The sequence below is a fragment of the Trichosurus vulpecula genome, chromosome 8 (genome assembly GCF_011100635.1).
Source record: "Trichosurus vulpecula isolate mTriVul1 chromosome 8, mTriVul1.pri, whole genome shotgun sequence".
Taxonomy (NCBI): domain Eukaryota; kingdom Metazoa; phylum Chordata; class Mammalia; order Diprotodontia; family Phalangeridae; genus Trichosurus; species Trichosurus vulpecula.
In genome coordinates, this window is record NC_050580.1 from 147,287,170 (window position 1) to 147,359,258 (window position 72,089).

The 72,089-nt window shown below is 40.7% G+C and overlaps 1 protein-coding gene across 5 annotated transcripts; it reads left to right on the forward strand.

Moving 5' to 3' along the window:
• Positions 1–7,235: 7,235 nt before the first annotated feature.
• Positions 7,236–39,735, forward strand: TPM1 (tropomyosin 1). 5 transcript variants are annotated; one of them, XM_036736267.1, is made up of 10 exons: positions 7,236–7,738; positions 9,117–9,242; positions 23,838–23,971; positions 25,728–25,845; positions 27,217–27,287; positions 28,104–28,179; positions 28,644–28,706; positions 29,022–29,091; positions 30,279–30,357; positions 32,402–32,698. In XM_036736267.1, exons 1-10 carry the CDS (start codon positions 7,625–7,627, stop codon positions 32,403–32,405), a joined length of 855 nt encoding a protein of 284 aa, XP_036592162.1. In that variant the 5' UTR covers positions 7,236–7,624; the 3' UTR covers positions 32,406–32,698. The 5 variants fall into 5 exon arrangements, with proteins under 5 accessions (XP_036592162.1, XP_036592163.1, XP_036592165.1 ...); XM_036736268.1 differs by lacking the exons at positions 30,279–30,357; positions 32,402–32,698 and adding an exon at positions 38,800–39,735 and having other exon boundaries at positions 7,386–7,738; XM_036736270.1 differs by lacking the exon at positions 30,279–30,357 and having other exon boundaries at positions 7,411–7,738.
• The last annotated feature ends 32,354 nt before the right edge of the window (positions 39,736–72,089 follow it).

Below are 72,089 nucleotides of genomic sequence, written 5' to 3' on the forward strand. Positions count from 1 at the left end.
GTGTTCTCTTGGTTCTGCTCACATAGAATTGATTGGAGTAGCTAAGTCACAATTGAACATCATTATAATATTGCTTTTATTGTGTACAATGTTTTCCTGGTTCTGCTCATTTCACTTTGCATCAGTTCATACAAGTATTCCCAGGTTTTTCTGAAACCATCCTGCTCATCATTTCTTATAGCACAATAGTATTCCATCACAATCATACCACAACTTGTGCAGCCATTTAATAATTGATGGCGGGGGGGGGCACCTAGGTGATGCAGTGAATAGAGCACCGGCCCTGGAATCAGGAGGACCTGAGTTCAAATTCGGCCTCAGACACTTGACACACTTACTAGCTATGTGACCTTGGGCAAGTCACTTAACCCCAATTGCCCTGCCTTCCCCCCTCAAGAAAAAAAATAATTGATGGGCATCCCCTCATCTAATTCTGTTACAACAAAAAGAGCTGCTACAAATATTTTTGTACATATATGTCCTTTTCCTTTTCCTTTTCCTTTTATCTCTTTGGGATACAAACCTAGTGGTGGTTGCTGAGTCAAAGGGTAGGCGCAATTTTATAGCTTTTTGAACATAGTTCCAAATTGTCATCCAGAATGGTTTGAACAGTTGACAGTTCCAACAACAGTGCATGTGTGCCTATCTTTCCACATCTGAGAAGGGGAGAGACTTTAATCAAGTAGACCACTTGTGAGATTATTGCAAAGAACCTGTCAAGAAATGGTAAAGCCTAGCTTGGGGTGGTGGGTATGTGAGTAGAGAAAAAGGAATAGATGAGATGATGAGAATTGGCCTGACTCATCAACTGAGTAAGGGGTACAAGGGAGAGTGAAGAGTTAAGGATGACTCTGAAGTTGTGAACCTGATTGACTCCAAGCATGGTGGTGTCCTTGACAGAAATGGAGCTGGGTGGAAGGAAGATAATGAATTCTGTTTTGAATACAGTAAGTTTATAAAGCCTATTAGAAATAGGCATTACAAATTCACCATATTCTGCCAGGTAGAAATGTACAGTTATAATCAACTGAGCTAACTAGCTTCTTAATATTAAAATAGTATGGAAAAAGTAATTGGTCATTCGCTGGTCTTTGAACCTCATTTTACAATCAGTAATGTCACTTTTTCATATGAAAGAAAATGTGACTTAATTATGTAAATATTTGCTAGTGTTGAGCATGAGGGAGACCCAAGACTGGAGTTCCCAGACAGGGTACTTTAGGGGGAGTACCCCTCAAGGACCCAAGTACTGGAGAGGGTCAGGGCTGTCTGGAATGAATTCACAATCTCAAGTATCCTTTAAGTCAAGGTGGCAAAGATTTATTATGCTTTTCAGTGGGCAAGAGTTCTTAGGGAATCTGCAACCTTAAAGGGGTGAAGTTAATGTTTATATATGATATTTTGGGGTGAAACCTGTGCCAAGTGTGTTAATTAGGTGTTTTGGGGTGGGATTAGGGAGTGGTTAAGGGATGGTCAGTTCTTAAAGGAACACACACTTTTTGTATCTACTGTACAGGTATCTTACCCAGAGTTCCCTGGGAACTAGCCCAAGGGGGGTTACCTGGAGGTGTGGTTTTAGCCCTGAAACATCACTAAATCAACTAATAGGGCTGACTGGAAATATCCAGGGTGCTTCCATCAACGTCTTGTTAGACAAGACAAATGTAAGGGAGTATACGTTTGACTATGTCTAGAATACATATCAGTAAGGTCAGGAAGTAGTAAATATCATTATGACCCAGTGCATAGTCAATTTAGCACATACACAGGGAGTCAGACCAATAAATCCTATAGGTGCAGCTGTCCACTGTATCAGGAGGAGAGATAAGGATTTTGCTATGGCATGCTATCCTGTTCTGCTAGAGAGAAACTGCTAGGGATAGTGTTTTGAGGCTAGGGAGAGATGTGATTTTCTAACTGGATGTGATTTTGGAATTGGGGTCCAGGCACAGGCACCCAAGCAGAGGCTAAGGAGAAATGTTAGAATTAGGGTCCAAGCACAAGAACCCAAGCACCCCCATCACTAGCACTTGACCTCTTGGTCAACAAGTTTTTATTAATTGCCTACTGTGTGCCAGGCATTGTGCAAGGACCTGAGAATACAAAGAAAAGCAGAAAACAGTTCCTGTCCTCAAGGAGCTCACAATCTAATGGAGGAGACAATACGCAAACAACTATGTACAAATAAGATATATATAGGATAAACTGGAGATAATCCACAGAAGGAAGGCACCAGCGATTTAAGGGGATCAGAAAAGGTTTCTTGTAGAAGGTAGAATTTAAACAAGAACCGAAAAATCTCCCTCCTACTATAAACTCATTTAAGTCCTAGTATTTGGTGATGTTCATGTAATGCAGCATTAAAAGCTGCAAGGTACAAAAATCTCCATGCTTTTTTGCTTCAGAGAAACAATTTTAGGATTCATATCATAAGAACAGTCATAAACTATATTTCAAGAAAGTCCAATGAACTTTGACAAGCTTTAGAGGCAATCATGCAATTCAAAACAACAACCAAAAAAAGTATTTGCCTTGCTATCTTAGAGTCTGAAGTTCATCCTCCAGATCCTCCTTTAGAGACAGCAACTAATTTCCATCAGATCTAGCTCCCAGCTTTGTAAAGCACAGGAGAAAGAAAACTCCATTGTTGTTGCCAGATCATGTTATAGCTTGTTCTGTGAAACAATGAGCCATAAGTATTGTTTTATCTCACATTCCAAAGAACCGGTGGACGATCAACTGTGTCTCAATTTAATTATATATTCATCCCTGTTCCTTATTTACTTAAGTCTCAGGACTGTTTACTCCAGAGGGGATTCAACCTCACCAGAGGGACACTGAGACACTTCAGATCCCAATTTAAATGACCTAAAAAAAAAACCAGTTTGGGAGAGCATATACTGACAGAGCAACTCATATCTATTCTGCCAGAGTAGTTATTTTTCAGTATAAAAACTTCCACATATTGAAATCAAAACAAGATGTCTTGGACCCTTTCCACTCACCAGCTCTCCCTTACCTGGCTGTACTTCTTCCCACTTATTTACATTTCCAAAGAAATCATGGGGATATTCCTAGAAAGTTAGTGGTTTTCACACAAAACTCCAAACTGATTACAGAGCCAAGGAAGAGCATTAGCATGTTTGGGGTTGTACTTTGTAGTTTGAGCTCCTGGGCTAATGTATTTTATTGACAGAGTATTCATTGTTTGGTCCCACAGATCTTCATTGTTCACCTTATAACCTAGGTAGGATGTAAATGAGAGAGACTCTCATAAGTATTAAGAATGAAAATGACTGACTCCAGGAACCCTGCTCAGAGTATTGTTAGCTCATCTAGCTGTTGATCAATGATTTATGACTATGTGATCCTGAGACTGTATTCCACCCCCACCACCCCATTACCTTCATTTCTAGCTTTGGATATAACAGATCTCAGATCCTAAATGTACTGTATACAAGGCATTCCAAAAGTTCCAATAGCTTAAAACTAAGACTTTTTGGGACATCCTGTATAAATCCTTTGTATGTTTGGGGGGTGCAAGGGCATAGGATAGAAAGAAAAGGATTACTTCAAACTTCAGGATAAAGTCCAAACTCCATAATATAATATAACATAATATGATATATAATATAATATAATATAATATAATATAATATAATATAATATAATATAATATAATATAATATAATATAATATAATATAATATAATATAATATAATACAATCATCATCATACTCTGAGCTAAATCTACCTCTTCAGCCTTATCTCCCATTACTCCCATACAGAACCCCTTCTGCACCAAGCAAATCAAGTTCACGGGCATTTATTAAACACCTATTATGTGCCAGGAGCAGCTAGATAGCACAGTAGAGTACCAGGCCTGAAGTCAGGAACTCATATTCCTGAGTTCAAATCTGGCTTCAGACATTAGCTGTGTGACTCTGGGCAAGTCATTTAACCCTGTTAGCCTCAGTTTCCTCATCTATAAAATTAACTGGAGAAGGAAAATGCAAAATACTCCAGTATCTTTGCCAAGAAAACCCCAAATGGAGTCACAACGAGTTGAGCACAAATGAAAAAAGACTCAATAACAACAACAACAATGGGCCAGTAACTTTGCTAAGTGATGGAGAAACAAAGAGGCAGAAAAACCCCAGTCCCTGCTCCTAAGGATTGCATAGTCTAATGAGAGGGGAAATATGTAAAAAACTACATACATACAAACTGTATATCCTTACATGTAGGATAAATTGGAAGTAATATCAGAGGGAAGGTACTAAAATTAAGAGTGACAGGAAAAGGCTTCTTTGAGAATGTAGAAATTTATCTGAGACTTGTAGGAAGCTGGGAGGCAGCGATGAGGGAGAAAATTCCAGGCATGGGTGACAGCCAGTGAAAATTCGAAGAGTTGGAAGATGGAGTGTCCTGTGTGGGAAAAAAAAAAAAAGACCTATCGATTGTCCCCTGAATATTTCTTGTCCATCTCCACATCTGGCATTTGTTTCTGCCATTCCCCCTGCTCAGAGTTCCCCTCACCCGCCCGTCAGGCAAGTTCAAACCTATCTCCTCTGGGAAGCTTTTTTCTTCTTTTTTGGCTCCCCAGGCCATAATGATAACAGCTAGTATTTATATATCTCTTAAAGATTTGCAAACAGTTCTATATGAAACTCTACTATTGTCTATTTAGTCATTGTTTTATTCACCAAATATGTGTTAATGTGTCTGTATATATACTGTACCCACCAAGGATGTGCAAAGTGTTGCAGAGGAAAACAGGAAAATGTTTCCCTGACCTCAATAAGCTTATAGTCTAGTAGGAAGGAACTTATACTTTGTATTGTTAAATATTTTTAAATATGCACTTTTTACATGAAATTCCGTAACATCAGGCAATCTTCATCTTGTACATGTGTATTGATTTTATTTCTTAAGATTTGAATGTAGGGCTGTAATGTTTGTTATGTTTTGTTATATGAATTTTGTTCAATATTTTATGCACTTGTGTTCTATTTTTATTAGAATTATTTGTGTACATGGTATATCTTCCTAATAGGTTATAAATCTTGCAGAAGTAGGATGGGGGAGGTCTTATTTTATATAACCCCTAGAGCTTAGCAAAATGCTCAGCACAAAGTAAGCATTCAGTGCAAATTTGTTCCAATAAATTAGATTGAAACATTTTTTCCCAGATAAACTGTAAATTCCTTGAGGACAGGAACCATGTTTTTCTTTGTATCCCTAACTTGTCAAGCAGAGTTTCTTGTACATAGTGGATGCTCAATAAGAGTTAATTGGTTGATTGATGGCAATAAGAAGGCATTCCTAGGTTCAGTGTTAGAAGGGGTCTTAGAGATCACTTAATGCAATCCTCTAATTTTATAGATAAGATAGATAAGAAAATTAAGATTCAGAGACTTGTTCAAGGTCCCAATGATCACACATTTTAAAACTGATTTGAAATCATCTAGTCCAACGGAAAGCAGCTAAGTGGCTCAGTGGATATCGGAGTCAGAAAGACCTGAGTTCAAATCCAACCTCAGATACTTATTAGTCGTGTGACCCTGGGCAAGTTGCTTAACCTCTGTTTGCCTTAATCCACTGGAGAAGAACATGGCAAACCACTCTAGTATCTTTGCCAAGAAAATCCCATGTACAATATTGGTGAGCTATGGTCCACAGGTTCACAAAGAGTCAAGAATGATCAACAACAATCCAACACCTTCATTTTATACATGAGGCAATTGAGTTCCAGTGAGGTGAAGGGGCTTGGTCACTGTCACACAAATAGTAAATGGCAGAATTGGTATTCAAACCCAAGTCCCCTCATGCCAAACTCAACACTTTTTTGCTATACCAGCACATCATCTGGTAAATATTTCCCATAAAGCCCTCATTAAAGTATAATGTAATATTTTGGCCATTAGCGATGTTCTATTGGGCAGTCAGGTTAATGAAAGAAACCCGATAAAATTCTGCCCAGGGAACACGATCGTCCTCTGAAGGGTTTACAAGTTGTCTGGCATTCCTAATCTACTCAATTACTGTCCAGGGAATATTCAGTATCTCGTGTAGTACAGGTTGTGAATTATTCTATAGGGACTGTTAACAAGACCCTTCTCTAACTTAGCCACAACCACTTCCAGACTCTCAGCCAGGGCTTCCAGGTCAGCCCCCTTTTCCTGCTCTTACACCGAAGCTTAGGAAAGAACCGGACTCTTCCCCCTTGGGGGAATAGAGTTAACAAGAATGAATGAAGAGGGGGAAATACCCATGCTTACTAACAGCATTGCTTTGCTTTGACACGGATCTCACTGTGCAGGCTGCTATATTACCCTTCTCCACGTTATACCTTGTGGGCAAAACGAGTTATCTTGGATTACATTTATCCCAACTTTTAAGCCAAGTGGCTCCTGAATGACTAACAAGGAAAGATGCTGATTTCTTAAATTACGCTCCTATATTCATACGCCATTTCCTTGCTCTTGCTTGCCTGCAAAGTTAGGCAAGTCGGATCATAAACTCCTAACCCTATAGATTTTCAAACATCATTTGCGTTTGAAGCTCAGCAAACAGGCTGCAATCCCTCCTAGCTGCTGTTACAGAATACCATTTTCTCCGAGGATATAAAGAGGGGGAGGGAAATAAGTTTTAGGGAACTCAAAGATACTCCTAATGCTCAGGCTTGGGGCGAAGGGGCGGGGGGGGGTGCCGCAACGGCACACTTTGTTTTCTAGAAAGTGACATTCCCTATGCAATACCAAGCAGATCCAAAAAGCCCCGAGACCTGAGGCTTTGGGTGTGGGGAGAAGGGAATGCCAGAATCCCCAACTCAACAGTCTGGACTGGGAAATTGGGTGTGCACTGTGTACGCCTAGTGCCTAAACTCAGCAATTCCTAACTTCTTTTCTCGCTCCAAACCCTTTCCTAATTCGCCTCAGTTTCTCCAGCCAGAGAAAGACTGCTGGTTGGGGGCGGAGCGGGGGGGAGGGGGGGTGTGGATAGAGAGGATGGCTGGCCACAGGACAAGTTCGATCGGATAGGACCTCACCCGCATTCGCACTCAAGCTCCCCCCGAGGCCGGGGGCAAGGAACCCCAGAATCCTCTCTCCTGGGTCCCTTCTCCCTTGGCTCGGGCGAGCGCAGGTTTGGAAATAGGCATACAAACCATGGCCCCGCCGCCTCTGCTCCTCCGGGCCCCATATATAGTCATATCCACCGTCAAATGGCAGGCAGCAGCGAATGGGCGAGCAGCCCCTGAGGGCGGAGAGGGGAGGAGGGATGGGGAAGGGATCGGGCGGAGGGAGGGGAAGGGGAAAGGGGGAAGGGAAAAAAAAACTTTTCCAAAAAAGTATTGGCTGTCTTGAGGAATGCGGTCGCCCCCTTGGGAAAGTACATATCTGAGAGCAGCTGGAGGCTCAGCGCTCCCACTCCGGCTCGGGTGCCTGTCCCAGCACAGACCTGCCTCCTCCTCCTCGTCGTCGTCCTCCTCCTTCAGCCCCAGCCCCCTTGGTGCCGCCGCACCTCCTCCTCCTCCTCAGCTGCTCCCCAGCTCCGGCTCAGTCCCCGACTCCAGCTCGTTGCGTGCGCTGTCCCTGCCCCAGGCCCTCACTACACCGCCACCATGGATGCCATCAAGAAGAAGATGCAGATGCTGAAGCTGGACAAGGAGAATGCCTTGGACCGGGCTGAGCAGGCGGAGGCGGATAAGAAGGCGGCGGAGGACCGCAGCAAGCAGGTCTGCAGTTATCTTCCTTCGTTTTCCCTCTCCCCCACCATCGCCTCTTCCCCTCCCCTCCGCCCCGGCCCTAGTGACTTCGGTGGCAGCTGTCGCAGCCCACCTATTCGGGGCCCCGAGTCCTCCTAGCCCCTAAAACCCACCCCTCTCGCCCCCCTCGGATCTCAGGGAGTCATGCCGGGATAGTTAGACTTCGAATGGGGAGACAAAAAAAAAAACCGAGCCCAGCACATTTGAGTGTGAACTTCTTTCTTGGCTCCCCACTTGAACCCTTTTCTACTGCCTCCAGCTCTCGTGGTCATGGGAGAACAGTCCAAGTGCTGAAGGAAACCGATGTTCAGCCTTGGAAACACTTTTTCATTTTAAACTGAGGCACTGGGGATGGTGTAGGGGGTGAAACAACCCGAAGGAGAGGGGGTGTTGGGATGAGAAGTAGGGCTCTGGACTTTTAAAAGTTCCACTGAACTGAAGCTATTAAGCTGGGATGAGGTAGCTGGATTTGGGTGCGTTTTGTTGTACTAGTAATGCCTTGGTTTATTTTTTTTTACCCCAGCAGTGGGGAGTTGGGGTGGGGGGGGAATGAAATTGTTTCTAAAAGGGAAAAGCAGGATAGAATGCAGGAGACCATCTAATGTTTAGAGAGAAGGGAATGTTGGGACTGCGAGAGAATTCTCTAGCCATTTGGGGCGGGGGGGGGGGAGGGGGAGTCCCAGTGCCCGAAATGTGATTCTTGGAGAGAACAGTTGTGTGACCCTACTCCCGCAGGTCAGAGACCCCTCTAAGCAGGGAGAGAATAGAAAACAGAAAACTGTACCTTCCCTGAGTGTTTGTCTACACACACACACACACACACACACACACACACACACACACCCATCCCTCTGACCTCCAAATACTCAGACTCCCAGCCCACCACCAATTCGGGCAGCGGCACATCAGCCTAAGAGCTGAAGCCAACCCCGTCGCCTGTGTGTGTGTGTCTTTGTGTATCTCTACATTCCCCCCCACCCCAACCGCGCTCCCCGCGCCCGGCGCCCCCAGCTCGAGGAAGACATTTCGGCTAAAGAGAAGCTGCTGCGCGAGGCGGAGGATGAGCGGGACCGGGTGCTGGAGGAGCTGCATAAGGCGGAGGACAGCCTCCTCACCGCAGATGAAACCGCCGCCAAGGTACCTGAGGCCGGGCACCCAGCGCAGAAGTGTCTAACTCTCTCTCTCTCTTTCTCTCTCCCCTTCCCTGTCCCTCTTCCTCTCTTTCTGTCTTTGGCCTTCCTCTGTTTCTGTGCACCCGCACCCCTCCCGTGCGCGATCACGCTGCCTGCTGCACTCCCCCCCCTCCGTCCCCTGGCCCTCTCCCCCTCCCTCGCGGCCCATCTCCCAGCTGGAGGACGAGCTGGTCTCCCTGCAAAAGAAGCTGAAGGGCACTGAGGATGAGCTGGACAAGTATTCTGAGGCCCTTAAAGACGCCCAAGAGAAATTGGAGCTGGCAGAGAAAAAGGCGACAGATGTAAGTGTCACACACATACCACCACCACCCTCCCCCCGCAGCTGCCCTCTCCTTCTCTCAGAGCTCTAGGTCACACCCCTGTGCCCAGCTGTCCAGCACCCCGAGGGTGCCACTGGGTTTGGGGGAAAATGAAAAACACTTTACCTACTCTTGGCCGGGCATCTACACACCCACCTTACCACTGGCATAGCTCACTGGATGCTGCCTCCTACTCGCTAGTGCACATGTTCATTTTATTTCATCATTCTTACCTCTCTCTATTTCTGCCTTTTTGGTTGGGAGGGGGAAAGAACGATTGGAAACCGGGACAGCTGGAGGCTGCTTCTGAGACACACAGCCCTGCTGGTGGAAATTATCATAGTTTGCAAACTCAGGGTTTGTGTACAGAAGAGTGTGCTTTCCTGGACTTTCTTTTATTTTGAGGGTCTAGGGCAAAAATTTTTGAAATGTAGGCCCGATAAAGCCTGAGGCCAATGCTTTACTTCGAAAAGATGAAATGACTGCGGCTTTTGATTAGGAAGTCTTTCTAGCCCAGAGATACTTGATGCCAGTGATGGAGCCTGAGAAAGCCCTCCACCCAAGGAGCAGCTAGGAAGATGATACTTTCTTGGGTCTGCAGTCTGTAGGAGTTAGATCCAGAAAGTAAGCTGGAGGTTATATATAGCTCAGTGCTTTATATGGTATAGTGTGTGATCTGCACCCCGGCTCCCTCCTTACCCCAACCCCCCAGCCCCACCTGTCAGCCTTCTGACAAGCATCATCACATAGTCTTCGATGTGTAATGAACAGTTAACATCTCTAAAGCTCAAACAAGTTTGCATTCAGATTCCTCTGGACATTACTGTGTGTTACAATTCCTCATAAGTGATGCCTCTTCTTCCTTGTGAAATCTAGTCAAGCACTGGATTTCTAAAAGATTGATTTTGCTTTCACTTAGTTCATTCCCAAGATAGATGCCTAATTAGGAATGTACATTCTAGGATGTTGATTAATTAAGAACGTACTTAGGATGTTAATAATAATTTCCTGCATTTATAATTGTGGAAAAGTGCAACTTTAAGTTGACTATTGACTACAAAAGCAGATTTTCATGTACTAGAGAACACAAATATAAGATGGTCCATTATGATAAATCAAAGTTAAAGACTGCTCTAAAATGAAAAGCCTATAATTTTTTTTTTATTCCAAGGCTATACTTTTGCAAATGGGAAATCCTTCTTGGACAAAAGCAAAGTTCTCAACTATGAAAATTGAAGTTCTTGGGGGAGGAGGGAGTTGACTGTCCCAGCTGAATCATAGGAATTAAGCTTTATACTATCCATTTTTAGAAAGAGAACCTGAAAAAGTATGTCTCTGTGACTGTATGTATGTAATTCGGATCAGATGTCTTTCTCTGTATATGGCTAAAGGGATGGAGGCATATCTACCCCCAAATTCTCCAGCAGGACGTTTATTTAGCTTGTTCAAAAGAGCCGCTGATAGATCAAGGGGAGATATTCCTTATAAGGAAAAGAATGTGGAGTATTTGGAAACAGCTCCGCGAGAGTGAAGGCAGGAGAGGGAGAAAAATGCTACTTGAGTTCTTAAGAGGAAAAAAGATAATTGTTGTAACTTCAGTGTGCTGACTGCCATGCCCCTTTATTAAAAAGCCTCATTTAAAGGAGCTGTGGAATGGGGTGGGGCAGGAGTGGAGCAGATGATAATTTGAAGTCAGCTGGGGAGTGGGGGAAGAGGACAAGAGGGGAAAAGACACAGGGGGATGTCTCCTGAGATGACTTTAAGTCATTTTATCCCAAAAGAAACTCTGCTGTTAAAGTATATCGATTTACATCCCTAAGCCTTTTAGTGTTGTTTGTAAACTAAATTTGGGGGTTGAGGGGTTAAAATAGTTTGTCAATAAATGATAGAATGTTAGCACTGGAAGGGACCTTGGAAAATCACTCAGTCTAACACCTCAAACCCCCTCTCCCATTTTACAGATGAGCTTGCAGGTCTTATTGTACTTTCACATTTGCAAATCATATATACATAATCTCAATTTTTCCTTTCAACAACCCAATACCATTATTATCCTCATTTACAAATGGGTACACTAAGGGTGAGAGAGGCTAAGCGATTTAAACTTACCAAGCTAATTAGGGGTAGTGTTTAATTTAAAGTGATTTACCTAGTAGAGAAAATCATCTTAAGACTCAGAGGAAGAGACAAATACCCTTAGAGAAAGAAATGAACTATTTAAGTGACATACATCACTTAAAAAAATCTTTAAAGGGTTGCTTTTCTTCTCCTCTGTATTACCTAGACTCCCCTTCCTTCCCCCAACCCCCCAAAGAGTTCACAATGAAGGAGGTCAGAGTACTCTGTATGAGTTTAGGGGAGGAGCTGGAGCCTTTACAAACAGAGCTGATGAATGGTATAGAACAAAGTGAGAAATGAGGCCTACATGGTGTGAAATTCCCCAGCCCTGTTTCTTTTGTCAGGTCTGCAGAATCTTGCTAGAAGCTTTGCTGAAAATGATTTAGGAAATCGGTCGAGTTGTGTCTTTCCACTTCCATCATTCTGTGCTCCTACTCCACTCATAGTTTTTTTTGGTAGCTTTTTTCCCCAAATTTTCTTTCCCTTTCATTACCACACAGCCCTTCCCCTAAAATAGACTTTTTAAAGGACAGCCTAGGAGGAAAGCTTGGGAGTTAAATGTCCCCCCCAATAGAGGGAAGTATTTCACCCCCAAAATGGAAAGCCTGTAATGTATTATTGTGTAACCTGAAACTTATTCACTTTCAGCTCTTTTTTCCTGTCAGGTCCCTGGGGTGAGTGTCTCTAGTGCTATTCATCTTACAGATAGTTTAGGATTAGAACAGGATGTGTGACTTCATTGAATGAGAGAACTCTATCAATGAAGAGCAGTACTTTCTCTACAATATATAGTCTTAAAGAGTTGCCCAAGGGTCAAACAGCCAGTGTGTGCCAGAGAAAGGACTCAAACCCAGTGGTTCTTGCTGATTCAAAACAGGTCTCTATCCATTAAGCCATGATGACCTCCTTCCTCTTTTATTGAGAAGGACTTGAACCAGGATCTCATATCCAGTGTTTTTGCTTTCAAAGTATTATTTCTGTGTAGTGGGAAAAGAAAAGCCTTGGGAGTTTCACCCTTAGTGCCTGGCTTCCATGTTTAAAGTTGCTACTACTATCTGATCTTGGACAAACACTTGCTGGCAGATGCCCCAGTCAGCAAGGCATGGGATCAAGCGTTGCCTCTGACCCTTACTAGCTGTATGCCCATCTCTCTGAGCCTCAGGTGCCTCATCTGTAAAATGAGAGGTGTTGAACTAGATGGTTACTAAGGTCTTTCAATACCAAATCGATAATCCTCTGAATTTATCCTCAAAGTAAGTGAAGTTACCACATGCCTAGTAGGTCTGTGGAACCGGGGTGAGGGGGCAACTCTAGATCGTGTTTGGTCTGGATTCCCCTCTTTTTTTTTTTTAGTTAGAAAGCTCTTCACTTAATTTTCTGACTAAACATTGCATCTTTACTCTCAAGACGAATGCCCTAGCATCCTCTTGGACGATGCGCTTAAAAGTGGCTCTTCCACCCATGGCCACTAGGGGGCGCCCCAGCTCTTCGCAGCCAGGTCCCGTTATCCTTCCCCCGCCCCCCACCATCTTCGACGGGGGTGGGGAGGAAAGGTTAGACTGCAGCAAAACTTACTGACTGGGGGATGGGGGAGAGGGAGAGTAGGTGTGTATTTGGGAGGGGAGGTGAACACTCTCCCCCACCAAGAACACTAACCTTTGTAGCCACTGACCGCACTCGGGCTAAACCGGGCAGTCCAGGTACCCTTTCCCCCCCCCAACCCCAGCATTTGAGAAAGCCCCCCTCCGCCCCGGGGACTTGGCGTAGCCCCGAAAGAGCTGTATCGTAGTCCTGCGCCTCGCTCCCTCCCAGGGCTCGGCCCCTGCCTCCAGGCTCCACCCGCCCCCAGCCCCGCATCCTGCTGCGCTCCGCGCACCCGCCTGCGGTTGGTTTGTTTGCTCTACGAGCCGCGGCTACTCAGCCTAGCCCGGAGAGGCGGGGGGGACTTCCGGGGCTGAGCCAGGAGGAGGAGAGGGACAAGGAGAAAGGGAAGGAAAGGGAGAGGACCGGGCGGCGGCGGCGCAGGCCAGTGCAAAGCCCAGCCCGGGGAGGGACCGCGGGAGCAGCCGCGCCCGTGCCTGGAGGCTCGCGGCCAGCGCCTTGCAGCGACCTCCCATTGCAGCCTCTTCCCGGTCTCTTCCTCCTCCTCCTCCTCCTCCTCCCTCTGAACTGCCGGTAACGATGGCGGGTATGAGCTCTTTGGAGGCGGTGAGAAGGAAGATCAGAAGCCTGCAGGAGCAGGCTGACTCCGCGGAGGAGCGAGCGGGGAGCCTGCAGCGGGAACTGGACCAGGAGAGGAAACTGAGGGAAACTGTAAGGGAGCTTGTCGTGCCCTTCCCCTCCCCCGCCCCCGACCCCGCGCCCTTCTCCTCGGGCAGCCCCCAGGTGCGGCCCTTCACCTCCGCCTGCACAGGCTCCTGTTGCTCTTCCTCTCTCCGGGGGGCTTCTGGGGCTCCCCACCTGTTCCGGTCCCCTTCTCTACCCACGCTGCATATCCGGACTTAGATTGCTGTCAGAAGGAGCAGAGTAAGAAAGGCCTAAAAGTAGGGAGCCGTCCTCCCCTTTCCTCTTCACCCGACATTCCTCCTGTCTTGAAAAGGAAAAAGGAATCTCCATTGCAGGGGACGCAAAAGAGGGGGTCAGAATATTCTGGAAAGGATTCTTCCAGGGAGCTATCCATTTTTTTTTTCAGAGGTGGTCTTCCTTCCTACCCCATTTCAGGACCTCAGTGTCCGCAATCCTCCTCTTCCTCTCCTAATGCTATCTTCTGTATGGGGGGGAGGGGCGGGAGGAGAGATAAATCCTCTTCTTTTGAGTAGAGAGGGGTAGAGAAGAAAGCAACAGGCCTTTGGTTTTTAACAGAGTGACCAATATTTTAGAGGCCTAGTGATGCTAAAACCAGTCATCCCTACTGACCCAGAAGTTCTTGGAACCATATTTCTGGGTGGTGTTTGATTAGAGATCTGCAGCGCCCAGTATTTGGTGGGAAAATTACCATTTGCAGTCCTTTTTACGCTTCCCTCTTACCCCTTTCTTTCCTCCACCCCCCACCCCACCCCCATGAAGTATTCTTATACAGATATCCCATTGTTACCGAGGCTTGATGTGTTGGGTAACTTTAGATGAGTGCCAACATTTATTAGGTGCATTTACCCCACCACCACCCACTTGAATGTAATACCAGGCCTCATTCCTTTCTCCCAAGGCAAACATCTCCAGCAAATCTGAATAGGATTTCTTAAAGGCACTTAAGGTTGATTGTGGCTTGTTGGTTCTGTGTGTTTCGTGGATCATGAAATTTTTTACGTACTTTAGAAATTATTTTTGACGAAAGTGAATGTGACATCCAGCTGTGTTGTATGTGTAGGACTAGTCTGTACCAAGTTCCTTTTAAATAACTGTGACTATAAACAGAAATTTGCATGGACTAAGTTAACAGAAAAGTACAGCTTGAAAGGCTTTTTTTGCATTAAAAAGTTAATAATAAGGAAAGCCTAAAAGAATTTCCTTCTCAAAAAAGAAATCCTCTAACAGAGGTTACCTTGGGTTCTCAAAGGGAATGCCTCTAAAGACTGAGCTCTGTCTGGTAGGTACTACCAAGCTAGAAAAGCTCTAAGTACAGACTTGGCATTCATAAGAATACCAGCCTTGCTGGATTTAAGGAGCATCATCAGCTGGTTGGATGCCCACCGGGTGACAGATATATTTTGGCCACAGCAACTCTTGAAATGATCTTCTAAGATATGGAATAAATACCCACACTAATGAAATTGAGCATCTGTTGAAGTGTTGACATGAGGGATATCTGACAGGTGGCTTTTTTTCCCCCTTCCTTTGGTTAAAAAGATAAGACAACACAGATCTTTCAGATATCTGAGTGGTAAATTCCCATCCCTCATTGGGTCTAGTAGTCACCCAAAACCTGGTCCTTTTTCTATTGGAGCATTACAACTTTAAACTTTATAGTACTTGGTCCTCCAGGATTCCTTTCCTGCCTATGTCTCATACCAGGTATGCTTGTGCAAAAAGAACTATCAATTTTGCCAACAAATTTGTCTTTAAAGATCCTACTTGAATCTCTTTCACCCATGGATAAATCTTTAAAACTTGATGCAGAGAGAAAATAAACAAACTTAAAACACAGATTGGCATGTGGGGGGTAGAAGGCTAATCTGCAAACATTACCGGTTGATATTGAAACCTCTTCTACACTAAGGAGAGAATTCACAATACTGTAAGGGAAGCTTCTATGATTGCTCCCTTAGCATAGTGATACTTTTGCACACCACTGGAGAAAGAAGTGTATTTTATGAAATGTTATATGTCACCTTGATCTGTATTTTTCCATGTTTTGTACATTTTATTCATGATGACTGCCCTTTGCCATTTGTCTGTAGATACCACCAACATATTTTTCACAGATAACTGTTTTTTTTTTAATTTGTGCATAGATCAGTGTATTTTAAAAAATAGTTTCAAATCTTTTAAAATCAATGAAATGTACAGTATTCTTTTAAGAAAGGTCAGTTTATGCAGATATTGTACTCAGGACTTCAAAGATCATAGGATTTAGAACTGGAAGGGAACTTTAGGTGTCATTCAGTGCCACCTGTTTTGTAAATAAAGAAAACAGAGGCCCAGAGGGGAAATGCATTGCCCCCAAAGTCACTGATAAGGGACCGGATTATAACATAGTTCTTTTGACTCTAAAGCCACTGTTCCCTTGGATGATATATCTAGAACTGATAGGTCATTCAATGACTCAGATCATTTGGCCCAAATTCCTCATTTTACAGATGAGGAAAGGAGGAACCTGCAAAAGTTAAGACCTTCCATCCTACCACGTGGCATGGTGGAAAGAACACTGACTGTGTAGTTATCTAATCAGAATTTGAATTCTAGCTCAGCTACCTATTATTTATGTGATCTTGTTCAAGTCACTGTTCAGCGACTCCCTGGACCAAAAGAGAGTAGTATTAGATGAAGTTCCTTGCAGATCTACAGTTATGATCTGTGTTGCATGCTGCTTTCCCCACACCAGTAACAATAGGGCTTTAGACCAACAGAATACAGTTTTGCAGACTGAGACCATCCATCTCCAAATGCCCCTTATTTTTGGTTGTCTCTAAAGTTGAAACTTAGGTAGCCAGTTGGAGGCTTTTCCTTGGTGGTACTCAGGTGCAATATATCTTAAACCATGTGTTAAACTCTAGGTAACAAGTGTTTCTCTGGCAACAAAGGCTGTGTGTGTGTGTGTGTGTGTGTGTGTGTGTGTGTGTGTAATGTTTCCTCAAGTACGAGCCATTGCAGAAAATAGTTATTAACTGGGATTGGCTCCAAAGGAGTTCTTCAGGAAAAAAAAGAGGTCTACCCCTAGTGTGACTTCTTCATCCTCCCCTGCTTTCATAGAGACTTGGTTTCTCCACTCCCCACCCTCCAGATGTGCAGCCCATCCAAGAGCTTGAGGAAGGCAACTTTACTTGGCATGTGGCATGTTGGTTAACTCCAGTTCAGTGGTTCTTAATCTCTCTTGTGTCTGGGATTTCTGTAGTTGTCTGAAGCCTACATACTCCTCAGAATAATGTTTTTAAATGATTGAAGGAAATGTTAAATTTCAGTTAGAGGTTGGTAAAAATAAAGATTTAAAAAAAAAACCACCACTGAAACACAGCTTCCTTACAGAATGGCATTCTACTGATGAGAGTCCATACAGTCAAATAGCTTCTTAATCAATAATGCTGTGACCCAGAGAGTACACTGCTTCACTATTTTAGATCGTGGGAAGCAGGCAGTTTACTCACATTCCAAGCTGTTTCCCCCCCTGGAGTTGGTAAATATTTTTGGTACTCAGAGAATCTGAAAGTGAACTTTGTTGTAGCATTTTGCATTCTCAATATGGCTCTAACTGGAATGTATAATCTCAGTTTCCTTTTTTCATAAATAAGTGGAGCAAAGGCATTACAATGCCTTGTTCTTGTCTCTCCCCAAGTATACAAATATGTCTCATAAATGAGAGGCTTTGGCACAGTTGGGGAAGGTTGTGTTTATCTGTTATCCTTGGGAGTGCCCCTTAATGTCATCAATGTTTTTTCCCCTTTCCTTACCATATAAGGACAGACGTTTTGCTTGGCTGTGGAGTCACTTGTGCTTTATACAGCAAGTTGGGTGAAACTCTCTTGGTGTAACTAACTACACATAAAGTAACAAGACCTGACCTTTGGTCTTCCTGTGCTCTACCTTCTCACTCAAGTTAAGGGCTTTCTAGAAGAACTTAAGTCTTATTAGAGGGATGATTTCAGTTATAATACTGCCTTTCTACCAGTAAATTGTTATACTTGCCTATAGCTAGAATATTTTTAAGTGAATTTTTTCCTATTTTTAGTTGTGTTTTAACTGGCTTGGGTTAAAATAGCCTATCTTAAATTAAAACCTAGTTCTTGGTGAATTTTCTTCCTCTTTCCCTTAGAGGATAGATGTGATCTGGAGTAATCTCTAGTTATTTAAGGTCATGCTTTAGGTTTTGTATACTGATTTATATGCCCACCCTTTATTGCTACCAGGGAGCTTTGGAGCATGCCACGAGGACCCAACAGTGGGCACACACTTTATAGCAGAGCTGTAGTAGGGTGCTAATCAATACAGCAGCACCTTTTCAGAGTAGCTCATTACAAGGTGATACACACAATGACACTTCTGAAATAAATGCAACCAGTATCTCTAAGTGAATGACTCAGCTGGCGCCATCAACACACACCAACATTCTACGCCAATATTAGGAGGAAGTTAACCCAGTAAACTAAAGGTAATTTACATGACTGGAAATAATTTGCTTGGGGTTGGGAGGAGGCACTTCGCTTTGCTTTCTCTATCTGTGTTTAAATAACAGATAGGCAAAGGACTAGGTGTCTTGTTGACAGAAATAATACTTAGGTATTGTTGTGAAAGGAACTTTAGAAATGACTAAGTGGACCTCCGACCTTAGGAGAAGTATCAGAAATGAAGGATTCATGACAGACAGTGACAGAGGCATAATAGGGGTGTGGAATGGAATGAGGGACAAAGTACCCTTAAATAGTGGGATAAAATGCGTGATCCATTCCCATGAACATAACCAAACTGAGACTGGGTTTATGTAAATTAGGCAGCCTCTGGGGCCTGAGATAACTATGAAGTGCCAGGCCTCTCCCAACAGAAGAGCAGTAACTTAGCTGCATTTTGCCCTCAGGGTGAGTTCCAATTTCATTCCCCTCCCCCAGTCCCAGGTCTGACTTGGTAATACCCTATATTTGCCTTAACCTTACTTAAATTTTTGTCCTCTCTGAACCTGTGGAAAGTGTCTAACCCAGAGGTGGGAACCTATGGCCTCAAGGCCTTCAAGTGTGGCCCCTTGACTGAATCCAAACTTCACAGAACAAATCCTTTTGGGGATTTGTTCTGTAAAACTTGGACTCAGTCAAAAGGCCCCACCCAAGGACCTAGAAGGCCACATGTGGCCTCAAGGCCATAAGGTCCCCACCCCGGGTCTAACCCCTCAGTTGCTTCACTCTTTGCTCAGTTCAAGGCCCCTACTTATCCAGTCTTATTTCCACCATTTTCCCAAAAACCAGGTTGCATTCATATCCCAAAGGATCCCTCCTTTTGCTGCTTGGGTGCAAGTAGTCTGCTGTTAACTGTGTCAACATTAAAGTGTAAGCTCCTTGAGGAGCTTTTTTTTTTTGGTCCTCTTTTTGTATCCCCAGTATTTAAAACGGTACCTAACACATAGCGGGTTCTTAAGAAATGTTTTTTATTGAGTGAAAGGTACTTGGAGAGAACCTCTAGAATTAATGTTGTCTGTAGTAGAAAAGCATGCAATGAGTGAATCCAGAAGGTCCTTCTTCAGGGCTACTTGGGGCTTTTTGTTTGTTTTTAATCAAAGAACTTTTAATGTCTGCCTTACATTTAAATATGGAAACAAATATTGTGCCTTGGGTTTGCTCTGTTCAATGTCTAGCATTTCTACTATTAAAGATTTGTTAAGTAATTAGTTATTTAAATAATTAATTTAGGTCAGGATCTAATAGTAGTCTGAGTAAAGGACCAAACTGTTAGTTCATTAGATAAGGATTCTGTGTTCTCTTTACTAGACATTTTTGGATGATACCAATAGGAGCCATCTTGAATCTTTAGTCTTGGATTCAGGAAGGCATGAATTCGGATTCTCCTTCCAAAACCTACCAGTTATATGAGCATGAGCAAATCACTTAATGTCTCTGAGCCTCATTTCCCTCATTTGTATCAAGGAGATATTAATACCCACAGTGCCTTCCTTAAAGGGTTTTCTTGAGGCTCAAATTAGATAATGATTAAAAAGCCCTTTGCAAGCTTTAAAGCATTATGTAAATGTCAGTTATTATTAGAAGATCAGTGTCTGCCCTGGAGAAGATAGTTGGGGTTGCCTAGAATACATTTGGGAGGGGGGGATAGGAATTAGAGAATACTTATAAATATAATGTATAAAAATAAATGTGGATAGTATATGAGTGCTGAGGGAGGAGAAAGAATGTTAGTGACTGAGGTGGGCTTCCCGGAAGAGAGATCACTTTTTAGCTAGATCTTTAAAGATGTGCAAAGTTGATGGGAGGACCTTTTAACTTGCAGAATGGTATGTGCCAAGGCCTGCAGGTAGAGGGGAGTAAGTAACAAATACAAGATACTCATCTAGCTTAGTAATTAATTTGTCATCTTGGGCTAAATGGGGGGGGAGGCTTCCAGGTGATAAAGTTGGTGCTTGGAATGTCACCCCCAAGTTTAATGTAAATCATCTTCCTACAGTAAATAAAAGAGGTTTTCTTTCCTATACTTTGCCCTTGGCTCAAAGCAAAGCATGGCTTTTGGTGGCTGCAACAATTGAAAATGACTGTTGACACTTTTCTTTTAACTTGCTACAGGGTTTTTAACAAGGATATTGACCTCCTGTAGTGAAAAGAGATTTGAGAGCCAGAGTGCACCCCTGAACTATAAAGAGTTAATTTTTAAGAGACAATTACCTATTCTTAAGGAATTTGTTCTCTCTAGCTTCCCCCCCCCCCCCTCCCCATGCCCTAAAAAAAGAGCTGAAGTAAAACCAGGGTCTTTTATCCACCATTGGGTTCAGAGTTCCATTTTAAACTACTCTACTCCTTACGGCCCATCTTGTATGGAGACCTTTCATTGTTCCCTAATGTTTTTTGGTGTTTAAATTTATCTTTAGTTTTAGTTTGCAAACTCTTGCTTCATCATCCAAAATGGCTGCATGGAAATTGTGTTTTAAGTTAATTTAAAATTGTTTCTCAAGATTTTAAAAGATTTTCACATTCCTCCTCCCCCCAACTTTGAATAATTGGAGACACCTTGGGGTACAGCAAAACTGGGGCAGAGAATCATAATTGTAACCATATTCCCTCCTAAGAATCTAACCCAACTTTTAAAAAATATATAATATTTAATTTTTCTCCAATTACATGTTAAAATAATTTTTAAACATTTTTTAAAGTTTTAAGTTCCAAAGTCTTCCCCCCGACCCAGACAGTAAGCAATCGCATGTAGTTTATACATGTAACATAACTTTTAAATAACTAGAGTCTGTGTGTTTACCAAAACGCGAATGTAGGAAGGTCTGGATTATCTTTTTCATATTTTCTTCTCTGACTCAGGTTGTAATCTGGTAATCTTTTCCTGTCTTCATTTCCTATAGATCATCTAGTCCATGGGTTCTTAATCTTCTTTGTGTCATGGATCTCATTAGCAGTTTGAACCTATGGACCTTATCTTAAAATAATTGTTGTATTTCAGTGTATGAAATAAAATACATAAGATTATAAAGGAAACTATTAACTTTGAAATATAGTTATCTCAAAATGTTTTAAAAAATTCACAGATTCTGAGTTATAAACTTCTGATCCAACCTCTTTATTTTATAGCAAGTAGCACAGTGTCTTTGCACATAGTAGGCACTTAGTAAATTGCTTAGTGAATAGAATAGGTTCATAGATGCTAGTCAAGAAAACAATGGACAAGCCTTTTATTCAGAGATGAACTTAGATTCTTAAACATGTACTATGATTTTTTTAAGTAGGAGTTCCTGCTCCAAAACCTCACATCATCTTGTTAAGATACTGTTTATGTAAAACAGATACATGAGGAAGATGCTGTAATTTCCATTTCATCAGGTTCATGAATAGTAAAATAGCCACAAATCAAAACATGCACCCCAAGCTAAACACTCATGCAAATGTCTGAATTTCAGAATCCTAGACAGAAACAGTTTAAGTGCCCGGAATGCAACATTTTATATCTCAGAGAGAATGCACAAAAACATAGTATTTGAGATGATGACTTTCTCCTTAGTCCTTTGAAACTTTGCTGACATTTTCCCAAAACAGCCTTTACTTGCAAATAATTTTCAAATTATGAAAATCCATGATTGTTTCAATTATCAAAAAAGTTTGATTAATTGTTTTATGAATCCACTGTTTAGCAGTATTTTGCATTCCAACTGCTTTGAAATCTGTAGCATTCTCTGTCTGAAGACTGACTCAGGACTGTGAGTGACAATCACTGGGTTCTTCCCTGTTGAACCCAAGTTAAATACAGGGTGAGGTTTATAAAGTATAGTCCTGTCCCCTCCAAATCCTTCTCCCCACTGTACAAAGTGAACATATTCACTTAAGTGAGAGCTGATCAATTCATGTTGTTTTACATTTTGATAATGTATGACATTGAACCCCATTAACTTTTAGTAAGCTTGATATGAAATCATTCTGTTGATGCTAGGAAGTAATGTCATCTAGTAGAACACTGAATTTGGAATCAGAAGACCTGGATTAAAAACCTAGCCCTTTATAGTTTGCTATCATACTGCTGTTACTACTGACTGTGGCATTATAGCTCTAGAACTGAGAGGGAATTCAGAGGCTATCTGGACCAGGGGTTTTAAACCATTTTTGTGCCTTGGATCCCTTAGGCAATCTTGAAATCTATGGATGCTTTCTCAGAATAATGCTTATTAAATGCTTAAAATTAAGTGTATAGAATTTAAAAGGAAGTTAATTATATTGAAATACAGTTACCCAAAAATATTTTTAAGCTCTCAGACACTAGGTTAAGAAGCTCTGATCTGGACTAATTCCCTTTTTTTTTTTTGGGACAGAGTTTCTTTTCTCATTCATGCTGCAAGTGATGCAGCCAGCCACTGTTGGGCATTATTCCACTTCCAGTAGGCAAGGAAGCTTTGACCTGCTCTGTTTCTGACATGATCTGTCCTTCCTCCCCTTCTTCTTGGGGGCTAACCAGAAGGGTAGGAGACTTGGTGATGACACTTAGATGGCTTTTAGCCTTTCTGCAGCTCAGAACTCCCAATTTCTAGTGACGCACCAGCCTCAACCTCCCCAGTAGCAGGGAGTATAGGAATGTAACGTGATGCCCAGCAAACCCCTCATTTTACAACTGAGGAGGGTCTCAGGGAGGTTACATGACTTACCCAAAGTTACATAGGTAGTAGGAATCAAGGGGAGCATCCAAACCCAGGTCCTCTGACTTGAAAGCCAGTCTTCCTTCCACTGGACTTCATGTTTCTTTATCCTTAAAATCAGGCATTGGACTAGATTATCTCCTGTATGGTCCTCAATCCTGTGGTCTTATGTCCAGTCATTTCAAACAGGTATGTATTTGCCATCTGCTTATACAGCAAAACCTGTGAGAATGGAAGATGTAATACATAAGACATGAGTATCTTATTTGCTTTTTTCTAACTAAAAAAGTGTTTGATTCAAAGAATAATTTTCTTTAAAAAAAAAAAGCAGTTAGCCTCCTTTATTTTGGTAGTGTGTGGGGGTGTGTAGCATAGTTATTTACATTTGAATATAGAGATTAATTCTGGTCCCTTCAAAAGGTAATAGCCCTTTTTGGAGAGGCTGACCAGGAGAAGGGAGGATTGTCACTCCTAAGTGTTATTCCTGAAGTTTTATATGGTTAAGCCTGGGTAAGTTATTTCTCATCTTTCCATGCCTAAATTTCCCAGTTAGTGAAATAGGGAGAAAGATGGTTTTTGGTAGCAGTGATATCAGACTTTGAGTTTTTTGAATGGAAGAAGCCAAGAGCTTGTGTTTTTTAATTCCATCCATCTGCCCCCACTTACTTTACTGAGCTCCTCTTTTTGTTATAAATTAGCTTATTTAGCTGTAAGTGAAACAATTAGCACTTCTTTAAAATAATGTCTCTAGGTCTAAGCATACACACAATTTTACCTCATTTGAGTTAAAAACACATTCTAGAAAACCTAACAGTTACCCAATGAAGTTAGCAAGAGTTTATAGTGATGCTAAATATCAGCCACCTGGTTAGCTTCTAAAATTACTGTTTTGATGTAGATTGTTTCTTGAATGTTTTCTCCACATTTGTAGTCATATATTTCACTTTCTTTCTTCTCTCCTTGCCTAGGCTGAAGCTGATGTAGCTTCTTTGAACAGACGTATCCAGCTGGTTGAGGAAGAGTTGGACAGAGCTCAGGAGCGCTTGGCAACTGCCCTGCAGAAATTGGAGGAGGCTGAAAAGGCAGCAGATGAGAGTGAGAGGTAGGAACATCTAATCTGGGTCCTTTTACTGCAGTCTCTTGCTTAATGGGGCATCATGGTCTGGCTATTGATTAGTAGGGGATGGATGGAGAATTAATTTTAAATTGGGAGTCAGGGGAGCTCTGAATTTAAAAAAAAAATCTATTGTCTTTAGATTCCAACTGTAGTTACTGCCCTGTTAGTGGGATTACTTAACTCCGTATATTTCGAGGTAGAGATTTCAAGATTATTTCTTGTTGTTTAGGTTCCTAAAGTGATTATATGTGTTTAAAATAATTTTTATTTAGTTTTTCTCCGTGGGAGGGAGTGACATTTCATAGGTAGTTAACTCTTGAATAGCCATGCTAATGTCTGAAGAGAAGAAACAAAGATGATACAGTAATTCTTTTAGGAATAGTACATAATTTTATGGGGGCTTTAGAAAACCAGATAGAGAGATGCGCTAGTACAATTCCTTTATTTTATAAGGGTTCCAGGATGCAGAATGACTTATATGAGGTCATGTCGATAGACTTGAAAGAACCCTGGTCTTTTTATTCCCAGTTTTTTGCGTACTGGGACACACCACACAGTATAACATAGTAGACGGAGAGATGGCCTCCAAGTCAGGAAAATCCAGGTTCAAGTCCTAACTCCAACGTTGTGTGACCCTGGGCCAGTTACTGTAACTTTCTCAGTGTCCCCAGGCAATTTTCCAAAACTATAGATTGTAAAGTAGGTGCTAAATCTATGTACAGGTGAAATTACAGTCCAGATCAAAACTTTTAGAAGGATCCTCTACTGTAGTATGGCTTATTTTTACATAGATTTGTTACATAATATTCCCTAAACTCCATGTAGCAAACACTTGCTTTATACATAGTTTATAAAAACTGGTATTCGTTTTCTCTTTTTATACCAACGTTATGAAGAGGTTCCACTCCATAGTGTTCTACCTAGTAGAATGACTTAAATGAGGGCACCACACCCCGCCCTCACTTCAGTGGTATGTTTTGTCACTGAGTTGCTGCCTCCTCAAAGAGGAAAGTCTCCTTTTTGAACATCTAGAACACATAAATTTTCATTCATTCATTCATATACTTAAGTCTGGTTTTCCTTCTCTAGTCCAGTAGCCAGTTATAGGTCTGATTCCACCACTAATCAGTATGGGAGCTTTGACTTGCTCCATTTCCACCCTGGGCTGGTTTGCCCCTCCTTTAGGCAATTCTGGTGCTCCCACATGCACACTTCCAGGAACTCAGCATATTTATACCAGATTTAGTATAGACAACAATCAGCTTAGCTCACTGCAGCTTAGAACTCCAGAGCTCAAGCAATCCACCAGCCTCAACCTCCCTAGTATTAGTGATTATATAAGTACATCACCACACTTGGCCCCAGCACACATTTAAGAAGCAAAATATACCTTCCCATCATTTTCCTATAGCTTGGGTTTAGGCATGGTGACCTTGACCCATTAATTCTAATTTACTATGAGATGACTGGCCAACTTGGTCTCTGCACCTAAAGTGTGAGATTTTAATTCACAGTGAACTGAAAGCTTTTTACATCATTTTTCTGTTTCCTTTCTTTTTCCTGTCATCCTCTCTTCCTTTTCCCCCACTTCCCCAAAACCCCAGCTTTTAAGTCCTAGAAAGTCATGCTTCATAGTTTGGGAGGGAAAATAGTAGCCTTGAACTCTGCTTTAGCCTGCTAGTTATTATACTAAGCGCACAAAATCTAAATCTGGAGTTTCCCTATTTGTCTTTTCTCTCAGAGGAATGAAGGTCATTGAAAGCAGAGCCCAGAAGGATGAGGAGAAAATGGAAATTCAGGAGATTCAACTTAAAGAGGCCAAGCACATTGCTGAGGATGCCGACCGCAAGTATGAAGAGGTCAGTGTCCCCTGGAGACAGATTGCAGGGTTGATGCCCCCCAGTCTCCCAACTCTGGCCTCTGAACTTCCTGACAACAACAAAGACCCTTGAATTAACCAGGGAACTGGTTTGCTTCTCTCGAAGGAAAAGCACAAATCATTTGCCCGTAGCAATGTCTGATTTTTTTTTTTTTTGGATCCCACTAGGTGATCATGAGTGGAAATTTTAGCCCTTATTAGAGAATCCCATCCCATGTAGTGTCTGGTGAGCAATTCTCTTTGCTCCAAAGAAAAACAGCTTGGGAATCCTTCTCACCCAAGTCATCTGTGCTTGACCTGAGTCTAGTCATAAAATAGCATGCAAATGACTATCCCGTGGGCAGATGACAACCAGACAGTCCCTTTTTTACCTCTCCTCCTTCCCTCTCCTCCAATAACCTCCAGTTCCTTACTGTACAAATTTAGCATATTTACACTATAGAGCCTTGTCAGATATGATGAGCCTATACTATAATGTGGATTCAGATGTATGGGCCAAATCATGTCAATAAAATCGAAGTGCATACAGTTGAAAAGCCCATTGGCCAACATTTTGTACAGTGATTCCACTGTGTTCTTAGTATTTCTCTTTTTTTAATCAATTGCTGCTTTTATCATGATACTACTTCAGATAGCATTGAGCCTAATTTTTCTGTTTAACACCAGTTCCCAGAGCACATTATTTAGCTATTTCTATTCCCTTTGAAGTATCACCTGTCTCTTAGATTCCTATCTTCCAGCTCACACAAGTGTGACTTCTTAATCACCTTGTACATTAAGGTACTCAAATGATCACTCTTGTTTTCTTCTCTTCATTCTTGACTAACTCTCTAGAAAGCCAAGAAACAAAGCCCTTTGCAAGGAGCATACTGTGTATAGTTTAGAATTGCGTGTGGCTGTCTTTAAGTGTGCCCGACATTTTGGTCTCCCGGACAAACTCTTTCATCCCTTATGCAGTAGTCTGCAGGAAATGTGTAGCTTATAGCTTCCTTACTGTATGTTTTCACTATTTTGAATTTGATGTCTCTCTTGCCCACCTCACACTGGACTGTCTGCTCTGTAATTCACCCAGGTTTTACCTGTGCCAGACACTTAAAATGTGAGAGCATTTAATCATCAACAATTCTATGCTCTCAAGAAGCCTCTGGTGGTTTTTCTTTTTCATCAGGAATGCCAAGTGGAGATTAACTGCTTCTTTCCAGTAAGGGTAGAATGAATTATCCTTGACCTCCATTCATTGTGAAACACAGGGCACCAGGGGTCTAAGAGAGCCAAAAAAATCTCTGCTACCTGGTTTTGTCTATGACCTGATGTGTATGTGTGTGTGGGTGTTGGGTTTGTCTTGCCACAGGTGGCCCGGAAACTGGTCATCATTGAGAGTGACCTGGAGCGTGCAGAAGAGCGTGCTGAGCTCTCAGAAGGGTAAGTGACCCCAGTGCCACCAGGATGTGTGTGGGGTGCTGCCAAGCAGTGACTAAACAGCATGATCTACTGGCAGTTACACGTTTACTTGTTTTCAGCTCGAAGCTCCCTGTTTGCTCATTTAACTGGGATGAACCATGAGCGTGGAACCCAGGAGGACATGTGTGTGGGGTGTCTGTGTGACTGCATAGATCACTGCATGCATTTACTTGCACACTGATTTTGTGAATGGCCTTGTGCATTTCATGTGTCCACTAACAGCCAAGTCCGACAGCTGGAAGAACAATTAAGAATTATGGATCAGACTTTGAAAGCATTAATGGCTGCAGAGGATAAGGTACTGATGGCTATTGTATGGTTCTTAGGTTTAACTGCCACCCAACAATCTTTCAGCTTTCATCGCCTACTGGTTCATTTGGTAGTAATGACTTCACTTCCACTACACCCTTCGCTGTCTCTTATATCTTGCTTTAAAGTGCTTTCTTTTTGGTCCTTTTTTGATTCTTTATTTTTCCTTCATAAACAATCTTTGGTGCAGCATAAAAGAAGCCGAGTCATTGCACTTAAAAGCTATTTTAATTATTTTACACTAAGCCCCACCTTGCTTTTATTACCATGTTGAGGGGCAGTGAATGACTTTGAAGAATTGGAGCATTTTAATCTGTGATGGTTTGGCTACTTTAAGGCTGCTCTTTGTCTCTAGAACTCAATTTTCATTTTTCTCCATCTCTCCTTTTTTTCTCCCACTATCCTTTCTTTGGCTTGATTTGATCTCCTGCCCTCCCCACCCTTCCTGCCTCTGTTCTGAAATAATAGCAAATGTGCCGAGCTTGAAGAAGAGTTGAAAACTGTGACGAACAACCTGAAGTCACTGGAGGCTCAGGCTGAGAAGGTAGGCCAGAAGCATGATGTGGGGGGAAAGCACTTTTTAAAAAAATGATTCAAAGCAGTAGCCTCACATTTCTCTTTGATGTCCCTACAGACTTAAAGTAACAATTCAGCAGGTGTTTTAGGAAATAGCTAAATTCTGAGTCTATACTAGGGGACTATAAGAAACTTGATTCTTCTTTCAGATGAAAATATTATGTTAGATTTGTGAGTTATGTTCAGCAATGAATTTTTTTAAAGTTCCACGTGGATAAATGATGACCAGTTGCTGGCTCTCCATGTAAAACAGAGTGGCTCAAGGAGAGCTTTATTTCAGTCTGCTGTTAGTATCTGAACTTCAACTATACACATACCTGAGTGATCCTTGACAGCTTTGGGGAAGGGGAGCGGTATGGTTCTATGTATGGGGAAAACACATGTTTATAGTGAACTTTGGCCTGACATATGGAATAATCTTTCTAATTACAGTACTCACAAAAGGAAGACAAATATGAAGAGGAAATCAAGGTCCTTTCTGACAAACTGAAAGAGGTAAAAATAATATGAATAGAATTTATTTTCTGAACTTTAAATGGAGATGTGTGGGCCTCTGATGTTCATTTTAGGGTTGTAAGGCCCAAAAGCATGTCCTGATGACCTAGTGTTCATCACTATTCCTATTTATAGGGTGCCCTTACAGTCCATGTGCTGTCCTGTCATCAGTGATCGCCCTAAGGCTGTACATGATACTGGCTAACACCGTTATACCCTGCATTATGCTGCTTGACATTCATACTCTAATTGTCCCGTATTTGCAACTACATGAAAGTTAAACCTTGTTAACGTACATGAATTGAATCATTCTAGGCTGAGACTCGGGCTGAATTTGCTGAGAGGTCAGTAACCAAATTGGAAAAGAGCATTGATGACTTAGAAGGTAAGACTTTATTAGGGTTTTTTACTTCACACTTGAGTGGGGTGGAAGGGGGCAGGGGTGTTCATCTTTTCAGCTGAAAGTTGACTTGGTAAAAAATTTTTTCTGGCCCGAACTTATCAACCTTAATTCATTGTTTAGGTGGGCAGTTATTTCGCTCTTGCTTCTCTTTTCCTCCTGATATTCTCAGACTGTTGCCTTTAAACTTTTAGATCTGCTTCATTTAGAACTGTTTGGTCTCTGTGTATGGAAAGTTGATGTTGAGATCTGAAAGATGATAGGTCAACTTTAAATCTATTATGTACATTAGTGTGTGTATAAGTGTGTGTGTATACATATATGTTTGTATATGTATGTATGGAGAGGAGAGGAAAGAGGGGAAGGAAGGGGAGGAGAGAGAAAGAGAGAGAGAGAGAGTGAGTGTGAGTCTAGGAGTCTTAGGGAAGAGAAAAGTAGACGTCTGAAACAGGACAGGGCAGATAATAGGAAGTATAGCAAGGCACTGAAGCAGAAAAAGTGGCAATTGCAAAATGATCTAGCCCCAAACTTTGAGAAAGCTTCATTCAGGCAAAAGGTAGAAGATTGAAAATTTGAGTCACCACAGAGGTCACTGCCATAAAATGAGCAAGCAGCATACTCCACCCTTCTGGAGCAGGAATGATGCCTGTTGGGGTTGGACAGACAGCAGAAAGGGCAGAGAGATGGGTTTGGTCAGGAAGTTGGAGACTTTAAGGTAAAGCAGAATAAGGATGATTACAAATTACAAGGAGTAATTACAAAGAGTTCCGCCTAAGTATTGGCTTTGGAAATCTCCCTACCAAGGTTTCTGGCTACAGATTGGTAGCTGTTTCAGTGCAATTAAAATACCGCTTATAAAAGAATGTTTCACTATCTACCCAATATACTTTTTTTTGCTTTAAGTTTTCATGTGACTCACTAACGCCATATTTGATTATGATTTATCCTATCAAGCCATTCTCATTTCATTTTCTAATGGTTATTTGTTATTATTTGTTTTTATTTTAAATCCTCCTCCTCTTCCGGCCACCTACTGCCATTACTTCCTTCATGCATTGCCTTTTTCTTGCTGCTGTTTCTGGATGGTCTCCGTGCTACCTCCTTCACCCTTCATCTGATCACCCTCCATCTTCCGCGCCCTTGCATCTCTGCCTTCCACTTCATGGTCATAGATGAGCTATATGCTCAGAAGCTGAAGTATAAAGCAATCAGTGAAGAGCTGGACCACGCTCTCAACGACATGACTTCAATGTAAATTACCTTCTTCTTTGCCTGCCTGCTTCTGTGAACAACTCTTGGTGCAAGCTTGCTGCTAGCCCCTTCCCCCTTTGCTTTGATCTCCACAAATCGCCATCTCATCTGCAAGCCTAGAGTTATTTTGCTTTAACCCCTCATTGCTTCTGTTTGTTTAGGTATCACCCTTCTGTTTACCTAAATTTAGAAGTCCAATATCAGTATCATTCCTTAATGGCAAAGGTAAATTTAATTAGGTCTGTCATAGGGCATTTTCTTCCAGTTATGGGTTTTATTTTAAGAATTTTAACCTCACTTTTGTTTCTCAGCAACAAGCTGTTAGCATCTTCTAAAAGTGAGATGTGTTCATTCATTGGACAAGGTTCATCTCAAAAATTAAACTATGAAAATAGTTCTATTTATGAGTAATTTTCCCGGAATAGAAGAAAGGTACACTAAAAGTTGCATTATACAAGATAATAATTTTTTTTGATGATGAGACGTTACCAGAAAAAGGAAAATTGTTAACATGAGGGTCATAGAGCTAGAAGGAACCTTAGCAATCATCTAGTTCAGGCCCTTCATTTTACAGATGGATAGATTGAGACTGAGAGATGGGCAGTGAGCTGCCCAAGGCAGTTGGGATTCCAAGCCAGGTCATCTAACTTTTAATCTAGTCATCTTCCCGCTTTGTTGCCTTTCATGAAATGCTACTAACTCACAAATTGATTTTACTCTTTTTGTATACCAAGAATTTCTGACAGTATTAACTTGACCCCCTTGGTTTCCAAATTGAATCATGTTTTTTAAAAGATTGAAATAGCTTCCTTTACATTAATGTGTCAGAATTACAACCCTTCAAAGAGGAAGAGAAAACAAATAGACACCACCATTTAAATCGTAAATCTAGTGACCCAGTTTTTGTATTATTCTTTAGGTGTTGGTCAGGACCCCACCACCACCATGTGTAGTCTTCTTATAGGCATTTGTGTGCAATGAAAGGAATAATAGACTAGGTTGTGGGCCTGGCTTTGCCACTAATTGGCCAGGAGTCCTCGAGCGGGTCACCTTGCTTTTCTTGGTTTTGGTTAACACACCTATAAGGTGAAAGGATGATCTCACAGTTTAATATCCTGTCCTGTCTCATGGAAGGGGAGACAGCAAGGCATAGTGACAAAGGTGGATTCAAGTCACTGCTTATTAGCTAGCTATATGACATTAAGAAAATTAGTTACTTCTCTAAGTCTGTTTCCTCCTGTACAATGAAGGCATTAAACTGCATGATTTCTAAGGGCCCTTTTAGCTCTGACATTCTATGATTCAATGAATGTATAGACCTAAATATTACTAAAGTGATTTACACACCATGGCAGCATCTCAATCATAACTTCTCTGCCTTCAAATTCTAGCCTAACAGATTCCTCAAGGACGGTTTTATCATTCTAAGAACATTGCGTTCCATAACCTTCCTACCATTATCCTATGCACAAAACAGAGTGGCTTCAAGTGTGAAGTTCACAGTTTCTTGCTTTCATATTTATAGAACCTCCACCTTCAAGGAAGAGTTAGAGAATCTCTGTGTCTCTAAAGACTGGGAGACTTGATTTCTGATTTGGAAGACTGAGACCAGTCCTTCAGCTCTGTTGTATCTGTGAAATGAAGGAGTTGAATAAGATAATCTCTCCCAGCTCCAATCAATCAACAAACGCTTATTAAGCACCCACTATATGCCAGGCACTGTGCTAAGCTCTAATATCCTATGTATGATACTGAGAAAAGCAAAAGCCTTGTACCAATTAGTAAATATTCTGTAGGGTAGCCATTTAGCTTAAGACTCACTTTGATAGTCCTAGGTACGTAGCTTTTAAAATTTAACAACCAGGAGGATCCTTAGAACAGCTTTGAATCTGTGCTAGAATGCTGCTGTAAATTCTGCCAAATGTGTGGCTGGCATTGCATGCTGAGTTCTGTCCCATTATTATTGCTAGTTTTTTGTTTTTCTTTTTTTTTTTCCATTGTGCCACTTTTCTTTTCCCCCTCCCGCCTTTTTATCTTCATGCAGATAAATTTCTTTGCTTCACCTCTCTCAAGACTCCCTCCTCAAGCTGGATGTTCCACCTGTCTGAGCTCTGCAGTTTTTCTCAGGTTTATTGTTGTGTCCTCCAGCTGACCTTGACTCTGTCCTCCTTTAGCATCCTGCCTCAGGGCAAGGCTCTCACTGTGCCTTCTATTGTACAGAAGCTCTATCTTTCGATGTAAAATAAACACCCGTGTGTAAGCTGTATCCGTTTTGCTATTCCTTTTACACCTCGTATTTATTGGCTGGGCAGTTTAAACACCAAATAAAACTGAAACTCTGCTTCTTGCCGCAAGGGATTTATTTGGGGTTGCTCCTTTTCTCATTCTCCTCCTCTGCACATTATACATAAATGTTAGTCCTTTTGGAAATCATAAAATCTTATTCTTTAGCCTACATACCTTAGTTCATATGAGAACTAGTTTGTCCTGCTGTTAATATCTCAGTCTCTTTTCATTTAATTTGAGTTTTTATCACCATGATTCTGTAATGAAAGATCTGTTTCAATCAATCATCAAGCATTTTTTTTTAAGCACCTACTATGTACCAGATACTGTGCAGTTTCGAATTATTCCCAGATCTTAGAAACCCATGTTTGAACTGGTCAAACAGAACTTAACTTCAAAGGACCATGAGTTCCAAAGGGAGAAGCTGAGTATTCTTGCACTGTCAGAAGAGTTGAAGCCATGTAAAATGTATGCATTATGCCCGGTTGCCTTTCTTCATTTTCATCCTGAAAATGTCTTCTTGGGTTTTCCGAATAATGTGATACTGAGTCAAAAGTAAAATCCATGATTATACTTCATGTATTTAGGTAGAAAGGCACCACATTTGCTCTCACTGTGTTGAGAAGCTGTCTTCACAATACCTTAAATGTTTTTAAGATGTGGTCATTAAAATTTTTCCTAATTAAAATTGGTATGGTGGGGGGGGGGGGTGATGGGGAGGTTGTTAGATATCACTATCTAAGAGCAGCTATTTTAAAATTTTTGTTTCCTTCCTTCTAAAGAACTGTTAGAAATTTAGAACTTTGAAAGTACAATTTTCTCTTGTTTTGTTCCTGATAATTATTTCCCTTTTATTTTTAAGTCCCAAGCTGTTTCGTCTGATTTTTTAATTGATCCAAAATAGTGGGTATGCTGCTCATTCTTGGGTTGCTGCACATTAAGAATTTGTTTCCCAGTGGCCACTTGCTGGTGGGATGAGCCTCTCCATATTTAGAGGGGCTAGTCTTTGGACAACAGTCAGGGTCTGTTCCTGGGGCCATACTTGAAACTTTTCCCACCTGGTAGGACTGAGTAAGGCTTGCTCTCCACTGGCTTAGCCTAGGAAAACACAATCACCTCCATGCTCTGATGAGGTATAGAAAGGAGGACTTTTATGGATGTCACTATAATCTATTCATATAAGAATAACTCCAGAAATAGTGTCAGATGCTCTTTAGACTCCAGGAAGGATAAGAAATACAGTTGGGTTTTTTTTAAAAAATATGCCTTGTGAATTAAGGTATGTCTTGTCTTTTGGCAATGGTATTAAAAGTTTTTCTTTTATCTGGAATCTGGGTAATCTCTCGCTCCAAAGAGGAAGAAATTTTATGGTTTGAGTTAATGTTTTTCTTTGTTTGTCCCCAAAAAGTTTATGGTTCTTCTTCTGACCAAGGGCCCTTCCTTTCTAATTTTAATTTAAAAAGAAAAGTGATAGTATACCATTTGTGGCTTCCTGTCTTAAACAAAATAGTTCCTGCTTTAGTTAATGTCCAGATAATCCCTGAATACTTTCCAATATCTAAAACTGTACTTGAGATGCATCTATTTTTAGAAGGTGTTCCCAAGATTTGAAAGTGTCCTTTAAACATTATGAGAGGAAAGGAGGGGAGAAGAGAGACTAAAAGATTGGAAAGGTAGCCCAAGATGGAACCAAGTATGCAAAGTAAGGCTTGGTGGCTAAAGGAGCAGAGGGAGAAGAGTGATATAATATATAACACTACTTGGTAAATATGACCAAATTACAGTTCCTGTTTATACAGATGTCCTCATAGACCTCTTAGAACAAACTTGGCACTGCCCCTAAAGGTACCAAAGGCAAGCTAAATTTTGGTTGGCAGGCAAGTTGGCACCTGGTTGGTAACTATTCCCAAATACCTCTTTGAAAGCTGGGAGAAGACTGTTTTCTGTTACAGAATATGATCTTTCTGTGCTCTTGTGTGAAAATATATAAAATTTGATTCCCAGGCAGCTACCACCCAGGCAACCACTCCTACTTCTACCAGAACCCAAAAAGTTAGGAGAAGGTTTAAAGATAACACCCGGAGTAGATTATAGAATTACCTAGCACACACAAGCTAGGAGGCCAGTGGAGGTCTAACTACTTGCCTGCTGTTACTACCATTATGTAACTGACTGCCATAGGGTGGCATGCTAGTAGATTTGGGCAGAAATTTGAATCATAAAAAATTAATTTCCCTCCCCCTCCCAACATATAGATTTCATAGATTCCGTGGACCATTATTAAAAAATGTGCATTCTCTTAGACCTTCAGTTTGGCAACTGATCATTTTCCCTAATTGGCAGGACTGTGATCTTTTTCAGATTATATAAGATATCAGCTCTTTGGCTGTCTCACCAACCATCACACTTCCTTCATTAAAAATAGGTCCATTAATCAACTTTTCCTGGACTGAGCACAACCACTTTCCCATTTTGGTGTGTATTCTCACACATGCTGATGATTTTCATCATGTCATAGGTTATACTTCAATTCTAGCAGCTATTACTCAAATAATAATTATTGTTATGAATATTGATGATTATACGATATGTAGTTATTTTAAATATTGCTATTAATATTAAAATGCATTTATTTAGCATTTTAAGGTTTGCAAAGTGCTATACACATATCATTTAATCTTCATAACTCTGTGAGGTATGTATTATATGATTATTCACATCTTAAAGATGAGACAGCTGAGGCACAGAAAGGTTAAGTGATTTGTCCAGGGCCACATAGCTATTAAGTGTTTGAGGCAGGATTTGAATTCAGACTTTACTGCCTCAAAGTCCATCACTTTTATCCACTGTGCCACCTACCTATCTGCCTTGTAGCATTGGCAGCAGGTATATTATGTAGCAATGTAAAATTTTTATCCCACCCCCATCTGTTTCAGGTGTTCCAGAGCAAATATTGAAATATTGATAATTTTTCACATATTTGACAATTTATTAGTCAATGAATATGAGGCCATGTTTAGGACAGAAATATGCACTGCGCATATATTTTAGATCTGTACTCAAAAGTAAAATGTTTGAATTCTGGTCCAATGTTAGTATAAAATGTCCTCTGCCTTCCAACTTAAAAACAGCAGCATACCCAAGCCACCCTCTCCCAAAGCCCTGGAGTTAGCAGCTCAATTTTTAAAAATTTCTCTTTAGTGTTAGATAGAAGTCATTCAACATATATATATCCCCTAAAAAAGGCATTGTGAAGTACCAAAATGATAAGTAGAAGGGAACCTCAGAATCGGAGGAAGTGGGAAAGCTTAGTTTCTTCTGCCTGTCCTCCTGAGGAAATGGATGCAGTAGGCATTTAACATTCCTGAATTGTTGTAGTTTATCCCCTTCACCGAAGATAGGGGGATGGATATCAAGGACTTCAGGTAGTTATGTGTTATCTTAAATTTGGCTGTTGTTGCCAAAGTTATTTATAATTTTTCTTTCATTTAGCTCTAAACTTCAAACTCAGTTTTCAAACACAAATACACACACACACACACACCCATAGTGGGGAGAGGAGGGGAAATTGGCACAGATTTATCAGGAATTTCACTTGTCTATCTTATGTTGGAAAAGAAAATTCCATTTTGAAATGAAACAATTGGGAATAATTTGTCATATTCCAACCTCTTGCCAATATGTTTCTACATCCTCAGTGTGGCATGGTTAAGATCTGATGTTAAAATCCCATAGCTTCCCACAGCCTCCTTAATTCTTATAATAGAATTACACTACATTCCTTAAGAGCCTTAGGTGGGAGCCCTCAAGACTAAGCCTTTAAAACCGCTCTCAACTCATGCAGAGGGAGCTGGATTTGAATTGCAAGGATGTAGGTTCCAAACCTTGCTCTGCCTCTTCCTAGATGTCTATGAGTTGGGTAAGACCTGTAATCTCTTCAAGGCTTCACTTTCCTTATATGTAAAATAAGGAGGTAGAATAGATGACCTCTCTAAGGTTCTTTATAGCCCTAAAATTCTGTAATTCTGAGGTCTGAGGGAAAAAAGCTGTTTCCAGCCTCTCTTCCTATAGAGATGGCAGTAGTGATGATTAATCGTTATTTGAGCTACCAAGAACTGCATTCTTCTACCTCCGCTTTCTTTCATCCACAATGTTTACATCATGCATCCCTTTAGTTGAAAAAGGTGAGTCATGTGGGTTGTTTTTGTTTTTATTTGCTGGTTTTCTTTTGAAGAAAAAAGGAAACTCTCCATTTTTTTTTTAAATTTCCTGAGTGAAGTCCTATGGGCTTGGAAGGGGTGGAGGGTCAGTGTAGGTGATGAGGGAAAGGGTAAGTATTGCATTGTAAAGACTTGGTGGACAGATACTTACAAAACTTTGGAAGTAGAAATGACCAAATAGATTCTCTTGTTCTGTCGCTAGGCTTATGGCTGAGGTACACAGTCCCCATGCCTACCTTGGGGCTGAGCTTATTTTTGGAAACTATATATGACTTTGTCTTGTGTGGTAAGACCAGGTGTATGAGTGTTCATTCTTCGTATGAGTGTTCATTCTTTTTCCTCCTGGCATCCTGTTCTCCCTTGTCCAAGACTCTTGTTGGCGCTCTGACATTTCTAGCCTTGTCAAAGCTATCCTTCTTCAGGACTTTGTATGGGGCTTTAATCATCAGCCATCCTGGTGTATAAGACTGATGGTGAGGCTGAAGGTAAAGTGTTCTAAAGAAGCAACTAGTTACCCAACTGCCTGGGGTGTGATTGTTTTCTCTCTGTTAACTCCTGCTCCCATTATTTCTCTGACTAACCCTCTATTCATTCTGCCTCTCTTTTTCTCTTCTAACCTGCTTGCTGATTTGTACAGACCAACTCTACCAGCAACTTGAGCAAAACCGCCGCCTAACTAATGAACTAAAGCTGGCCCTGAATGAGGATTAACCTTGAGTGTGAAAGACATGTCAGTCTTTATAACTTAAACTGTAACGTTTCAATAAGGTTGAATTCTAGAAATGTAGTCCATATGCAAGAAACCTATGGATTACAAGACCCACCATTGTAAGGGGTTGAAAATGGTCAGTTCTGGAGACATTCAAGTGAGAGAAATCTAGCTGAGAGGCTGGTGTTGTCTGCTCTTTCCTGTTTCCTAAATAGAATAATTTATTTGTCTCTGGACTTCAATTCCAGTCTAATATTTTGCTAAAATATATAGAAATCTCTGATTACACGTATATCCTACAGTCAGTTCCCCATTCCTCCATGGCCCCTGGTTTGAATAGTGTACCATAGTTCTGAATTGTTTACTGCTAACTAGAGAGCAGGTGTGAGCCCACCTCTCACTCTCAAAGCCAAAGCAGACAACAGCTATCTGCTTCACATACCATGCCCTGTTTGAATTATGATTCAAAACGTCCATGTTCAGGCAACCCAGGCTTTGAAAAGAAAGCCCAGGTCAAGGTCCTAGGTTGGCTGAAAGACATGCTTGTTTCAGTCTCATAGTGTGGGTGGGATCTGGAAGTCTGTCAAATGAGAATTTTGTGCTAATGTTCAGTGTCCTTGCAGAGTATTGTGACTGTGTCCTAATGAAGCATGCATGCAATGCAGCTCTTTAATTGTTGATAATCTTTGAGCAGGAGAAATGGTTCATTTGACTTTGCGTTACAAACCCTTGTTATTTCATTCTCACTTTCTAAAAGGTTGAGTTATGGTGCCATTTCCAAAACTCTTAGGTGCCCCAAATCAAAGGACCTGGGTTCAGATCCCAGCTTAGCCACTTACTGGCCACTAGGTGACAAATGACTTTGTTAAATTTCCATTGTACCCAGCAAAAATGTTTGGTTTTTCCTTCTCTATGTATTGATTCCCATGGTAAACAAATAATTAGCGACTCTTTACCAAATCTGACCTACATTTACTCAGAACAGTTTGTAAATGTAGGAGCACCCTGGGGGACTTATAATTCTTTAGTTCATTTTGCCTAAGCCACCATGCCTCTTTCCAGGTCCTTGTCAATTTGGAAACCATGACTAGTATATAATGAGCATGCCTGGTTCCAATCATCTCAATCTGCTCTTCATGATTGACTATTTGCATGCTTGAATGTATTAGAGCATCAGTGTGTCCAAAGAGCTGCTATTGATGTCTTAATTTTCTAATCCCACAACAGAGAAAGTGGCACATGCCAAGGAAGAAAACCTTAGTATGCATCAGATGCTGGATCAGACTTTACTGGAGTTAAACAACATGTGAAAACCTCCTTAGCGGCGACCACATTCTTACCTTTTATTTTTTTTATTTTTTTTTATAAACACCTGCTTGCCATGAAACCCCTTTCATTTGTTTTTGTTTTTGTTTCTTTTTTTTAATTTTGTTTTACCACTGTCACGGGAACATCTGCAAAATACCGGCCAGACATTAGGGGAACAGCAGAAAAGGGCAAGCCTTAGACAGGTCAGGGTGATGATGGTTTAAATGTGCCATTTCCCAGTATAATGTTGCCTACACTTTGTAGAGAGTATAGCAACACAGTATGTGCAGTCCAGGAATCCTCACAAGTAGAAAGATTTCCACTTCAAATGCCAACTCTGTATTTAACAAGATTAACGTTGGAAACACAATCAGGTGTGGACTGGTGCTACTCTGAGCAAAAGGTACTTCTGTGGTCTTTTGTTTGATTATACAATTTAGAATTCTGCCCAGCACAATAATTTATTTTGTCTGAATTTTATTAAGAGATGAGAATTTGGACTTTATATGCCTGAATTCAATTGAAAACATCAACAAAAGATTTGTAAGCCACACAGCTATTTTAAGACTTCAGTACACTTGTACACTTGCAGCTCATTACAAATTGTAGGGCAGCATTTCTAAAGGAATTTCCACTCTTTTTTTCTTCAGTTTTTCATGTTAAAATGAAAGATTAATTTAGGCACTACATTAAATTGGTAGAGAAAAATGTTTCTTATTTGTGTTGGGGGGATTAAAAATCGGTATTTGCCTCACTTTATTTTACACACTCTTGAGCAGTTTTTAAAAGTTATAACTATGTAAACATTGTATAATGATATGGAATAAAAATGCACATTTTAGGACATTTTCTAAATTTGGTGGTCTTTGTCATTTGTCATCTTGTGAATCTGGATCGTGATATTTAATTTTTCTGTACCCGTTATTGCATTGTGCACCATGGTAAAGTCCAGCTGAAAACTGGGTTCAGGTTCATCAAGGCAGCATAAGTGCAAGGAAACAATAAAAAGTCACCTGCTGTATATGATACTGTTGGCATAGTTGTCACTTAATCGTATGTGTATATATTAGGACATCATTAAATGACGTTCCTTTACACAAATTTCCAGAATTTTCTAATTGTTTTCTTCCCCTACAGACAGACAACATTAAAGTCTTTAGCCCTGTAATAGACACATGATAGCTGCCAATATACCCAATTTCCTGTTGCTTTCCAAATTAGTAGGATTTCCTTAAGAGTTTCACTTTAATAGCTTTATTTTCTTCTTGGAGCTGAAATTCTTAAATCACTTAACCACCCTGGGCCTCAGTTTCCTTATCTGTAAAAGGAGGGGGTTGGACTAGAGTGGCCTCTGGGGTCCCTTCCAGCTCGAGATCAGTGGTCTTTTCTGGGCCTCAGTTGACCCATCTATAAAACAATGGTAATAAACACTTTACTTGCCCAAAACTGGAGGTAGAGAGGGAGGAAAATAAACAATATGATTTCATGAGAGCACTTCTACTTCCATAATCTGGAATTCTGTAATCACTCAAGATATGAGCCTAATAATTGTTGAATTTTCTACAGACCAAGGAAGACCCCCAAAGCAAGAGGCATTTCAGATGCCACTAAGGAGGAAGTAAACCATCCATTAGTCACAGTATTCTACATGATAATGGAAATGGAACTGGAAGAGGTCATGTTATCCAGTCCAACTCTCAGATTCTATAAACGAGAAAAGTGAGCTTCACTTTCTCGAGTTAAGTGACTTGCCTGAGGTCACACAGGGAGTAACAATAAATTGTTTCTCAGATGTGTGTGACTCTTTGTGACCCCGCTTGGGGTTTTTTTTTTTTGGCAAAAATACCAAAGTAGTTTCCGTTTCCTTCTTCATTTGACAAATGAGGAAACTGAGGCAAACAGGGTTAAATGACTTGCCCAAGCACTCATAGCTAGTAAGTCTGACACCAGATTTGAACTCAGGAAGATGAGTCTTCCTGACTAGGCCTGGAACTCCATCCAGCAGCATTTAGAAAATGTCTTAAGGTTTGCATAGCATTTTACATACATTATCCTCTTTGATCCTTACCATAAATAACCCTGGGAGGGAAGTCCTGTTGTTATTCCCAGATTACAGATGAGGGAACTGAGGGACAGAGTAGGTAAGTAGCTTGCCCAGATCTTTCTGCCTCCAAGTCCAACACTATCCACTATTGTCACCTAGCTGCCAGGGAGTAGATGAATCGGGTCCTCTGGTGCCAGTTCCACTGCTGTTTCCATGGTACCATAGGACATAGTTATCCAGGATTGCCAGAAATGCCCTAGGTCTCCCATGCCAGTTGTAGCTACAACTGCTCAGATCTCAACTTGCCAAAAGTCTCCTTCACCTTCAGAGTGGGCTCCTGAGATCTCCCTAGGTTACTGAGTTTTCCCTCAAGCTACAGGAAGTGGTTGCAGCTGTCTGGGAGAGATTTTGGAATGTCCCAATGAAAACAAAAAGGGCTAAAGTATTAAGTGAGTTAAACAAGCTTTGGGCCATTGCTTCCAAAATTAGAGACTCGGGTTTTGAAAGAAATCAGAAATGTGTGGAGCGGCTGAGAAGCATTCCTTCCATTCTGCATACTTTTTGACACTGAGGCTTTTCAGAGCTACATTCCTGAGACAGATGTCATAAATTTTGTGTGTCACACTGAATGAGTGAAGCTTTGTTGAGTGTTCACCAATGTGAATGGAATTTGTGCCAGAGTTGTGACAAAGGGAAGTCGTTCCTCAAGAAAGAAGCTGGCTCCTGCTGCTGAGAGAGCCAGATTGCCAGTTGGTAGGTAACATGTGCATTTAGCACCAGGAATAAAAATAAAGGAAAGTTTCTTATTTTTACCTGGACGTTGCCATGGTTGAGACCCTAATTCAACCCAGCTTTTCTCCACAGGGGTTTTGGGGAAACTTTAATGCTGTTTTTCCTGTGACGTGGTTTTCTTCTTTACAACGGAAGACTTCATTGGTACCTCTTCCCCCAAAAACCCTTTATTGCAAAAGCTCCAAACGTAGGAACTTCCAGGTACCAGTCTAGTGATCTTACATAAATTCTGTTTATGAGCTGTGTACTGGACCTGGAGAACATTTAAAATTAGTTTCAGGTTTAAACAATAGAAATTTATATAGATGGGAAAAAACAAGGCTGAGAGATAGAGATCACTTTTACAGCCCCACCTCTGAGCTCCTGTTTGGATATCTTTGCTGAGAGCTGGCTGGGAAAGAAGAATGTTGGCCTAAAGCAGAAATAAAGGGAACTCGGCCCTTGTTGAGAGGGTCAAACGGTCTCTGAGAATGCCGTCACATCTTCCTTCTCTCAAGAAGAAAGGTAATAACCAAAAAGGTGAAATCCCATTGCATTTGTGGCCAGGTGAGATGATTCACATGTGTTACTGAGTGGGCATTGCTGGTCTGGAGGGGGCTGAGGTATAACATAAGATTAAGAGAAACTGGCTCAGCATTCCTGAACGAGGAAATTCCATTTAAAGGGTAACGAGTAGTCTCTTTTTTCAGCCAAGGAAAGAGGAAGTCACCGAGGTGGTGGTTCTGGAGTCTGGCAAAGTAATCAGTTGTGTTTGTGTTTACTTCTTACTCCCAGGCCGGTGTTGGGAGTTTGTTTAGCTGATATCTTTTGGCTATTTTATCCCCTAATATGGATGACTGACTATATTTGCAGACATTCAAAAAAGTTGTTTTACAATAAGCATAGGTGAAATTATATTGGTTAGGCTCATAAAAAAAAATCTAAAGTCTTCACATAAGAATAGGGACCTGACCTATGATTTTAATGGCATAAGGAGCTCCCAGGTGAGGAAACTCCCTCTACCAATATAGGTTGGCATCTTCTCTGCAATTTATAGTCCTAGAGAGTTGTCTGAAATCTTGAGAGCTTAAGTGCCTTGTCTAGAGTCACACAACCCCTATGTGCCAGAGGTGACATTTTAACCCAGGTCTTCCCAGCTTCAAGGCCAGCCCCTGTGCACTATGACACACTCCCAGATGCACACACTGAAATGCAGCCAGTAATACTTAGAGGAGTTTTTGCCCCAATTTTCCTGCGGGTACTAAGAAACAATTGACTTGCCACGTTCTATATCAGTGGGTTCTAAAACCAAGCCTAAATTCAGTGTCTAATCTATGAAAATAATTCCCAAACAATAATAGAAAGCTGCATAGCTGAACTAATACTGGGTTTAATATGAGTTCATATATTAATTAATGAGTTAATATAATATCAACCTGAGTTAATATTGTTAGTGATGCTTTTATCCAATGGGACAGAAGTTATTCAGTACCTATAAGGTATAGATGTGGCTACTGATGGTAATCTAGTAAGCCTGTACCCAATATTGACGCTTCAGATTTCAGCTCCATAGTCTATCTAATTGATGTATTTTGACTTTTACTAGGACAATCACCTTTTTCCCTTGGGAGAAGAAGAAGGAATGGTAAACGGAGAGAGCCAGAGTGGTCTTGATTCATGTATTCAAAGTCTGAGATCTACCAACCCAGTGTTGGTGCATTTTTAAAGGCCCCATCACTCTTTGTTTACTCCTAAATATAAAATAATCCTCGATGTTTGGGGGGCATTTGGGCCATTCAGCAGTCCTGGAAAAGTTCTCCACCTCCTGGATAGACCTAGCACTGTGCAGCACGTTCCATATCAAAAGGAAAAGGACTATGTTGCAGCCTGGTAGATTACCTTGATCTAGCCTTTGAAATCAGTAAATTACAACTATGAAAATGGTGCATGAGCCAGAGCTGTGTTTCTCTCCCTTAAATACAGAAATGCACATCAAATTGTGTATGTTGGTATTCAGAGCTGTGAATCCTGCAGAGTAATTGGGGTGGTGTAGACTTCTTTGTCTACAAAGGTAAATTTCCAGGCAAATTGATGGGTGGTTTTTTTTGTGTTTTTTTTTTTTTTTAGTTTACCACTCGATATATAAGCCCCTGATGAGAATAGCACAACCACAAGGTTGGTGGACTTTAGAATGACAATGAAAATGGTAACTAACAGAGTGCACTTTGCACTTTGCATGTTAGTTCATCTAAACCTTAGACTGAGGAGGTAGATGCTATTATTTGGCCACATTTTACAAATGAGGAAACTGAGGCATGCTGACTTGCCCAGTAGGACATAGTTAAGAAGATGCTGAGGCAGGTTAAACTCCAATCTTCCTGACTCAAAATCTAATGCTCTATGCACAACACCACCATCAAAGAAAAAATATTACTAGTAATAATATACTCTGCATGTCTTGGCACAAGTCTACCACAAACAATTTTATTGAATTTAAATAAGCATTTCTAGACTATAGAGAGATGTCCATATTAGCATAGCTGCTCTCCCCACCCTCCACACACACCCTCTGACATGACTGCCACAAGAAAATTTTAGATAACATTTATTAAAATCTTGAACAATGAAAAAATGTATTGCATCACAGTCTCAGTTAATATTCAAGAATAGTTGGGTAACCAAGTCTCTATCCCACTCCCACTTCATTCTTGTCATAAACTTAAGAGAATTCCTCCCTTCTACTGATATCTTAATCCTTTCTCAATGGACAAGGGTGGATCCCAGCATCTGCTGGGGTGTGGGAGAGGCTACAAACTCTTTGTTAAAAGATTGGGTGCTCTCCTTAATCCCTTTACTTAAGAAAAGTCTTTTTTGCCCTATCACCCCGTTTATAAGGATTTTGATAAGAACCACTTTCAGATTAGAGAAATATTGTTTCTTAATGTTTCTTAAGCAGCGAGGTAGTACAGGGGATAGAGCTCTGTACCTGGAGTTAGGAAGACCTGAGTTCAAATCCATACTCCGACATTGTGTGAATCTGGGCAAGTCACTTACCCTGTCTGCCTCAGTTTCCTCAACTGTGAAGTTGAGATAATAATAGCACCTACCTCTCAGTTATTGTGAGGGTAAAATGAGATAATATTTGTACAGCAGTTTGCAAACTTGAAAGAACTAAATATTAGTTATGTTGAAGTTTGAGGGGATTTTCAGGGACCCCTCAAGAACCAGAGTATAGGAGAGGGTCATCTGAAATGAATTCACGGACTCAAGCATTCTTTAAATCAAGGTGGCAAAGGGTTTCTTGTAATGGCCAATATAGCAGGCAAAGCTCTTGAAGGAACTTGTATGCCTTAAGGAGCTTGCAACTTAACAGGAATGATTCTAAAGCTCATATAGAAAAAGTAGTGTCTTATCTGGCAGATATGCTGATTAGGTGATAACTTACCACCTTGGTCGTAGGCTCATTCACTACTGGAAACCAGGGGAAGGAGTTTCTCAGGGCTGTATTTTTGGTCTTTTATGTCTGTAGCAAGATAGCTTTGAGAGTTGATGTCTATAGCTTGACCTCTGAATAAGATGATTTTGGAAATCAAAACATGATAATTCTGTGTTTACAAGACAGCCTTGCTGTTTCTTGTTTCTTCGGAGGTCAGCTTGTTCTTGTGATAAGGAAAGATAGTTTATTTTACTGGGGACTCACTTATGAGTAATTGCAGGGAAAGGTAGTTTGTCTTACTGGGTCCCGCTCATGAGCCACTGCTAAACATAGTGTCCTTGGGGCTGGGGAGAAAACTGTCAGGGATAGTGTTTTGAGGCTAGAGAGAAATGTGCTTTTTAAAACTGGGGTCCAAGCACAAGTACCCAAGCACCCCATCAGCTATTACTATTACTAGAGAAACAAAAAAAAGTTTTAATATGCTTCCATACTCTCTAGCTTTTATATATAATATATATTTATTTTATATTTATATATTATGTGTTAATATTTACATATTGTTGTATATTATGTTATTTATATACTTATATAATGTATATATTTTATATATACACATATATAATACAAATTTTGCATTATAATGAGGAATTAATGACCCATGCCCTTTTTCCCAAATGAATTTGGGTACCTACTTCTTGTGGGGGGTAGATGATGAGATTAGCTGAAGCCTTTCTGGGGATAATGAGATTCAAATAGGCTGGTCAATGAAATAATGAAACTAATAGGACAAATGGCCTGGGCAGATGGGCTGAACAATGGACTAATGATGTGCCTAGATATGCACAAACTCTGTTCCACTACCCCCTTGCCTACATTTCACTGCCTACCTCACCTTCCTGTCCCTGATTACTTCCATCTCCCTGCCCATGGCAGGTTTTTCCTCTATGAGAATCCCTAGCTTCTCTTGGCCAGGGAGTGGTCTCCCTTAAGTAGCCATCTCCCTTGAGGAGATGCCTCTCTTAAGCTGCTGCCTCCTTTAGCGGACTTCGACCTCCCTTAAGAAGGAGCCAACTTGGTGGGTTACGCAAAATAAATGCCTTTACTTGAGTTGCAGACAGCCTGAGCAAATTCTTTCAAGACAACACCACAACACACACACCTTACACCTCAACAGTTTGGTGACCTTGTACCTCATCAATTATATATGTGTGTATTTATATGTATGTGCACTGTGTGTGCATGTGTTTGTATATATACCTACATATGTTGTGATTTTGTTTTGGGTTTCTCTACAGCAAAACTGGCTGTTATTGTGCTACTCCTCCCCGACTCACCACAAAGTTACTGGGTTTCCCCTTTCCCCTGCTATGCTCAGACAAAGTCCTGTTAATGCAGTAGATGACCTTGTACCTTCCAGTGACATCCAGTGGGGACAATAACTGAATAATTCACTTAAGGACAAGGGGGAGAAATGTATTCATGTAAAGGAACTGTGACACTAAGAACACCCAAAGGTGACCAATTTCTTGGAACCTGAGGAATTGCCAACCTGTCCCTAGTAACACTTAACTGTATCTCATCGATGTGGCCACTAGATCCACTAGTACAAATTTCATCCTACCTGAAGGCCTTTTCATTGTCTGCCGTTGTTGTCAGTGTGGGGAGGCCCCCTATAAAACTGACACAGAAACTCTACCCAAAGCCCTAGAGGCCTTCCTCTGGTTCTTTTTGAATGTTTCGTGGATACCATTCCAGCCCTTAGGTTGTCTATTGGTTCCCTCCTTGTCACAGGATTATAAAGTTAGATCTGGAAGGCACCTTAGAGGTCCACCTCTCAAAATTTACCAAAAAAAAAATGGCAACTGAAGCACAAAGAAGGTAAATGACATAACCTCATGCAAATGATTCAAATCTATTTCTCCAGTCCTGTCTCTCCTCTGACCTCCAGGTCTCCGGCTGCCTGTTGGACATCACATAGATCTTCCAGTCACTCAGGTTCGAAACCTTGGAATCAACCTTGGGCTATTGGCTGTCCGTCAGTCTCCCATCCAATCATATTCAAACCCTGTCAATTCTACCTCTGCAATATCCTGAGCCTCAATTCTTTTTTCTCAACCAACAGGGCCCTTACCCTACTGGGTTCAGGCCCTTATTACCTCTTACCTAGTCTATCATAATAGCCCACTAACGAGTCTCCTGATTTCTAGCCTTGCCCTCTCCAATCCATCCTTCATGTGGCTCCCAAAATGATTGACTTAATGCACAGATACCGTCATGTCCCTCCTGAGCTCAAAAACCCTCAGTAATACCTAATGTCTCTAGATTAACATGCAGACTGGCCTGGCTTTGCCTTTTCCCCCACAGGGAGGAAGAAACAAGTAAATAGAAATATGCAGTACACACACACACACACACACAATTCTATCAATTCCAGGGTACAGCCTCAACCAGGTTATTTGAAATTAGTATACTGAAAAGTTGTCTGGGGTCTGGCAATTTGGAAAACACTTTATACTTTACCCTGTAAAGTATAAAATCATGCTGCCTCTGACAGCTGCAGGCTCTCAGTTTTGGCTGTAATTCTGGGCTTCCTAAACCTACTTCATGCTCTGCTTTCTTCTCAAGGACCAGAACAGACAGCTGAGAAATTGCTGTGGCTGGTGGAACTGATTGGCTTACTTGTGTATTATCTGTATCCTTTGCGCATCCACTGCTAATGGTTTAAAAATTGCTAATAAACTCTACAGAGTTTGATTTGAATTGCGTATGACTGTATCTTTTTTCCTCTAGTTTCAGAACTGGATTAATTTACTTGAGATTCAAGGCTTTGCACATTGGGCCCCTCAACCTACTTTTCCAGATTTGTTTCATATTCTCTCCTTTCATGCACTCTACATTCCAGACAAACTGGACTAACCATTGTCTAGATCAGAAGTGGGAAACCTGTGACCTCAAGGCCACATGTGGCCCTCTAGGTCCTCAAGTGCAACCCTTTAACTGAATCCAGTTTGTTCTGTGAAGTTTGGATTCAGCCGAAGGGCTGCACTTGAGGACCTAGAGGGCCACATGTGGCCTTGAGGCCACAGGTTCCCCACCTCTGCTCTAGATTCAACAAGCTATCTCTCACCTGTATCCCATGCGTGGAACTCCCTCATCTCCATCTGGCAAAATTGTTCCCTTTCTTCAAGGTACAGCTCATTAGCTGTCACTTTTGTGAAGCTTCTCTTAATCCAAACTACCCAGCTGAAAATGTCTTTTCCTTCATTAAATTTTCCTAGACCTAGACCTTGTATCCAGCAAAAGGTAAGCTTTTGAGGGACATAACTATATGATTTCTTGGTTTTATGTCCCCAGCACCTAGCACAGTATATTTTTTTATGTAATAGGCATCTAATAAATACTGGCTGAATTTAATTGAATCTTTCTTTTGCCCTATGTGCTCCTTACATTGTATTCTACTTATCTGTTCACATCTCATCTCATCAAAATATAAGCTTTTTTTTTTAAAAAAAAAAAGTTTCTTGAGGGTAGAAATTGTCTCAGATGTACCTGTGTTCTTAACTTAGGTATTGTGGGTAATCCAGAAAAATAGAAAGCCTCACTTATCTCAAGTTTACAGTCTTATTAAATCGACGGGAACTGTACATGTGACACAAATAATAATGCAAACAGTCTCTAATTAAGCATCAAAATACAGGCAGTAAGTCCTATACAGGTTCACAGAAGGGAAACCAGTAAGTAAGGCTTTCTGGAAGATGGAACAGGCCAATTAAACATGGCTGTCCATGACCACTAGCTCCTAAAATCTCAGAGGCAGGAGATGTATTAGTTTAAAAACGGAAAGACTGAATCAGGCATACAGGAGGTTTGATGCATATGAGTTCCTCATCTTTTCAACACTGTTCACACAGCTCTCTTTCTGTCCCTTCTCTCCATATTCTCAAAGTCTGTGTCTATAAAAAAAAAAAGTCTCAGAGTTGAGGTCCTCATCATCTCTCATACACACACACACACACACACACACACACACACACGTGTGTGTGTGTGTGTGTGTGTGTGTATACTTCCTACATAACATCCTCTCATATACCCCCACGTTGAGGGCAGGAACTATCATTTCATTTTTGCCTTTGTAGGCACAGGATCTAGCATAGGGCATGACACATAATAAGTTCTTAACAAATATTTTTTTGTGTGTTGAATTGAATCAATTTTCTCTGTGGAAGGAATCTAAGAAGCAGTTTATATAGTCATGAGTGAAGACAGCGAACTTGTCTGTGTGGGTTCCCACAGTCTCATAACCTGCCTTTGAAAAACCCTATCAATCAATAGAATGCATTATGTCATTCCTTATCACATGTCAGCCAGACAGAAATGGTACAACATATGAGGGAGAGAGAACATGGATTTTCACAGTAGTCCTAGGGCCTTCCTCCTCCTTGAGCCCCTTCCCCACCTTTGTTTTTCCTTTGTGTCCCATTACATGCCTAAGGGAGGTAGAACATTGAAGAGTAAGGAATATGAAATTAATTTGGACATTGGTGGAAACAATGCCCAGGCTGGAGTACAAATACCCAACAGCAACCTATGAGGGCAAATATGAAAGATGTAAATTTCCTGCAGCAATTTGCAAGACTGAATGAAAACCTGCTTGCCACATTTGGATGTAGGATCACAAGGCAAATAAGAGACAGAAATATCGAGGAAAATAGATAGGGTGAGGCAAACTAAGCAGTTGCATACTAGCAGGGCAGGGTCACAGAAAGAGGACTAGATTTGGGATCTAAACTCCTGGGTTTGAGATCCTGTCTGCATCTTCACCACTAGACATCAATCCCGGTCAAGTCAATACATTTCTCTGAGCCTGTTTCCTCCTCCCCGCACAAAATGAAGATGATAAAATCCATACTTTCCTATTTCATGAGGTTGTGGTGAGGATTCAATGAAAGTGGTGTTCAGTCTTTTTTCAGCTGTGTCTGATTCTTCGTGACCCCATTTGGGATTTCCTTGGCAAAGATACTGGAGTAGTTTGCCATTTCCTTCTCTAGCTCATTTTACAAATGAGGAAGCTGAGGCAAATAGAGTTAGATGACTTGCCCAGGGTCACACAGCTAGGAAGTATCTGAGGTAGGATTTGAGCCCATGAAGACGAGTCTTCCTGACTCTAAGCCCAGTACTCTATCCACTGCTCCACCTAGCAGCCCTAAGTGAAAGTGGGTCAAGCACTGTATAAATGTCATCTACTATTATTATCACTGGTGCTGTGCCACTCAGGATGTCCAATTTTTTCTCATTCTAACTTTATGGGTTCACTTCCTTTTCCAGTCATACAAATGCTCAATATTGTCTTATATGATAATTCTCTCAAGCAAGCTGTCAGTAATCTGCTGTGGTTTCTTATACCTGTGATATTCTTTTTTTCCATTATTATTTTCAGAATTTAGAATTAGTCGTAAACAATGGTGTGCTGGTAAGCATTTTAATACTGCCTCTCTGAAGAAAAAATAGATGCATGAGATATTTTAAAGTTTTATTTGCATTATTAATGTTTTCTCTCTATCATTTTCTTGAGTTTAGACAATGAGTAAACCAACAAAGTCCTGATTCTGTAGCACTTGCTGATTTCCAAGGCATAAATGCTCACACTGAAAACTTAACAATTGACTTTAAAAAAAAATTTATTCATTTCGAACTTAAATACAAAAAAGAACATTTCCATGTACATACTACAACATAAGAAGAAGATTCAATAAAAACCATGAATTTCTATTTCACACTTTACTTTTTTGGAAAAACTATGCAATAAATATGACACATCATTTTCAAAGCTGCCCTGCTTTTCTATGCTTCTGTTTTCTTTTGTTTTATGCTCTATGCACATTTTTTCTCCCTCCTTACCCTAAAGAAGGCTTCCATTACACACACACACATATATAGATATGTTATAACAATATGATGTATTAATCATAATTTATATTTATATGTTATAACTACATAATATATAATCATTAAACCTATTAGGTGTATATTATAACTATATGTTATATAATCTGAAAATGTATAATATTGTTTCTATTGTATATTATATTATCTATATCTATCTATAACATATATTATCTACATCTATCTATAACACAAATATATTAATCATATATGATATATGATATATAGTACATAATATTTATGTGTGTGTGCACACGTATGTATAAAACCATACTATACATACTTCTTTCAACAATTCTTTCTCTGGATGTGAATAGCATCTTCCTTCATAGGTCCTTTGTAGCCGATTTGAGTAGTTATAATACTCAAAATGACTTAGTCATTCAGAATTGTTCTTTTTTTTAAATTATTATTTATTTAATGTTTTTAGTATTGATTTCCACAAGATTTTGAATTACAAATTTTCTCCCCATTTCTACCCTCCCCCCACTCCAAGATGGCATATATTCTGATTGCCCCATTCCCCAGTCAGCCCTCCCTTCTGTCACCCCACTCCCCCCCATCCCCTTTTCCCTTACTTTCTTGTAGGGCAAGATACATTTCTATGCCCCATTGCCTGTATATCTTATTTCCTAGTTGCATGCAAAACCAACTTTTTTTTTGAACATCTGCTTTTAAAACTTTGAGTTCCAAATTCTCTCCCCTCTTCCCTTCCCACCCACTCTCCCTAAGAAGGCAAGCAATTCAACATAGGCCACATGTATATCATTATGCAAAACCCTTCCACAATACTCATGTTGTGAAAGATTAACTATATTTTGCTCCTTCCTATCCTATCTCCCTTTATTCATTTTTCTCCCTTGACCCTGTCCCTTTTCAAAGGTGTTTGCTTTTGATTACCTCCTCCCCTCTCTGCCCTCCCTTCTATCATCCCCCCTTTTTGATCTCCTTCCTCCTTCTTTCCTGTGGGGTAAGATACCCAATTGAGTGTGTATGTTATTCCCTCCTCAAGTCAAATCTGATAAGAGCAAGATTCACTCATTCCCCCTCACCTGCCCCCTCTTCCCTTCCTGCAGAACTGCTTTTTCTTGCTACTTTTCTATCTCTTCCTTTCTCCCTTTCTCAATATATTCCTTTCTCATCCCTTAATTTTATTTTTTTTTAGATATCATCCCTTCATATTCAACTCACCCTGTGCCCTCCGTCTATGTGTGTGTGTGTGTGTGTGTGTGTGTGTGTGTGTGTGTGTGTGTTCCCTTCAGCTACCCTAATACTGAGGTCTCATGAATTATACATATCATCTTTCCATGTGGGAATGTAAACAAAACAGTTCAACTTTAGTAAGTCCCTTATGATTTCTCTTTCTTGTTTACCTTTTCATGCTTCTCTTGGTTCTTGTGTTTGAAAGTCAAATTTTCTATTCAGTGCTGGTCTTTTCACTGAGAAAGCTTGAAAGTCCTCTATTTTATTGAAAATCCATATTTTGCCTTGGAGCATTATACTCAGTTTTGCTGGGTAGGTGATTCTTGGTTTTAATCCTAGCTCCTTTGACCTCTGGAATATCATATTCCAAGCCCTTCAATCCCTTAATCTAGAAGCTGCTAGGTCTTGTGTTATCCTGATTGTGTTTCCACAATATTCAAATTGTTTCTTTCTGGCTGCTTGCAGTATTTTCTCCTTGATCTGGGAGCTCTGGAATTTGGCAACAATATTCCTAGGAGTTTTCTTTTTGGGCTCTTTTTCAGGAGGCAATTGGTGGATTCTTTCAATTTCTATTTTACCCTCTGGCTCTAGAATATCAGGGAAGTTTTCCTTGATAATTTCTTGAAAGATGATGTCTAGGCTCTTTTTTTGATCATGGCTTTCAGGTAGTCCAATAATTTTTAAGTTATCTCTCCTGGATCTATTCTCCAGGTCAGTGGTTGTTCCACTGAGATATTTCACATTGTCTTCCATTTTTTCATTCCCTTGGTTCCGTTTTATAATATCTTGATTTCTCATAAAGTCCCTAGCTCCAATCTAATTTTTAAGGTAGTATTTTCTTCAGTGGTCTTTTAGACCTCCTTTTCTATTTGGCTAATTCTGCCTTTCAAGGCATTCTTCTCTCATTGGCTTTTTGAAGCTCTTTTGCCATTTGAGTTAGTCTATTTTTTTTAAGGTGTTATTTTCTTCAGTATTTTTTGGGTCTCCTTTAGCAAATCATTGACTTGTTTTTCATGGTTTTCTCACATCATTTTCATTTCTTGTCCCAATTTTCCTCTACTTCTCTAACTTGCTTTTCCAAATCCTTTTCGAGCTCTTCCGCAGCCTGAGACCAGTTCATGTTTTTCTTGGAGGCTTTTGATGTAGGCTCTTTGGACTTTGTTGACTTCTTCTGTCTGTATGTTTTGGTCTTCTTTGTCACCAAAGAAAGATTCCAAAGTCTGAGTCTGAATCTGAGTCAGTTTTCACTGCCTGGCCATGTTCCCAGCCAACTACTTGACCCTTGAGTTTTTTGCCAGGGTATGACTGCTTGTAGAGTAAAGAGTACTTTGTTCCAAGCTTGAAGGGATGCGCTGTTGTTTTCAGAGCTATTTCTACACAGCAAGCTCTGCCATACCAGTGCTACTTCTCCCCCAAGAACCGCCAACCCAGACTGCGACCCAGATCTAAGCGGGCTCTGCACTCCTGCTCTGATCCGCCTCTTAATTCCTCCCACCAGGTGGCCCTGGGCCTGGAAGCAACTGCAGCTGTAGTTCTGGAAGCAGTCTCAGAGCTGCACCACCTCCACCACCTCCAGGGCAGTGGCCAACTGTGAACTCCTTTCACTCAGTCCCCACAGTTTTTCCCACTAACCTTCTCTGTTGTCTTTGGCGTTTGTGGGTTGAGAAGTCTGGTAACTGCCACAGCTCACTGATTCAGGGTCCTATGCCCTGTTCTGCCTGGCTCCTGGTCTGGTTGGTCCTGGCAGGGCCCACACTGGGCTCTGCTCCACTCCCAGCTCCCTGTGCGATAAACCTTACCCAGAGACCCTCCAGGCCGTCCTGGGCTGGAGCCCTGCTTCCCTCTGCTATTTCCTGGGTTCTGCAGGTCTAGAATTTGTTCAGAGCCATTTTTATAGGTGTTTGGAGGGTCCTGGGGGAGAGCTTTAGGCAAGTCCCTGATTTCCCCAGAGTTGTTCTTAGAACAATTTTGCTGTTATTGTGTGCAGCATTCTCTTGGTTCTACTCATTTGACTCTTCATTATTTCATGCAAATCTTTCCACATTTTTCTAAAATTAACCAGCTCATGATTTCTTATAGCACAGCAATATTCCATTACAATCATATCCCACAACACAACTGATTCCTCAGGACCTGTCAGAACTGACTCCAATACCCCTCCGGTGGCATGCTTTCCTCTTTCTCTCTCCACACCTGCCCACCCAGATGCTCTTTTGTGGTTTCTTTTCCAACTAGGCAGTGTAGTAGAGCTAGTGAAGTACTTGTAATCTGTAAGGTTAATGGGGAATAAGATCTTCTCCACTCCTCAATAGGCCTCATGCGGAGCCCTTTAAGGGAAGCTTGCTTGCTTATAGGAAGGCTTACACAACTTTTGTTAATTTCTAATTAGGCACTGAGCCTATTAGCTGAAAGAGTATATATTCTGAGAGGTGAGTTTTTGCTTTGGGGGTTTGCTTATGAGAAAGATGTTGTAATTCTCTGGTCAAGATTCTGAGTGGCTGTATGTTCAGAGCTCCCTGACTGCTCAGAGGTAAAGGCTCTCTCAGTTCAGTGGTGGATGTCCTAAAATTTGGCTATAACAGGTAATCACAGACAATAATAAATGAATAGGAAAGTTAGCAGGAGTTGGGATGGAAAAGTTGTAAAGGAACGCTGTACATCCTGAATGGGCAACATTCAAAAGTTGTTTTAATCCCTTGATGAGCACAAATGTGTATTCAAGCTACTGCCTGCTCCCAAGTCAGCAGAGTTCACGCGATGTACAGCCCCCAAAACAGCCTGGCTTCCCTATTTCTTGCTGGACACAGTGAAGATTATCTCACCTAGGTCTTGTTCTGGCCAGCCCAAGGTTGGTTCTTATAATACATAAAGAGATTATCTAGTGCACATGTTAGTTATTATGCCCTAGTAAGAGATAGGTGGGGGATATGTCAGTTGTCTGTGTTCTGTCATCTTATTTTTCTCCATGGAAAGCATTTCTGCCTGCAGTGACATATTACTTTCTTTGATGTGTGAGCAGTATGTTACTGTATTTTGAACCATCATACAAGTTAAGTAGGTAGAAAAGAGAATGCTGTCGTCAGCTCCAGCAGAGTCCTGGATATGTTAGAACAGGAGTGCTTAACCTGGAGTCCATAAACATTGCTTTTAATATTTTGCTAACTATTTCAATATAAATGGTTTCCTTTGTGGTCCTGTGTATTTTACTTATTTTATGCATTTAAAACCATTATTGTTTTGGCACTAGACTGCCAAAGGGGTCCATGACATAAAATAGATTAAGGACCCCTGCTTTGCAGGAAGCACAACTCACAGAATTCTTAAGAATTATGCTTCAGTATCTTTCTCATGGAGGGATATATGGGAAACGGGGAAGCAGGCAAGGCCTGGACCTGCCATTTAGGAGTGAAAGCCAAGTTTCTGTTTTGCCCTGCCTTTAAACAGTCACTTAGGCTCAGAATGGCCTGAGGTCCATGACATAAGAGAAGAGACTTCCTTTCACTCTGTATTGTCCTAGGGCTTAGATTGCATTCTTGAAAATGTGCCCAGGAATGATAATAGCAGATGCTCTAAAAATACCAAGAGCACTGGCTCTAAGACACTTTCATCCCAAAGCTGTCCCTTGCACCTGTAACACACATTGTCCCTTCACAAAACAAGAAAGCCCAAGGCTGGTTTAATGGTATTTTAAGTTCCACTCCACCAAACAGCTGTTTCACACTCCTTTCTATCACAGATGATTTTAAAGTATGTATGAAGTGTATTCCTATTAGTATACCCAATATGGACTTATTTTATAAAATTTATCTCCTTTTAAAAATGGCTCTCTGGAATTCCAGTCTCTCCTAGTATTACCAGGAGTAACTTTGTGGGTCTCAGTGGTCTGTGCTTTGGAACTTCCATTTCCTCTTCTGAATTAAAGCACTAGATTGGGAACTGGAAGACCTGGGTTCTAGTCCCAGATTTTGCCATCAACTGTGTGATGTGTGGTGATTCATTTTAACCTCTATCAGCCTCAGTTTACTCATGATAGCAGAAAGTTCAACTACATGATCTCTCAATTCTAAGATTTTAAAGCAATGGTTTTTAGCCTTAGGGGATCCATGGATAGGTTTTGGTAGATTATGAATTTACATGGGAAAAATTATATCTTCAATATAATTTTCTTTGTTATCATCTGTAATTTTTTTATTCATTTAAAAGCATTATTCTGAGGAATCCAAAAGCTTCACCAGATTGCCAGAGAGGTCCACGGACACATCAAAAGGTTAAGAACCCCACTCTAGAGCAGCAATAATTCCATAGTAAGCACCATCAAATAGCTCTGTAACCCCTTTATTCTGTGATTTCCCACCTTCTACAGGAAGCCTTTCTCATCTGCTCTTAATTCTAGTGCTTTCCTTCTCTTGTTTCCTATTTATTCGGTACATAACTAATTAGCACATAGTTGTTAGCTTGTCATCTCCCCATTTAGATTGTAAGCTTCTTAAGGGCAAGAATCGTCTTTTGCGTCTTGTTGTACCCCCAGGACTTAGCACAGTGCCTGGCACATAGGAGGCACTTAAGCATTTATCAACTGGTTTCTCTGACTTCTCTGGGGAGTATCCTACCATCTTAAGATGGAGAAACAATGAACTAGGGGAATAGATATATTTTTTTCTGGTCTTCCATGATGATTACTAGTTTAATATGTTTTGTAAATGGCACGGCCACTTGAGTCTGAATGATACTAGCAGTGACAACTTGTGCCTTCTCCAATGGTCCTTCCTTGTTGAGGAGACAAAGTCATTCTCTTTCATCTTAGTCATACACATTGCTTCCCACTACTTTTCACATTCAGTCATAGGCCCGAGGATACTGTATTCCAAAGGGTGGTGGGGCAAACTTTTGATTTTGAATCTGCCTCCTCTTGTACACTCTGCCAGCTTCCATGGGTTGAAACCTTTAAGAAGAGGGTATCCTATCTGTGATTCATTACTAAATGCTATAGTGGAATTTTAGCTATATCTATCTTCCTTTAAGCCAATATTCTTCAATCGTTATTTCTTTGATTTGGAACTATCATTACCACCACAAAACTGGATTTGGCCTACCTGGTTGTTCTAAACCAACCATTGTCATTTGACAATGCATGTATGGGCCCAACCTCGTTCAACTATTCAGGAAGCTTTATGGTCACCGGAGGGCTCTGGCATTCTACCCACCTCCCAACATAACATTGAGTAATCATTTCCTCTTCCAAGGAAGAAGGAGGAAATATTCACCAAAAACATCATAGTTGCACCCTTGAAAGAAGAAGAAATTTGATCCAAAACCAAATTCAACCCACCCCTCTCCCCTCATCACCAAGTTCACAAAAGCCATATCAGAAATACTCCAAGAAGAAGCCAAGATCTTCAAAAACCAACTTCACCAATTGAGTGGATGTCCATCAATTGGGAAAAGGCTAAACAAGTTGTTGTATGTGATTGTGATGGAATACTATTGTGCTATAAGAAATGATGAGCAGGGTGCTCTCAGAAAAATCTGGAAAGATTTGCATGAACTGATGCAAAATGAAGTCAGCAGAACCAGAACATTGTACACAGTAACAGCAATATTGTATGATGACCTACTGTGAATAATTTAGCTATTCTCAGCAATACACTGATCCAAGACAATTCTGAAGGACTTAAAATGAAAGGTACTGTCCATCTCCAGAGAAAGAACTGGTGGAGCCTGAACACAAAGCAAAGATTTTTTTTTTTACTTTATTTTTCTTGGGGGTTTTTTGTCTGCTTTCTTTTATAGCATGACTTACGTGGATATATGTTTTGTATGACTACACATGTATAACCTATGTTAAATTTCTTGCCTTCTCAATGGGAGGGGAGAGAAGAGGGAGGGAGAGAATTAGGCACTCAAAATACAAAAAAAAACGTTAAAATTGTTTTTACATGTAATTGGGGAAAAAAAATAAGATCTTAAAAAAAATTTCACTTACTCCAATGTTTTGCCTGAAACCAGTCCTGAATAGAAAGACTACTCCAAAGAACTATTTGTCCAAGGGGATTGTTTGAGTTATCTTTAACAAAATCACTTAGGAAGAAAAACTGGTTTTGTTTTGTAAGAAAAATTCAAATGGGAAAGGGTGGAGGATGGGAAAGTTTCCTAGAAAAGTATGTATGAAGTGTATTTTAAACACACTTGAGGGTTTTTGACCTTAAACGAATTTTATCATTTATAAAGTAAATACCTATGCCTTAACTTAGGGTATGTAAAGTTTAAATTTCAAGAATTGTGTTTACTTAAAGTAGGGCCCACTTATATGAGAAAATCACTGCATCTTTCACATTTCTTCTCACTGTTCATAACTTTCCATGCTAAAGCCCTTGGGTTTACCTTTTATACTTAGTCTCAAAGAACAAACTCAGCTCAGTCAAACTTCCTTGGATTATAACTGAGAAGAAGGGACAGACTCATTCCCAGGGAGTAGAAAAGGAAATCATTTAGTCTAGTTTTCCTGACCCACCCCCTACTCTACAACAGTTTGCCTGGGAAATCCACATAATTTCTCTGCCAACTTTATCAGTAAGTTAATATGGTTGTTCTTTTTTGGCCACTAATATCCAAAAACTTACCCTATCCCTCAACTATTAGATTTATAGCTGGTCAATTTCAAGAAAGGGCTAGAGTAGAGGCAGCTTAGTTACTGAGAAGGGGATTTAAAATCTCGATGTCACTTCTGGGTTGTAAAATTGATGAGGTCTGCGCTGGTGTAATTATCTGTGGCTTTCTGGAATTCCACATTCTCCTAGTATCACCAAGAGTGATTTTGTGGGTCTCAGTGGTCTGTGCTTTGAAACTTGTATTTCCTCTTTTGTATTAGGCAAATCATAACTTAGAGGTCTATGTCATGCCAATGTTATTTATGTAAACACTCTTGAGACTCATTAGATAAAATTCTGATAGTACCATTTGTTCATTCTTCTTTTACTCAAATGTCGTGCTCTGGATTTCTAATGGAGCGATTTAAATGGGTAATTTATTATGTAGGGTGGGAACTGTGGGGAAGTTAATGTAACTTAAAGAACTTCTATGTTGGTTTTCTCTGACCAGAACAAATTAAAGGTTGCAACCTCTGTGTTTTAATAATACTAAGTGTTGAGGTATAATTGTAAATATATGTTAAACTGGGGACCCCCAATATTTTTCTAATGAAGTGCTACTTTGGAATTCCCTAGAATATCAGTCATAGGAATTAAGATCATAGCCTTCAATATCCCTGATTAGAATAAAGAATGGGGTAGTGATTTGGGGTCAGAGGACTTGGGTTTCAATTCTAATTCTGTTACTCACCTTTGTGTCTTTGGTCTTTGGCCTATGGTTCTTCAATCCAAAATTAAAAATTAATTTTTTTAAATTAAAATTAAATTTAAAAATTTGCAATCTCTTCCAGGTCTAACCACTAAGTTGCTATGACTCCAATTCTCTCATTTTACAGATGAGAAAACTGAGGTCTAGATGATGAAATGACTTACTCAAGGTTATAGAATTAATTGGCAACTAGATGGCACAGTGGATAAGAGCACAGGCTTTGGGGTCTCAAAGACCTGAGTTCAAATCCTGCCTTAATCATTTACTCACTGTGTGATCCTGGGCAAGTCACTTAATCTCTCTCAACCTGTTTCCTCATCTGTAAAAATGGGAATAATAGCAGTACTTATTGCACAGGGCTGTTGGGACAGTCATTTACTGAGTGCATGATTTCAGGCAAGTCACTTAAACTCTCTTGGCTTCGGTTTCCTCCTCTGTAAAAATCTAAGAAGGGGGCTTCTCTAGATCTACAGTCCTACCTTGTTGTCTCATAAAATCCTGGGGAGGGTTGCTGATGGGGTGAATTTTAGGGAGGTAAACTTGAGAGGACACAGAGCAGCTCCCAGTCACATGCTTCTCCCCTTAACTAAATCCTTTAGGCTATGGAAAAAAGCAGACTGGGGTGGTAGCAACCAGCTTGCAGCTCAGACAATTAAAATTTCAAGATCCCAGGATCACAGGTGTAGAGCTCAGGTTGCCTAATCTAACCTTATGATTTTACAGATGGAGAAACTGAGGTCCAGAGACTATACATGACTTATCCAAGGTCACATAGATAAGAAGTAACAGAGACAATATTCAAACCCAAGTCCCCAGACTCCCATTTCAGCATATCAGCTCCATTGGTAGATTGTGATTGGGCTGAAGGAGTCCTGTGTCAGATAGTAATTGGCATTAAAGACCGGAAGAGAAAATAACAGTCCCACAACCAAAGAGAGAAAGAGAGAGAGAAGAAAGAAAGAAAGAAAGAAAGAAAGAAAGAAAGAAAGAAAGAAAGAAAGAAAGAAAGAAAGAAAGAAAGAAAGAAAGGAAGGAAGGAAGTAAGGAAGGAAGGAAGGAAGGGAGGAAGGAAGAGAGGAAAGGAGGAAAGGAGGAAAGAAAGGAAGAAGGAAAGAGAAAGAAAGACCCCAATGCCAAAGTAAAAGTTCTTCATTGCTAACAGCCTCTAGCACTCAGCAGTTAGAAGAGAATCAAGTATTTTTTGACTTAATTTGAGTTATTAAAGGAACACCATCTTAAATCACATTTAAAATTTGTTGATATTTTCTCCTCCATAGAGAAAAACATGATTGTACAGACTCTCTGTATATGTTTCCTCTAATAGAAATGTTTTTCTTAAAAAGATTTGGCTATAAGACTTAATGTGTATTCATCATGTGGACAAGACTCAGCATTTTAATTAGCCTGACTGGAGAATTTGTACGATGTGGGCCAGAGGTTCCATCATTTACCTCCAGAGCAGGGCAAATGTCACATCAAGCTGACATGAGGCAGAAAAGCTCCCTTGTCTAGAAAAAGCAAAAGAAACCCAGTCAGGAGCTCCCCCGAAGGCACTGACTTACTAAACCATACAGAGCTTTTCTTTGGTTAAGAAAAACACCACATAAAGTATAGTTCTTCCATGAGAAAAAGTCTACTGATAAAAGTCAACCTGGAGGCAGAAAAAAAAACAAGTCACCCTCATGTCTCAGTGGAAAAGGCACCAGAGTAAAAGTCATGAGCTGGCTAGATTGTAAATAGTTCATAATTTACTTTGTGACCTGAATTCAGCAAGCCAATTTAGCTTATCTGTGCCTCAGTTTCCTCACATGTCAAATAGAAATGTCAGGACCATCCTGACTTATTTAAAGGGTCAAATCTAGTGAGACTCAAGTGGGATGATAACTGTGAAATATTCAAAGCATTGTACAATATAATTTATTATAATAATTCATATTTATAGTATTGGGCCAATGTTACTTATAAAAGAAGATTCAAATAAAAATAAGTGGGATGATAAGTCATTTTTATTAAAATGCCTTAGGACAGTTGAAGTAAGGCTGGTTGGTCAGTGGAGTAATAACAAAAAATCATACATATATGTATATGTGTGCATATATGTATATATCTATGATATAAATACATATCTACAATATATACATATATGATAAAAGTGAAGGTCTGGAATATATATGTTTCTGTGTATGTGTGTGCGTGTGTGTGTGTGTGTGCGTGTGTGTGTGTGTGTGTGTGTGTGTGTGTGTGTATGTAAAACTTTTTTTGGTTGAGGGGGAGGAGTTTAGTCCAAACCTGTGCTTTCATCATAACAGGGAAGTACCAATGTGGAAACTTCCTTCACTGATATGTATTGGCACCTGTTCTGCAACACATAATCTTAGAGAGTTGCCTGGGACACTGAGGGGTTAAGTGACTTGTCTAATTTAAATGGTCTCTATCAGAAGTTTTTTATTTGAAGCAAGGTCTTTCTGATACCACTTTTTAGTCTATACAAAGAGCTGAAGAGAAACAGTTCTGGCTCTTTGGAGTCTCATTTGGAGCTTTCTCTCCATTGGACTTCCATCAAGGGGGAGAGAAATCCCCTCTCCTCCAACACCCAGCAGCAGCGGCAGCTAAAATCACATGACAGCAAGAACCTGGGTGAGCCTGAGTCATTGGTCTCTGCCTCCTTCTGTCTTTCTCCTTCCCACTCTGAGCATAGGCAAACAAACAGCAACTCCAAGAAACAGATCAGGGTGGGGAACCTCTGGCCTAGGTCCTCAAGTGCAGCCCTTTGACTGAATCCAAACTTCACAGAAAAAAATCCCCTTATTAAAAGGGTTTGTTCTGTAAAACTTGGATGGTCAAAAGGCTGCACCGGAGGACCTAGAAGGCCACATGTGTTCCCCACCCCTGAAATAGACTTTTCCAGTTTTGGCAGCATTTACCTCTTGAGCTTGAGAGGTCCAGAGCTATGGGCCAATTACTCAGCAGGAGACGATGCCTATTTGTTGTTGTTGTTCAGTTGTTCAGTTGTGTCTGACTCTTTGTGACCCCATGGACCATACATAGCACACCAAGCCCTTCTATTCTCTGCTATTTCCTGAAGTCTGTTCAAGCTCACAGTTGTTGCTTCCGTGACACTAACTATTCATGTCATCCTCTGCCGGCCCCTTTTCCTTTTGCCTTCAGACTTTCTTGTCTTCTCAATATGTGACCTAAGTATTTAAGCTTCAGCTTTAGTATTTATATTAGTATTAATATTTGTCCTCCCAATGAGTAGTTTGAATTAATTTCTTTAAGTATCAACTGATTTAATCTCCTTGTTGTCCAAGGGAGTCTCAAAAGTCTTCTCCAACACCATAATTCAAAAGTGTCAATTCCGTGGCCAATTCTGCAGTTTTCCTTATAGTCCAACTCTCACAAACATACATCACTACTGGAAAAACCATAGGTTTAACTATGCAGATCTTTGTTGGTAAGGTGATTTTAGAGTGCTTTTTAGTATGCTATCCAGATTTGCCATAGTTTTCCTTCCAAGGAGCAAGCATCTTTTAATTTTATGGCTATGGTTGCTGCCTGCATTGATCTTTGGGCCCAAGAATATAAAATCTGACACTGTTTCCATTACTTCTCCCTCTATTTGCCAGGAAGTGATGGGACCAGTTGCCAGTCTTAATTTTTTTTTAAATGTTAAGCTTCAAGCCAGCTTTTACACTCTCTTCTTTCACTCTCATCAAGAGGCTTCTTAATTCTTCTTTACTTTCTGCCATCAGAGTGGTATCACCTTCATATCTGATCATCTGGTATCATTTGCCTATAATGTTGATATTTCTCCCAGTAACCTTAATTCTGGCTTTTGATTCATCCAGCCTGGCATTTTGCACGTTGTACTCTGCATATAAGTTAAATAAGGTGACAATATAAAGCCTCCTCATACTCCTTTTCCAATCTTAAACCAATCAGTTGTTCCATGTTTAATTCTAACTGTTGCTCCTTGACCTGCATACAGGTTTCTCAGAAGACAAGTAAAATGATCTAGTACTTTTATCTCTTTGAGTACCTGCCACATTTTGTTGGCATCCACACAGTCAAAGGCTTTAGAGCAGTCAATGAAGCAGAAGTAGATGTTTTCTGGAACTCCTTTGATTTCTCCATAATCCAGCCAATATTGGCAATTTGGTCTCTAGTTCCTCTGCCTCTTCGAAAACCAGCCTGCTCTTCTGGTAATTCTTAGTTCACATATTGCAGAAGCCTAGCTTGCAGATTCTTAAGCATAACCTTGCTGGCATGTGAAATGGGAACAATTGTTCAGTAATTTGAACATTTTTTGGCATTGCCCTTCTTTAGGCTTGGGATGTAAACTAATCTTTTCCCTATAACCACACACTAGTCTGAGGAGAAGATGACCACCAGTAACCTGGAGAGCCATGTCCAAGTTGCCAGGAGACCTGAGCCTTGTAAGTTGTTTACACAGTTCCTATTTGAAGGGAATGTGAAATAAAAGCTACCTCAGCAGTTTCACAGAGTTGTCTTAACCTCCCATGATAATAATAATAAGAAAAACAATTGCTAACATTTATATGACTAACATTTATAAAGCTAGCATTATAATAGCTAACATTTTTATGTGCCAGGCACTGCACTGTATAATTATTATTTCATTTGATCTTCATGATAACCCTGGGAGGTAGGTGCTATTATCACCCCCTTTTTACAGATGGGGAAACTGAGGCAAACAGAGGTTAAGTGACTTGCCCAGGGTCACATAGCTAGTGTCTGCAACAACATTTGAACGAAGATCTCCCCAGCTGCAGGTTCAGCCCTCTAATCACTCCACTAACCTAGCTACCTCCCAAAGCTAACATAGTCTTAGGCTGCATTGAAAGCGACATAGTTTTCAGGACTAGGACAGTGGTAATCCTACTGTTCTTTGCCCCACCTGGTCCACATCTGGAATATCATTTTCAGTTCTGAGCCCCACACTTTAAGAAGGACATTGATAAGCTGGGAAACATCCAGGATGGTGAAGGACATCACAATCATGCCATTTAAGAATGCTTAGCCTGGAAAAGAGCAGACTTTGGGAGGATATGATAGTTACCTTCAGGTACCAGAGGAGTTGTCATATGGAAGGTAGATTCGATTTATTCTGTTTGGTTCTATTGGGAAGAACCTGGAGGGGAAGGTGCATAGAGGCAGATTTAGACCTGATATAAGGAAAATTTTCTCAATAGTTTTGTTGCTGTCGTTCAGTCGCATCCCACCCTTCGTGACCCTGTTTAGGATTTTCTTGGCAAAGATACTGGAGTGGTTTGCCATTTCTTTCTTCAGCTCATGTTATAGATGAGGAAACTGAGGTAAACAGGGTGAAGTGACTTGCCCAGGGTCACACAGCTAGTGTCTGAAGCCAGATTTAAACTCATGAAGAGGAGTTTTCCAGACCCCAGGCCTGGCATTGTATCGGCAGCACCACCTAGCTGCGCATTAGAGCTCTCCCCAAGTGAAATGTAGAGCCCTGGGAGGGAATTCTTGTCCAGATACAGATTGGACTAGATGATTTCTAACTCTGGGATTCCGTGTTTCTTTTCTCAGGGAAGTGCTATCATACACCCCTGCCTGTGACACCCAAGGCTCTCTCCCTCCCCACCTCAATAATATTTTTCTAACTGGAGGTTCCTGATTTCCCCTCCCCCGCCCCAGCCCCGGCCCCTCTTCTCTCCATGGGGAAACAGAGACTGCCAACCCCTTTCAGGGCCTGATTCAACTGTCATGAAACCACTCCCCCTTTCTTGATTTGGGAGCAGAGGGAGAGAAGAACAGACAATGCTATAATTAAATTCATTTTCCCGAAGGGCAAGTTCCTGGGAGGCCAAGTTTAAGAGGTGGGAAGAATAAGGCTTTCTCTTCTCAGCTCTGCAGTGCTTTCTGAGACAGCTTCAGAACAGGTGAACCCGTCATTAAAATGTTGAGTTTGGAGGCAGCTGGCCTTTTTAAGCAAGCTGGTGTTGAGTGTTTGGCCTTGGGTAGACAGGCTGTTTTGTGAACAGGGAGCTCAATGTGAACACGTGCCTCTGTTTCATGTGTACATTGACATTGGTTTCAGTGTACCTGAAACTGAGGCCAAAGACCAAAGGTAAATAAAACCTGCAGCAGATTAAAATGGGCTCTGGATTTACAAAGCTAAACAACCTTTCACTTTTTACTCCTTGAGGCGCCTCCATTTTTCCTGGCACCATTAAACAGAAAGCCCTGACTTTTGGGGGCAAAATATGCAATAGTGGGTTTGGCAATGACAAATGGCCTCCATGAAAATCTATGTTTAACTTTCATACAGGTAGCCCGACCTAGAAACTGCACCTTCCAGAAAGTCATGTGGCACTTGTGTGTATATATGTGTATTTGAATCTAGATCCAGAATTTCCACATCAGCACGTTCACTTTCAAGTTCTTTAAACTGTGTACACTATCTAAGGTCACTGATTTCTGAAGGGAAAGATCATATACATCAGGGTAGTGTCTGAATCATTCATTCAAGTGTAGCCCATGGAACCCCAAATTATGAGGCTCCTTATCCCAACTCACAGTGGAAAGAGAAGCCCACAGAGGGCAACTACATCTTCCCCCTCAGGGCTATTGGGATACCCTTGAGAAGTAGTGGTATCCCAGTGTTACTGGCCCATATCCCCATTCCATTGTGCTTCCCCAATATCAATTGCCAGTTAAAGTATCACCCTTATATCACTGACAGAGTGATTAACACTGTATCAACTTAACCAGTTATCTCCTCTATATCCGTGTTAAGCAACTAATACCAATCAGCTATTGCAAAGGGATATTTACTGAAAACACAGAGCAGGAACAGAAATATGAACACATCCACCTTGCAGACTCTTGGGAGAGTAGATTCAAAATTCAAAGCAGCAGCTAGGCAGTGCAGCTGATAGAGCACTGGACTGGGAATAAGGAATACTCATCTTCCTGAGTTCAGATCTGGCCTCAGACACTTACTAGCTGTGTGACCCTGGGCAAATCACTTAACCCTGTTTGCCTCAGTTTCTCATCTGTAAAATTAATTGGAGAAGGAAATGGCAAACAATTCTAGTCTCTTTGCCAAGAAAACCCAAACCCCAAATGGGGCCAGTGACTCAACAACAATAAAGCATTTGCCCTTCCAAGTTCACTTCTGAATGGGACATAGCTGCTGGACGAGTTGTTCTCTTGCTGTGGGACAAGAGTCCCGGCACCCTGGGCAATCCACAGCTTGGCCAAGTCCTATAAATCACTCCTCAGGGCCATACTCCTTCCTGGGCTCAGTTGTTGGCAAACTCTGGTATAAATTTCTAGTTCCTGGTCTTTTTGAGGCCTTGAACTAAAGGGAAGATGGCACAAACAGGAAGCTGCCCCCTCCTCAGACCCAGGCTTGCCTAAAATGCTCCATATAGGGACTGATGACTCTCCCACACTGGAATGTAGCCAGGGAGAGAAATCATCAATTTGGTTGGTTAATGCCTTCCACATACTTGTTCAGTTCTCACTTACCAACCAGTTAAAAGGCTTCTCTTCACTACACACAGTAAGTGGACAGGAACAAGTCATAAGTGACAAAGAAAAAAAAGAATCATTTTTTGTAAGATAATTTTTTTAAAGTTGAGATTTTCATATTTACATTGGATTTTCTTCAAGTAGGATCCATCTTTATCAGCCAAACGCTCTTTCCCCCATCCTAACTGGAGCCTTTGGCCTGATTCAATATACCATAAATATACTAGTTTACACTAGGGTCAGACAATCTCCACAAAGCAAGTTGGACAAAGTCCCGTGATTTTACATTGCTAGGCAAAGTTTCCAGGGGATGGCAGAGGTGACTACTGCTCCCTCCCCCTTCTGAAATTTTGCCCCAAACACATGTAGTTCATCCTTGGATCTTTTGCCGTTCCTCCTTCCCCTTTTCCATTTGAATAACTACAGGAGAATAAAAAGTGTTATCATCTGCAGGTGTGCATGGTGATGGTGGGCAGTTGGTAAATGGTAACTGAGAGATTTGAGAAGAAAAGGAAGTAGAGGAAAATGGTAGGATTCAACAAAAAGAACATTCTAGAATTCTGTCCTTGGGAGATGGAATCAAAATATTAGGGAATTCTAGAGACTTGCTTTCTCCTTTCTTCCCCTTTTGCTAAAGCCAAGACAGGATTGGATATGAGAGGCAGGAAGAACCTCCGCTGGTAAAGTCCTTCTATTCAGAATAGCAAGTGATTTTAGGGATATATATATTATGTATAAAAGCCTAAAATATATACACACATATACACATATGCATACATATACATACACACATATTCACATAAATCCCTTTTCCCACCAAACTTGTCTAGGAGCTGTGTTTTATATATATAATATTTATTATTGATGTTTAATAACATATATATATATATATATATACTGTTATGTCTGTATGCATGCATATATACAGCTCCCAAACTAGCTGGGTGGAGAAAGGGAAGCACTGTGCTATGTGCTGCATATAGGGACACTAACTCCTCTTTGATGGAGAGAATGCTGATGCCACAGTGGACATGCATCAAGGGTCCAGAGTTCTAGGGAGAGAGACATTAAGGTTCTTCACACTCTTTGGGAGAGATATGTGATGGGAGAGAGAGAGACTCTGGAAGCAACAGACACAGAGGAAGCCACCTCCTCCCCATGCCCCTGATTTCCAGCTTGCCTCTTAGAATCTTCAGAGCTTCCTTGGGGGAGATGAGGGCCTCTATTTTGGTGAGGCTGAAACCTCATCTTCCTCTCATATAAAAACTTCCTTGACTAACTCCTGTATTTTCTGCTATGTTCTAATCCAGGGCTGTCCAAAATGCAGCCCTGCCTGTGATATATGTGCCAGCCTACAAGCATATAAATTTACATAAATGCTTTAGCAAATGAAGCTGAGCTACCCCAGAGCTCTCACTAAAATGGCAAATCAAAATATATTGTCTATTGTTTCAATTAAAAACCTGAGGTTGGACAGCCCTGTAAACTATATAACTTTTCTGATTTCTATTTGCTGTTTGCTTGGGTAAATGAAAAGTTTACTTGCTATTCATTATTTGGGGTAGTGTTTTGCATAACCATCATTTGGTGGGAAAGGGCCAAGCCAGTGGGTATAAGTTTGGGCTCCCCTCTTGGCTTAAGAGAAACCAGGGAAGTGACTTTTGTTCCCAACCTATTGTATCCTTAGACCTGCAATATTTGAGGGAAACAAATAGATATAATTCTAATCAAATGAGATTCTAGGTCAAAAGAGATAATGCATGCAAAGCTCTTTGCAAATCTTAAAGTGCTATATAGATGCTATTACTGTTATGGTTCTTAGTATTATTATCCAATTCTTCTATTAGAGATAGTGGAGGGAAGGACCCAGCTCCCTCCTCCAACCGGCTTCCTTCAAAGGGGAAACTACAGTCTTGTCTGGAGAAGAGTGAGCCAGATACCAGAGATAACTGTCCACACCACCCTCAAGAAAGATTTAGTCATCACATGTGAACACTCATATCTCACTCGCACACACCTATTTGTGTATGGGTGTGGGTGTGTGTATGTGTACTTACTCAAAGGTCTCTGTTTTCTTTTCCTCTTATCAACAGTTTTCTCCTTGAGAGCAGGGATTATTTCATTGTATTTGTGTCCCCAGTACTTAATATAGGGTTTGGCATACAGTAGGTGATTGATTAACGCTTGATGTTTGATTGATATTATGAACTGCATGCTTGCAGGTGCTTGCTAGTGGAAAGTCAAACTCAGTATACTGGGAGGTATTAAGCATGCATTTGTCCAGGTTTCCAGAGTTGGTGCTAGAAACCAAGAGAATGAGAAAATACACACGCACACGCGCACACACACACACACACACCATTCACCTGAGCCCTTCTGATCATGAACACCTCTAATCCAAGGTTTACATAAAGTTTCCCTCACAGGTAAGCAAATACTCAATCATCCTCTAAGTCTTAGAGCCTAAGACAGTCCCACCCCACTTGGTACTGAAATAGCCAATGTGTTCTCCAAAGCACCTAACTTATTCCCATGCCTAATTGATACCATTAATGATAGTCTTGTATTTTTGAAATCAGGATCACCAGATCAACAGCTGTCCAAGGCTGCCAACAGTTAGCGATTAAAACTCTCTTTGCACAGAAGTCCCTGAGGAGACCAGAGGCAGATGCAGAGAGAGTAGGGAGACTCCACACTCACAGAATCTCAGAGTTCAGAGGTCATCTAATTCAACCTGTGGCTGAATAGGGACACACAGTACATTTCCAGCATGTGATCCTCCAACATCTACCTGAACACCTTCTAAGACAGCCAAGTCCACTTTTGGATGTATCTAATTTTTAAATTAAGTTTATCCTTAAATTTTACTGAATCTACCTCTCTACAACTTCTTCCCATGGATCCTACTTTTATCCTTTGGGACCAAGCAGCATAAGTCTAATTTCTTCCATGTGACAGCCTTTCTAATATTTTGACAACTATCATATCCTGCCCCCCTTTAGGTTTTCTCTTCTCCAAGCCGAACATCTCCAATTTCTCCGGCTGATGTTCTTCTAAAATGGTCTCAATTTCCTCATTATCCTGGTCACCCTGTCCAGGACAGCCTTCAGGTTGTCTGATTCCCTTTCTATACTGTGGCAGCCACAAGTGAAAACAATACTCCAAGTATGTGATCTGACTTGATGTGGTGGTGGTAAAATAACAACAATTTTAAAATGGAGCTGATGACTCCTGAAGCTCATTTTGGAAGGCTCCTTCTGCCATGGATACTACTCGGGCCTCTATTTCCTGCCTAACATTTCCTGCCATTTTCTTGTTCCTTTGTGGAAGCACCTATACCTCATAGTGGTATCCTCTGTTTTATTCGGCCAGGCCTTTCATGCCCAGTACCTAGTGTCTTCCCTGCCTGTAACATTAGGAATAGAAAACCAGGACCTCCACCTGCCTCGAAGAGAGAGCTGCCCCCATGTGGAGGAGATTGCAATCTACATAACCCAAACTGCCTAAGATGAGGGACAGAAAAGCTGGATCCATTTTGATGCTGAGTCTGAGAGTGGCTTTTTACAAGGAGCCATTAATGATCCCTCCCTTTTCCCTCTTCCTTCTGTGACCTGAAGGCCAGCCCCTTAGAGGTCCAAGGTACTTCCTTACTGTAATTTTTCCCTTATTCCCCACCCCCATCCTCTATATTCTCTTCTTTAGGTGTTTCATTTTAGGACTTGAACCCAACCTTGTGAGAGTTAACACATGCTGTTTTCAAGGCCTATTGCTTCTGATTCTTTTATGAAATTCTCTCCAAGTCCCAAAATTGCCATTAATGATGGCAGAAAATAGTTTGTCTCACATGCCTCATTCTGGACAAGTAAGCAGGATAAGATCAATTAACCTTTTTGGCTGTGTCACACTATTCTATCTTATTGAATTCCCAGTCCCCCCAAATCCCCTGGATCTTTTTCGTACAAATTGTTGTCAAGACACACCTTCCCCCTCAACCTGTACTTGTAAAAAAGTAGGCATTGGCAATTGAAGTGAGGATATAAATATGAAAAAAAATGAGACCAGGTGATAATATCAAATATACATTTTAAATAAATAGTTCATACTACCACCTACTTTCAAAAGGACTTGAGGTAGCTTATCTGTTAAAACACAGTATTTTTTAAAATTAAAATGGAACAGAGACCGTCTGAAGGCAGCAAGAGTAATAGATATCTTCTGACACTCAAATTGAACAGAATAGGACATTAAATTTGGGTCTTCATTTTCTTGTAACCAAATTTTTTTTTGTTTTTTGGGTTTTTTTAAAAGGGAAAAACATTAGGCTGCATCGTTTTCATTATATGGCAATAGAAAATAAAAAGATTCATCTGCAAAGGCAATTTCTTCACTTAAACTAAAGCAGGACTTTGCATCATGAGTTCTTGGAAAAATGAAATTGAGGAAGAGAAATGTGCATTGTAGTTATCTGTGATCAAGTTTTATCTCTCTACTAAAGTGTATATATTAAACAAACAAAAGTTGCTCTAAACTTTGTACCTCCCACAGCACAGTGTAGTGCTAGATATACCTGATGTGCTACATAAAATTTTATTGACCATAATTCTCTTATGTCACCTACAGAGCCTAGATCAGGTCTGGGCCTTTATTACTTGCTGATTGATTGATTAAAATGATCTTGTTACAAGTACCCAGTGTCATTTATATTTCTCCATTGCCACTAAGCAAATCCTTCTGGGCTTTCCACTAGCTGTAGAATTACTTATATTATTGGTTTCCTTTTTCCTATTGTTCATATCCTCTCAAGCAATCAGCCCCTAGTACACATGCACAAGAGTAATTAAGGACTTTCCAAACTTGCACTTTTGAACATGTGGAAGTTTCTGCAGCATGCCCAAGTCAAGGCAAACTAAGATTTCATAAGCATGCACCTACCCC

Excerpts from the sequence above, each read along its gene's own strand:
- TPM1 (XM_036736270.1), top strand. The coding sequence starts at position 7,625 with ATGGATGCCATCAAGAAGAAGATGCAGATGCTGAAGCTGGACAAGGAG. Across the intron at positions 9,243-23,837 it reads CAGAGAAAAAGGCGACAGAT|GCTGAAGCTGATGTAGCTTC; the intron begins GTAAGTGTCACA and ends CTCCTTGCCTAG. Across the intron at positions 23,972-25,727 it reads GCAGCAGATGAGAGTGAGAG|AGGAATGAAGGTCATTGAAA; the intron begins GTAGGAACATCT and ends CTTTTCTCTCAG.